This window comes from Pinus tabuliformis, chromosome 3_2 (genome assembly GCF_031772625.1).
Source record: "Pinus tabuliformis cultivar Carrire ecotype Pingquan chromosome 3_2, CPIR1, whole genome shotgun sequence".
Taxonomy (NCBI): Eukaryota; Viridiplantae; Streptophyta; class Pinopsida; order Pinales; family Pinaceae; genus Pinus; species Pinus tabuliformis.
The window spans coordinates 700,836,309-700,908,397 of record NC_142302.1 but is presented as its reverse complement, the minus strand read 5'-3'; the positions used below and the strand labels follow the sequence as shown (position 1 = coordinate 700,908,397).

Below are 72,089 nucleotides of genomic sequence, written 5' to 3'. Positions count from 1 at the left end.
TATCCTAGGTGTATGTACCTCAGAGAGGCGTTGTGGTGTCCCATGGAATGCCTCCCAACATTGTGCTCCGATATTGTGGAGAGATAGAGTGTACCTATCAAGGCCTTGGTAATGTGACAATGATGGCTATGATGATATTATCATCTTTGATGCTTATCAATATGGATCCCTTCTGATATGAATATTTCAACTTGAGATAAACTTGTTGAGTCATTATGAATACCTCCCTAGTTAAGAGGGAGTGTTGGAAAAGTGACTAGGTTCGGTCTTCATAATTATCTTTGTACTTGTATCAAAAGAAGAAAGAAGAAAATAATTGTATTTGTTCAAGCACGCGTTTCATGCTCGAGTCTAGGTTAATTATGTTCTTAATGTTTCTAGAGATTGTTGAGTCAAGAAGAATATTTATCATATATTAAAGTCCCATTTGGACTCTTTGTAACAAAAGAAAAATATTATTTTTGAGTCATCTAAAGTCATTTTGTCCTCCAAGACCAAGTCAGCCCTGCCATGATAAGTCGACCTTGTTGGGGCACCTTTTCTCTCTCCTACATGAGTATATATTGGGGAGACTTCGTCCCCATTTGAAGATAAAACAACAAGTTCGACTTGTGCATAAGATAAGAAGGAAGGAAGAGCGAAGGACATAGAAGAAAAGGAAACCCAAGGAAGAAGAACATATTTATTATTTTTGGATTGTGTTGCTTACACATGTGAGTATGCTAGTATTTTTGTGAGTTTCAAGGCCGAGGATTGCAGGTTCAAATTACATAACTTAAATAGAGGGGCGGAACTTTGACTTGGAGTATATTTTGTGAAGTTTGACTATCTTTGACTTAGTGAAATTTGACTTGATTGAGGAAAGATTTTTGAGGGCTAGCTTGGTGCTTGGAGGAGGTATTGGTCTTTGGGTCTTGGAGGTCTCACTTTGATCTTATTGTATAGGAAGAGGATTGTTCGGGTTTTACCCAATGTGGGGTTTTTCCTTGGCTTGGAGCCTATATCTTGTGTTCTTTGTGTTCTTGTGATATTCGATCATTTTAGGTTTTGGTAATTGCTTGTTGAAGAATAAATAAAGTAATAAAAGGCCAACAAATCTCACAAGTAATCATCAAGTAAGAAGAATCAACTTTAATCTACAATTTCCTTGATTTCCAACACCCATTCCTTCTAACATCGATGGAAACTAACTTATATGTCTGAAAAAGGATGAATCTCTTAGGGTTATCACCTTACATGTCAATTCAAATCTAATTGACCACACCAATGAAAATAAAAGTGAAATTCAAGGAAATGCAGGATACCTTTAAGACACTCTTTGGAATAGTGAATACCACTCAGGTCACTAGATTTGAAAGTAAACTTTATAATCTCAAAATGGGTGACTTTGATAGCATTGAGGAGTATAGTGAGAGGCTTAAAATCTAATAATTTACGTCATTATATTAGGGGGAGAGGTGCAATAAGAAATAAGATTCATAATATGTAATTATTGCTCTAAATAATCTCTCTACAATTTTCAAATCCTTTTCCATCATATTTTACTATTATTCCTTTGATTATGAAGAGTTACAATAATTTTTCACTTGAGGAATTTTTTGCTAATCTTATCTAGCATTTAACCACATTGAAGAATATGGGAGAATTACTCAATACCCCTACCTCGACCCACGTTCAGATCAAGTTCATTCAAACTATATCTCTATGCCTTCTCCACATATCAAGAAGTTTATGGAGGAAATTCTCAAAATCATCCATGAAGAAGATATGTCTCATTTGCAGTTGTTCTCATAAGGAGGGGCATGCCTTCACATATTGAATATCTCACCATCAAAATTTTGAAAAGTTTGCAAAACAAACATGTTTTGATAAGGGGATTCTTGAAAATAATGTTAATGGATCTTCTCACAGTGCACATTTGGTTGCACACTCTACATATTGATCCTCCTTTTCTTTATAGGAATGAATTGTTGATTCTAGAGCTACCAGGTATATGACTAAGAATCAAAACTCTCCTCTCTTATTATAAATAGTAGCACAACAAGAGAAAGTGCTAAAGAACCTTTCATTGTACCCTTTCATTATAAGTGTATCCTTTGTCTCCTATATGTACACTAAGGAGACCTAGTCTAAGATCACCATATCTTGTCTTTTGTTGTATTCATTGTAAAAGGAGGTTCCACCCTTGAAATGGATTGTATTCATTAACACCTTATCATTTTTAAAGAGCATGGTTCATAACATTTGGTATCAAATCATGCAAACCTATGGTTTTGCTTATGAAACAAGTCATCGTGGCATTTTCGCTATAACTTTTTTTTGGGAAGCTTCAGACTGTGAAATTTTGAAATAATTGAGGAGATATATCTAAGTACATTTGGTCATATTTTCAAATTCTAGTTTTCTATCCTTTTAGATATGTACCCTATGGAGTTACGGTTTGTGAATGATTTTGAAATTAGTTTCAAATGAATGATCTTAGAATTTTTGTTATAAATTTTCTGTGGGACACTTCAAACAATGAATTTTCATGAGACAAAGAACATATCTCGAGGTACATTTAGTAACAAAGTTAGATTCTGACTTGCTACAATTTTGGAGATATACCTTGTGGAAGTGACAGTTTGTGAATAGTTATGAAATTAGTTTCAAACAAACGACCTTGGAATTTTTACTATAACTTTCTCCCAAAGAAGTTTCAGACTATGAAATTTTAAAGGATCTGAGGAGACATACTAAGGTACCCCAAGGAAAAATTTCATAATCATATTTGAAAAATTAGACCTGTGGTGTTAATTTTTCAATGTTCTATGTTGTAATGATGACTTAGACAATTTCTTCTCATAATAGAAATCACTTTTCTAATTAAATTTCAATCACCCAATTCCAGTAAGAAATTGTAGATAGAACAATAACCAATATATGCAATAGAAGACAACCACGATTAAATGAAACACAAAAATTTAGGTCAAAGATCAAGGAAAAACCCCACAAGGGGAAAAACACAACTAGATTCTTCTTCTATTAGATGTTCATCAAATGTTCAACAGAGAGATGCATAGTCCAAGTACATCAACAATCATTCAAAGGTCAAAGCCTTGACTATCCCATTCAATAATCTAGTATCCAATCAAAGATGAGAAATATAGACAAATATGGTTAAACAATGATTCTACAATTTTCTAGCCTTGTCAAAGTCAAAGTCAACAATGATAAACACCACCCTAATCAATCCAAAGTCAATGGTCAAATAAACTCCAAACAACTCGTTCAAAGTGGCAACAAACTTGGCCTTCCTTGCTTGGTCAAACCCAGTCAAAGCAGCCCATAAATCTACTTCACAAATCGATCAAATTCAAAGTCAACCCTATGGAAACCCTAGCTATACATCTATGTATAATGCTAGTCAAAGTGCCTAGAAAATTTTGGTCAAAGTCCCTGTCAACTCGGCCTCCCAAACAGATCCAAAACGAGTCAAACTCTCCTCATGTCAATGCTGGTCAAACAGTCCCAAAACAAAAGTCAAACTTGGTCAACATATTTCTCTTTGTCCTTTTTGCATGTGTGAGATCAAACCCTGCAATTTCAGATAAGGTTGAACCAATATAAGATGAAATGATGTGTGTGACGATGCCTCCAAATGATGCCAAGTGATGTGTATTTGTATGTGGTCTTGAGGGTCGAATTTCCTCTTCTAGGTCAACTTGTACTTTTGAAGGTGACTTGGGTCCTTATTAAAAACAATATTTTACCATGTGAAAATTTATTTTTTCCAAGGGCTAGTGGGGTCTCCTTAGGGTTTGCAGGACTTCTCCAAGGAGGGAATTTCTCCATTAGATGCCAAATTTGAACAGTTCCTCTCAACTAGGGAGGAATTTATGACTGCATTATAAGCCTCATCTCAGATGTCTCATTATCATCATCATTGTGTCATAGCATATCTCGTCTCTGCTCATCTCTTCTTTTCTTCTAAACAATCTTGATCTAAAGAAGAAGAATCATCATAGGGGAGATTAATTTTCCACCCCATATCCAATGGAAATAGGTGAGATACTACTTACCATAAGAGGTAAGGATCACACACATCATATTTTCCACTAATATTCCCACCTTGAACCTCAAGAGTCAAGTGTTAGAACACTTACATACCACTTTCCAAAAATGGTAAGGATCACACACACACACAAGTCTCCTCATCCATTGGCCAGATGGGTGGAAATTCCTACAAGCCCAATGTGTGGTTAGGTTGCATATTGGGGTATACTCTATCATATCCTAAACTTGATAGGGAGAGATATGACTTCATAAATGACAAGGATCACACACACCCTATAGTTACAATATGAGAGATAAAACTTACCTCAAAGGTTAAGGATCACACACACCTATTGTTTATAGCTCCCTCGATCCCAGGAGCTCTCTAGCTCCATTCCCACCCCTGGAGCTCAACAAAGGGGGAAGAGCATATATCAATGTTCTCGATCAACCGTGGCCCCTTCCTGAAAGGGTCACATCCACTAGTCCAAGTTTCTCTCTGAAGACCAATAACTTCCCTTTTGGCAAAGGTTTGGTAAGAATGTCTGCTATCTACTCATCAGTCGAAATGTGATGGAGTCTTACAACTCCTCTCTGCACCATATCCTAGATATAGTGATATCTAATCTCAATGTGCTTAGACTTGTTGTGGAGCATGACATTCTCTGAAGGTCATATCCCACTATTGTTGTCATAGTATATCGTAGTCCTATGTAGTACCTACTCAAAAAACTCTCCAAAGAGCTTCATCAACCATATTTCCTCGTAGCTAGCCATGCTAGCAACAATGTACTTAACCTTAATTGTACTAAGGGCAAGATACTTCTACTTCCTACTCATCCAAGACATCATGGAAAACCCCAAGCTAAAACAACACCCTAATGTGCTCTTCCCGTCAACAACATTTTCGGCCTAATCAACATTAGTGTATCCGTGAATTCTTATGTCTGATAGTGTATCTCAATCTAAGATTGATAGTCCCATGCAAGTATCTAAACACATGCTTAACAGTGACCTAGTGTGCATGTAGAGGATCTTTCATAATTTGACTTGGAGTCTTGACAACAAAACATATGTTTGGTCTAGTGTTCACCAAGAACATCAGTGCCCCAATAAACTATCAATACTTAGAGGATTTTTCTACATCAATTCTTGTAGTTTCACCACATAACTTCTTAAAATTCATCTCCATCGATATTGCCATGGACTTGCATTCCACTTGTCCAAATCTTTCAAACAACATGACAACATATTTCCCTTGAGAAAGTAAACTCTCACCAGGTCTTTGCCACACCTCTAAGCTCAGGAAGTAGTGCATCAAACTAAGGTATTTCATTTCAAACTCAGAGGCCAACTCACTCTTACAGTAGAGAATAAGAGGCTCTCCACCTGTCAAGAATAAATCATCAATATATAATACTAAAGTTAGGGGCATACCTTGGACAACTTTGAAGTAGAGATTTGGATCAACATTGCTTCTTGTAAATCCATGCTTCATCAAGTAGTTATCTATGTACGAATACCAAGCCTTAGGGCCTTGCTTCAATCCATAAAGGTCTTTCTTCAGCCTACACACATGAGTCTTCGTGTCATTCTCCTTAAATCCCTGTGGTTGTTTTACGTATACTTCTTCTTGGAGAAATTCATGTATAAATGAGGTCTTCACATCCATATGATGAAGTGTCCATCCCTAGCTAGAAGCAAGGGTAACGATAGATCAAATGGTAGTATAACGGGAAACCGATGCAAAAATGTCATTATATTCCTCTCCTTCTTTTTGGGAGAAACCTCTAGTCATAAATCTCATCTCATATTTCTTGATACTTCCATCTACACCATGCTTAATCTTGTACAACCATTTATAAGACAAAAAAACTTCCCTTCAGGTCTCAAAACCACTTCCCACACATCATTCTTCATAATGGACTCATATTCTTCGGCTATAGCATATTTCCACACTTGTTCCTTCATTGCTTCTTCAAAGGCGCATGGCCCAGCTTGTATGATGTTGCTCATAGCTACAACATATAACCGATACTGGCATGGCTTATTGCTTTCCCTAAAGTTTCCTCTTGTAGTAACATGTCTCTTAGCATCCTGTAAGGTGTCACGAAGCCATAATGGTCTCTTCCTGGTGGGAGGATCACACAGAGGGGGATCCAAGGGGTCCATGGGTTCCATGGGATCATTAGCAAGATCAGTCTTAGGAATAGGAGATTCTTATTGTACATCCATGACATCTTCCTTTTTTCAACGTTAGTAGGGGGAGGAGTGTCCCTTACTTTCCCAAGAGCAACATCTTCATCAAATGTCACATCCCTACTAAACTCTATATCCCTTTGAACAAGAACATAAATTATTTAAGCTTTAGAATTTTCACAATAGCCAACAAAAGTACCTTTCTTTCCTGAAGCTTTTAGCTTGTTCCTCTTGTCCTTTGACATAAGTAGACGAGGCAACCAAAGATCATGAAATGTCCAACTTCGAGATTTACACCTATGAAAAATTCTTTGGGAGTCGTGTCACCTAAGGCTTGATGTGGAGTTCTATTTTGAACATAGACAATAGTGTTGAAAACTTCTCCCTATAGAAACTTCGACAGCTTTTGAATTTGACCATGCAACATAGCTATGGTTGCTTCCATGATAATCACGTTCTTCCTTTCAGCTACACCATTTTGCACATGGTTATAAGGTACAATGGTCTCCTTCCTGATTCATTCTTTCATGCAAAATTCAATGAATTAATTCGAAATGAAATATCCTCCGTTGTTAGACCAGAATAATTTGATCTTCTTTCCTATATGATTCTCTACCAGGGCATTGAAGTCCTTGAACATGTCAAATTCTTGGTCCTTGTTCTTCAAAAAGAAAATCCATGTATTGTAGGAGAAGTCATTCACAAAGATTATATAGTATAGGTAACCACCTAGAGAGGTCACCAGCATGGGTCCACACAAATCATAATGTAGGAGTTGAAGTAATCCATTGGTCCTACTTCTCCTTGAAAGGAATGGTCCCCTCACATTTTTTCCACTAGCACATCCTTAACAAACTCCATCATAATCTACATGAATCTCGAGGATCCCAGAAACCATATTTCTCAGATGAGGCAAGGATTTGTAATGAAGGTGTGCAAATCTTTGGTGCCACTATTCACATTGTTGATTACTATCATGAACCAATGCTTGGATCGATCTTCCATTGACTTTGTAAAGGTCTTCAATTCTTGATCCCAAAGTGAAGGAATCCCTCAAGCGAGATTCCATTGGCCAAGTAAGGACCTTTCCATTTATAAAATCAATTTTCATTCCTTTTTCCTCCAAGGAAGATATAGACACAAGATTCCCTTTCAATCCCGGTACATACAGAACATCCCATAGATGTATAGTTTGACCATAATCCAAATGAAATGAAACAAAACCAAACCCCTTCACAAGATAAGTAGGATTGTCCCGAATAATGATCTTGAAATTTGTATCCACCTCAACTAGGTTTGAGAGGACTTCACAATAACCAGTGAAGTGTCTAAGTGTCTAGATGCCCCACTATCTACTAACCGGTTATCAAACGAATCTAATGGAGAGGAACTAGAAAAAGCATAAATAAGGAAATATTCAGATTGAGTTGCAACTATATTATTATCATACCTTGAATTCCTTGATCTCTTGGGAGGATGGTGACCTTCTTCACAAGTAGCATGAGCTTCTCTTCTTCTTCTCTTGTTAAACATGTCGTTTTTGTAGTCGTGATTGTTGTTGTAGGATCTTGGAGCATTTACATTTTTCGAAGAATCTCAGGCAAGGTGACCATGCTTGTGGAAGTTGTATCATTGAACTTGTGACATATCCCTTTTAATTGTTCTATTATAATTCTTGAATGTTGGGGAAAGCTTTCTTGAATTAGATGGTCCTCCTCTTTCTTTCCTCTTCTTGGCTTGAGCAATAAATGTAGTGGGTTCTCCTTCTTCATGCTTTTGGATTCTCACTCTAGAAATCATCCTAATCGCCACTTGAGTTCAATTTCACAATAGCTCATCAAAGGAAGGAAACCTATCATTGTTGCTAATGGTGGTAATAAATGTCTCCCAAATCAAAGGAAGACCTCCAAGGGTGATTAGTACCAGCTCGATATCAGATGTAATCTCTCCAGTAGACAACAGTTGATCCTTGAGTTGTGATATCCTCATGAAGTATGATTGAACAATATCCCCCTTGTTCATCTTGATGTTCTTGAGTTGATTCTTCAAAGAAAGAATATGGTTCAAGTTGTTGACTTCATACATCCCAACCAACGTATCATACATTTCCTTGGACTTCTTCAATTTCAAAACATAAGTGATCAAATAATCTCTCAAAGAATCAATAATGATTTTCTTAGCTTTGACCCCACCTTTCTTGTACTTGGACTTGGCAACAAAAAATGCATTCTTCCGAAGCTCAGGTACCTTGCCTTCAACATATTCCATGACATCATTCTCCTCCAAAGTCAAATCAACCCTAGCTCCCCAAACAACATAGTTAAATGAGTCATTTAGCTTATCTTCAATCTTAAAGTATGAGGTAGCCATCTTGACCAAGCCAAATGATCTTCAACGACAGATAAGATATCTTCAAAGGGTGATTTCTCTTGTCTCCTTAGGCTTATCTTCACCTTAGCTCTGATTCCATGTTAATTTTTCATTGTTCTATGTTGTAACAATCACTTAGATAATTTCTTCTAAATGTAGAAATCACTTTTCCAATTAATTTTAATCACCCAATGACAGTAAGCAATTGTAGATAGAAAAATAACCAATATGCACAATAGAATACAACCAAGATAAAATGAGACACAAATATTTAAGTCAAGGACCAAGGAAAAACCCCACAAGGGGGAAACCCAACCAAATTCTTCTTCTATTAGATGTTCATCAAATGTTCAACAGAGAGATGCATAATCCAAGTACATCAACAATCAGCGAAAGGTTAAAGCCTTGACTATCCCAATAAATAATATAATATCCAATCAAGGATGAGAAATATAGTAAAATCCTGTAAAACAACGATTCTTCAATTTTCCAGCCCTATTAAAGTCAAAGTCAACAACATAAATGCAACCCTAACTAGTCCAAAGTCAATGGTCAAATCAGCTCCAAATAATTTGATCAAAGAAACAACAAACTCAATTTTCCTTGCTTGGTAAAACCTGGTCAAAATAGTCCACAAATGTGCCTCAGAAATTGGTCAAAGTCAAAGTCAACCCTATGGAAACCCTAGTTGTACATCAACGGTCAACACTGGTCAAAGTGCCCAGAAAATTTTGGTTAAAGTCCCAGTCAACTCAACCTCCCAAAATAGATCCAAAACCAGTCAAACTCTCTTCAGGTCGACATTAGTTAAACAATCCCAAAACATAAGTCAAGCTTAGTTGACAAATAAATCTCTCTCCTCTTCACATGTGTGAGCTCAGACCCTACAATTTCAGATCAGATCGAACCAATATAAGACTAAATTATGTGTGTGATCATGCCTCCAAATTATGTCAAGTGATGTGTATTTATATCTGGTATTGGGGGTCGAATTTCCTCTTCTAGGCCGACTTGTACTTTGAAGGTGACTTGGACCCAATGAATTCAAAATAGTATTTTCCCATGTGCTATTTTATTTTTGCAAGGGCTAGTGGGGTCTCCTTATGGTTTTTTGGGCTTCTCCAAGGAGGGAATTTCTCCCTTAGCTACCAAATTTCAACATGTGGCATGCTATACAAGTTTGTTGTTAGGAAGAGGCCAAAAATCAACCAATTTTGGAAAAGTTTCCATAACTTTTACCTTTCACATCAAGTTTTGGTCAAACTTGTAGAATTGAAAATAAGACATATCCAAGTACTAGAACCCAAAATTATAGATTCAGAAGGGTTCAAATTTTAGAGATATATCAGGACAAAGATCAACCATCCAAATAGTTTAGAAATTAGGGTTTTGAAAGGTACACAACTTACAATTGGAATATTTTTTTATTGGAAATCTATTTTTGGTGATTCAAAATTTGTGATAAATAGGAACAAAAGGAGTATTATTATTTGCAAATATGGATCCTATGGGTCTGTTACCACAAAATCTAGTAGGCCTTGGAGAGGAAAACCCTACAAGACAAGAGTTGGAATAAGTGCTAACAATGGGACAATGGCCCATTGTCACAACACTAAAGTCCCATGATATTTATGGACTTTCACCGATGGGAGGAGTCCCGGTAAGATAGTGATCATTGATAATAGACATTCTAGGGTTTTAGGTGCAAGGTGATACATGAGGGCCTCTTAGAGAATGCTTAAAAGATGTGATACAAAGCTTCAAAGTAATTTTCCACTCTATGAGAGACCTAATAATGATTGCACAAGACCTCGAATTTTGTGAATTATCATGGATGAATGTGCTTTCAAGATCAAGGCAATTAGGAGAAAGGGCTTCTTATGATATACTTCACCAAGTACCAAGTGCATAAAACCCTCAAAGGGGCCCCTAAGTTGAGGAAAAGATAGCTAGGGTTTCCCTCTTAGGGTTATAGCTAGGGATTGAAATTTTATGGATGAAAACTAAGTGGATGCCCACCAAAATTGGAGTTCTTGTAGCTAATACACAAGACTTTATGTTTAGGCTCTTAGTTTACTACAAAACCTCTCCCTAAGAAATTCACACTAAGTCCTAGTTGGTCATCCTACCTTAAGAAGATCGAGATTTTTGTGAGAGAATTTATGGAGAAGAAAAAGGTTTGACTACCAAGGACTTGGATTAGTGCCTTGTCCTTTGGGCATATGGAGTCTTACGATGTTCAAGATGCACTAACTCTTCCATAAGGAGGCTTAAAAATCATGCCCTAGGTACCAAGTTTAAGCATTTACCCACTTCAAGAAATAATGGAGTTCATGGAGAGTTCAAATATTTTCCTCCACTGGGAACATTCATCACATGCCATACATCGACTAACATATGCAATACTTTTACTAGAAAGCCCTTGAAAATTATTTTTTAGTAATTAGTGCACAATTAACACATTCTAGAGATAGAAATTCCATACATTAAACAAATTCAAGAGATAAATTCCATCAACGATAAAAACTTACAAGATGACATGAAATATATCCATCCAAAACTCAAGAAGTAGCTCCAAAGAAGAAGTGTGAATTAGTTCCATATATCGAAATGCATCCACAAGAGTCTCCAATAGCTAAAGAAATAAGTGCGAAAATATTTCAAGAGATCGAATCCAAGTGTGATGATGATGAGTAGCTCAAATGAGCTCTCGTATATTTATACATGATCTATCAAGTCTAATTTTAGCCTAGAATCCCCTCTTAGCTATCAAGTGGTGGGAAAAGCTAATTGTGGTTACAAGCCAACCACATAGCCATTGAAAAATCATGAAGATAAACCCACAAGTGGATCAAAACATTGATGTCATCAATGGGTGGCCCTTATTGAGGCGTGCGTTGAGATCTCTGTATGCCAAGGTGAGTCAAAAGGGATCCATAAATCATCTACTAGGGGTTGGCCCCTAGATATCCATGCAAATCATCAAGTGGACCCGAGTTTTGTGTTTGGTGCACAAAATGGGTTTCATGGGTGGTAGAATATCTTGAATCTGGTCATTTTTGAGGGCTTAGAGAATGGTACTAGCCCTCCCATGTCTCAAGGGTGAGATAAACCTCATATGGGCCTCAGATCAACTACCAAACCATGCGTACACTACTAAGACAACTGGGGCATGCTGGCCCAAATGCATCATCTTGTGAACAATATGGGGCAAGGTGAATATTTTTGTGGTGTTGTAGGTGCCCATGGAGTGAAGTAATGATGTCCTGAAAATACTGAAATCCCATGGCTCTCACACTTCACCTAGGGGTGTCATATGCTCCTCTAGTGGACTTAGGCCCTAGTTTAGTTGCCCAACCCATGATGAAACCACCTTGTAATCAAATATAATGTCCAATGTTTCATCCGCACCATCAGGTACAATAATTCATTAGTGCATCTAAGTGAACCAAGCTTGTTAATCAAGGGCAAATTGAGATTTCATATAGGGTTTTCCTTCCAAATTTGGGGTTTTGATCTTGAAGTAGTGTTACCTCCCTAGGTAAGAGTGGTTAATAACCGAATCTATTAGGTGTTCCCAACCCGTAACGGAAAAGATAGGTCCCAGGTACATCCTTCAATTAACAAGTGGCATGTGAATGATGATGGAATGGATGGGGACACAGGTATCTCAAGGCCAAATGCCATGGGTACAAGGATAAAAATAATTAGGGATGTCCACATATTGGATGTATATATGTAGGAGGGAGAAATCATGGATACATGAGTTACCCCAACCTTTGTTTTTCCACCCACTCTTTGTTTCCTTTTTTCCTTTTCTTGAATTTTCTTTGTATTATTGCTCGAGGCTCCAGGAAATGAGATCATGTTGTGAATGATGTAAGGAAGTTATTACCCCCTTAAGCTGGGGAATCTCATCACCCACTAGGGGTTGGGATGCGCATGGGTTTCTTAATGATGTGAGGGGCACTAATGGGCCTTAGGAACCAGGGTGATGGCCATGATAAGGGGTAGAGCTCATGTATGGATTTTTCCCACATGTTATATTAAATGTGGGTCGTATTTTGAATTTTATAATATTCTTTTCTTTTGTTTCTTTCTTGTGCCCACGATATGCTTTTAACTTCCTTTTAGCTGCATCAACCTCCTGACCCAGATATATGGATAAGGGGAAGGGGGATGTGGTAGCGCCTTGTTAACCCAGAGAAGGAAAATGATGAAATAGAGATTGTAATGTGCAGAGGGGAGTGAAAAATGTGAAATGGGAAAACAAGACCATGCTACCAAAATCAAGGTTTCTTAAGTAGTACCCATTCTAAATCCATTCGTCAGTAGGGGAGATCCCACAAGACTGGGATTGAATATTAACCCCCCATTTAAGTTGAGGGAACAAAACCACGATCAAAGCACTTCCTTCTTCCAAGTCACCCAATAATCCATGCCAAAATTCCCAATGAAAAACAAGCATAAGTACTCTATTACATAATGAAATACATGCCTTTTGGGTTGGATTGCCCACTTTCTAACATATTCTCTCCACAGATAGGTGAGGAAACATATAACTGATGCAGGGAGTGAAGAAAAAGTGGCACATCACATCGGTTATGAGGTGGTTCTCAGAGGCTATTGGATGCTAGCTGAAGAAGATGATAAGGAAATAAGATCGCCTAGGGGTACCCACTTTTGGCCGGCAACATGGTGCTTCAAAAGTTGCTTCACCACTTAAACCTCCAAAGAGTTCATCCATGACTCATGAATAAATGGAAGATGTCTAGTATCAGGTATTCAAGTTTAAAAGTTAGTTATCATAAGTGTAAGGATTAGTAAAAGAAACATCGAACAAAAAATGGAGAAAAACAAGGAAGAAATACAAAAATTCATCAAGTCCATGGAAAAGCTTCTCTCGGATTGACTTCCTAAAAAAGATATGCAGATTCTAGGAAATCATTAAAATAAGCATAATAATTGTTAAAATTTAATCACATATAGGGAGTATTTTAACACAATTGGAAAGCACAAATATTGAATCACAAAACCATAATCATGATTTTTCAATCCAAGATCCACACCATTAGGGGTTCAAGTCATAACCAAGGAACATTATGAAGATTGATATGATGAAGTTTGACAGTAACACTCCTATAACATGGATGTTCTAGATGGAGAAATACTTTGATCTACACCAATTGGTATCCATACAAAACATAATTATGGCATTGATGTATTTATAACAAGACCAAATTGTATGGTATCAATGGATCTGTGAAAGGAAAAAAGATTCGATTGTATCTTGGTCCATTTTACAGAGGAATTGGTAGCACATTATGGAGATATTAATAACAATATATTCTTTGGTCAATTGGTAAATCTTTAGCAAAAAGGTCCAATTGTATAGCACATTCAGAGATTCCAAAGGACGAGTCTCCAGCTAAAGAACATTTCAGAGGATAACTTTTTATACCTATTTATGGAAACTTAAAGGAAAGATTTCAACACGATGTGTGTCTCTTTGGACCTAAATCATGAGAGCATGCTTTCAGTGTGGCAAGGAAAGTTTAAAGTAAAAATATGGCTACTAGAAGAGTGTTCACTAATAATGATAGAGAACGCCATGCTTCCCTCTTAAACTCACTCAATTGATAAGGTTGACACCTCGGTAAATGGATGAAAGTGTTGGGCATGTCCCAATTTGGTCCAAGTTTTGGGTAAAATACCTGCAAAAGAAGGAACAAAATGTGTGGAGCTAGTGGAGATATATTCATCGCGCGAACTTTTAGGGCTTTGGGGATGGGATAAATCCCTTATTTTGTAATGGGTATTAGGGATTAGTCCTTGTTTTATGGATCCATGGTATGTGGACCATGGTTTTTGTAAAGATGAAATGTATTTAAGAAGATTTAATAATTTGTAATCAAATCATCATGTAATATCATAAGTGAATTGAATCTCCGTATTCGCGTCTATGATCTCTAGTTTTTGGGAAGGCTCCGTAGTTGAGTGTACAGGGCCTGTAAGAGTCTGCAGTTGAGTGTGTAGACCACCTGCAACTGGGTGTGTAGGTCGAAGACGTATATGTACTAAAGATTTATATTAATATAGAAGAAGTTTTGGTGAAGAATTGTATATCTCTTTATGTTCAGCCTTTGTTGTTGTTAATATCGTTATGTATTTTTTTCATTGAATTATGTGAAGAATTGTAAGATATATTGTTATTTGATAGATTTTATGGGTTTAATGTGATTTTGTTGAATTAATCATCTATGCAAATTTATTATACACACGAAGTTATGCGATCAATATAGATTAGAAGTAAACACACGACACCACTACGCTAATATGCCTTCGATTGCAGAAGCCTGGTTCTGTAGCCTCCCATAACTTCTTCGGTTGAGACTGTGATCTGCTTGTAGATCATTGTCGAAAGGGCCAATAGGTGAGGGTTTTATTGGTGCACAACACTCTCTCAACCTGGGTCAATCCCCCTCGAATCAAAATATGGTTCTGTTGCCAGGACTGAGATCTACTTAAAGGGATATGATTTGGCATCCGTCGAAGAAAGAACTCTAGTTGTGGGTCGAACAAAAAGAAAGAGAATTTTCAGAAAAGGAGAATAGAAACCCATGTTTATTAACTGAAGCTTGGTTACAGAGATATATCTTCGAAGATCAATACGAGATTTTATTTGGTTCATTCCACATTGAATTGCTTGAGTGGATATCTAAGTTAGCAGTGCATAAGACTTGTTTCAGAAGCGATGGACCTAAGTAGTGGAACCTTGATTTGATACAACAACTCAAAAAAATCGATAACAATATCTCAAGGGTTGTTGATTTGTGGATTGACAACATTTTGGGGGGATTCATCACTGAGTTTGTGATCAAAAAAATTGTGTCCTATAGTGAAGTTGAACGAAGATTCTTTAAAGGACCACGAGGTAAGTTCTTAAATTCTCTGAAGATTTGGATTAAGATGTTATTGTGTGAAAAGGGATTATGTGGATGCAGTCATATTAATGTTTGAAGCCGAAACCGAGAGCTACACGAAGTGGAAAACGATATAGAAAATAACCAAAGAAATTTATCGAGACTAACTTTAGCCCTCTGTTAGGATTTGAGAGCGAAGAAGAAAGAAGTAACCCTACAACCTCACGATATTCCCCCACCCATCCTGAAGGCACGTCAAAGTCAAGAGTCGAGAAGAATCAGGGCGTCTTTGGGATTCCCCATCCATCCACCCCCCTCACATCCCATTCCCATCCCCACACTTCCCCTACACCTCCACCTCCACCTCCCCCTCCACCTAGCCCCCCAGAAGAAGAATGGTTGACGACATTAAGCTACCTATCTTTAGAGGACTGGGACAGAGGAACCTGACCAGTTTTGGTTTGTAGCTGGTGCAGTATGGACGTCAAGACATATTAATAATTATGTTGTAAAGAACGCGCAACTTGTCGCATTGCTGAGGGAGAGGGCGTTGACATGGTATATGAAATACTTCGCGAGTAAGCCAAATGCTACATTTGATGAAATTAAGAGAGCCTTGGTAGAAAATTTCAAGAAGGCAAAATCAAGATCATAGTGCATCACAGAGTTGAAAGAGATCAAGCAAGCACCAACTGAATTCTGTGGGAATTGGATCAATGATTCAAGGTGTTGATGGGTCAAGTGAGATTTGAGATACCCCCATAGTAGCATAAGGAATGGTTCATAGCCGCGCTACTGCCACATATTTGGTTACCATTGATGCAACAAAAACTAGCGACGCAAGTCGAAACATTGTAGATTGCTATGACGCTGGAAGCTTCGTCAGTTGGAGATAATCACACAGGAGTACAAAAGATACAAAATCAGATAGCTACGTTGACCCTGGAATTGCAGTATTTGAAGAAGGGTAAAGAACTCAGTCTAGAAAGATCAAAAGCGTGGTGTATGAAATGCAAAGTAGAATGTCATTATAAGGATCAATGCCATATGTTCAAAGATTATATTGCAAGTGGAGCGCCTAATCCAGTAAATCTAGGTCTGTGGTGTGAGATTTGTAGGATGTGAGGTTAGAATCACTTTGAAGGCTGCTACCTATTAAAGAAATATATATAGACCCTAAAGCAGCTATTTTGTAACTTCTGTAGATCAGTAGGTCATTATGAATTTTTTTTTCGAAGTTATGACCTAATGATGGAGCACACTACTTATACGTATAGACTACAAGATGAAGGATACACACTGAGAAAGGCCATCACTAGTCTAGGAGGATTTCAAGGATGAGGAGGAGGAGCTGGTCAAGGAAGAGGCCATATTATATGTTATAATTGTGGATAGGTAGGACACTTCGCGAGAGATTGTCAGAACACGATGACAACTTGCAATTACTATAAGTCTTGTGATCATGTGATAGAAGAATGTCTCGTCATTATTGTGAAGATGCAGGAGAAAAGAAACTAACAGCCTGCAGTAAATGTCCAAATGATGACCGCTGAGCCAAGAGAATATCAACCGCACATCAACATTATAACAATAAGTGAAACTACAACTGGGAATGATGAGGCTGATGGGAAAAATGAAGCTAAAGATTCATGGATAAGGAAAACTACTGAATAATCTTCTTCATTTGATATCTTGAAGGAAAAGCAAACATTCATGGAGGCGAGGTGAATATTTATAAATGATGGCGCCTCGACCTCTACCGCGCAATCAATTTAGAAGGATAACCACGAGAGAGTACATGTTGCGACACAAGAGGTGGATTCGAATATCTTGAAGTATTTTCTACAGACTTGCATGAAGTTGTTGAGAAATTGGAAGGATTACAAGAACTGATAGAATCTTTTACTTTTAAGGATGTACCACAGAGCGAGATGTGTGCAGTGAATAATCTGCATAGATACAAGAAGAGAATGGGGAAATAAATGATGCTTACAACGCATATTGGAGAATATGACATGCATTAGGTTATCATATATCTAGGATCTTATGCTATTGTCTTGCCAAGGCAGACTTGGGAATCGATGGGTAAGCTGAAGTTGCAATGGTCTACTATTCAGCTGAAGATGGAAAATCAACAGAAAATATCAACCCTAGTAAGGTTTTCTAATGTCACAGTGGACATTGATGGAGTGTGCACTACCACTGATTTCGAAGTGATTGACATAGTAGATGATAGTAATCCTTACCTCGCATTGATTGGATTGGATTGGGTGTTTACTAAAATGGATATAATTAATCTGAAGAAAATGCAAATGATATTTGAAAACAATAATATGAGGGTTATTGTTCCACTTGATCCATTAGAAGGGGCGAGGTATACAAAGCCTATCAAGAGGAATATAACACATATGACGTTGATAATATCTATCAAATCACAACGAAGGAAGAAGAATGGATCAATCCCACTGCAGATGGAAAGTTGATTTGGGAGTAAGATAGTTCATGTACCTCGGATTCAGAAGAGGAATTGGAGAACTGGTAGAATAGAATACATGAAGTGTCTACAAGGTAGTGTGAAAGGATCACTAAAGAAGTGCAATGCATGACAGCTGAGGTATGTGACTTACCTTTATATGATGGTTTGGGTCTTGTAAATACTTTCTTTAAAGATTATGAAAGATAGGTACTAGAATGTCAAAGACTGCTAACTCTGGATCAAGCGCAGAGGGCTATGCCTGCTAGATGGTGGGGTATGCATAAGAAGAATATAAGAGATTGGTAGAAATGTAGGAGGTTGACGTGGGTAAGATTTGGACAAGAAGAAATAGAGCTCGCAGACAAGTATGATGGCCAGAATGATCCTAGAGACCACATACAACTCTATATGGCAGCTTGGGGAGAATTTCTGCGAGAAGAATGGGTGCATGGTTTCATCCATACCTTGAAAATGATCCCCCGGAACTAGTATTTGGAAATTGAACTTCGACATGGCACTGCTAGTTGGGCAGAGATGGTAGATGGATTTGTGATGACATTCAAATTTGAAGATGATTGTCCACATATAGATGCAACTCTGAATATAGTTAAGATGAAAAAATTTGAAAACGAAGTTTTGGTTATCTAGCAACCTCATTGGGCTACGTAGATTTGAAATGTGATAAAATTCTATATTCGCACTACAGAAGAGGACAAATATCCTCGCAACATTGATATCAAAGAGTCTGAGGGACACTGTGAAGTAAATGGACCTGAGATAGAAATGCCTGATATAACGAAGCCATTGAAGATGAGGAAGGTGAATATAGGGTCAGAGGCTAAACTGAAATACGAACAATAGGAGATTACTGGGACAAAGATATTGTCAGGAAGATAACAGATTTGTTGCATGAATACTAGGAGTTGTTTCCCACTAAATTTTCAGACATGAAAGGCATCATAGGGGATTTGGGAGTTATGAGGATTCCTCTAAAGCTTGATGTGAAGCTTGTTAAGTAGAGGCCTTATAGACTGAACCCAAAGTATAAGGAAAAGGTAAAAGAAGAATTGGACAAGATGTTAATAGTAGGGATAATTGAACCTGTCAAAGAGTCTGAATGGGTAAGTCCCATGGTAGTTCAGGAGAAGAAGGCAAAAGGGGAAATTAGAATCTGTGTGGACTTGAGGAAGTTGAATGATGCATGCCTGCATGACCCTTTCCCTACACTATTTATAGACGAAGTGTTGGATAATGTAGGAGGACAAGGGGCTTACTCTTTTACGTATGGCTTCTGTGGGTATCATCAGATTAGAATTGCACCAAAAGATAGACATACGACAATGTTTGCCATAGAATGGGTCTCCTATCAGTATACAATGATGCATTTTGGGTTGAATAATGTGCTAGCTATTTTTTCTAGAGGTGTAATTGCAGCTTTCAAGGAGTATATACAAAAATTTCGGGAAGTTTACTTCGACGATTGGATAGTATTTGGGCTATTAAAGAAGCATGTGGCGAGCTTAAGATTGATGTTGGATACATTTAGGCAGTATCAAATATCGTTGAATCTGAAGAAGTGCATTTTTTGTGTGCCATTTGGAATATTGTTGGGACATGTTGTTTGTAAATAGGGATTGATTATGGATCTGGCAAAGATCACAGTCATTGTAAACCTACTAACACCAAAAACAATAAGACAATTGCACACGACACTAGGACACACTGGTTAGTATTGGAAGTTTATTAAAGGGTATGCGCAAATAACTGCGTCGATGGAGAAGTTGCTGGAGTTGCACTCCCTATCATACTTAGGAAAATGGGACAGTGGAAGCTTTCAATAAGATTCTAGAGAATACATTGACCAAGGTGTGCAATGTAAACAAAGATGACTGGGACTTCAGGATTCCAATGGTGTTGTGGGCATATAGAACAACATGCAAAAAATTGATTGGGCATACACATTTCAAGTTGGTATATGGACAAGAAGCAGTTATGCCAATGGAATACATTGTGTTGAGTTTGAGAATTGCAGTTATCACAGATATGGCAGACCTCGACATGATGAACGAAAGAATGTCGTAGATATTAGTTGTAGAAGAAGACACATTCATAGTGGGATTCCATCAGTAGGTGCAGAAAGCAAGGGAGAAATCATGGCATTATAGGTGCATCAAGAAGAAGATATTTCGCAAAGGGGATCTTGTATTATTATATGATAGTAAGTTTGCGAAGTTCCCAAGAAAATTCACAACACATTAGTTGGGGCTATATATCGTCAACAACATTTTAGATGGTGGTGTTGTTTAGCTCGTTAAGTTCAATGGTTAGATGATTCCAAGACGAGTGAATGGTAGTAGACTGAAGATATACTGGGATGACTATGTCCTTGGAGCTTTGCACTGAAAAATGAAGGAAGGGAAGTCTTAGTGTCACCTACAGTTGAAAGTGGGCACGAGACTATAAACTACTCTGCAGGAAGGGACTTTGTTAATTGAAGATTACTATGTGATACTTAGAAGTACGACAAAGTTTGAAGGAGTTGCGACAAAGAAGAGGTGATTGCACCAAAGGGGAAAATCTGATGAAGTTAGCCAGAAAGATGACCATTGGAAGGAAAAAGGGCACCATTAAAAGGAAATTACCATTGAGAGGCGTGGGAGAAAAACGTTTATGAAGCATAGATGGTTGTGTCTATCCCATACCTTCATTAAATGAGCCAAATCTAAGCCAATCATGAGCCTGGGTATTCAAAATTGTTATAAAAACCGCATCCTGTGGCACATTTTACACTTTGCAACCTAGAGAGATCAGAAATTGTGCCTAACTGAAGAAGAGCTATTGCATGTATGATAGGAGCTCAGAAGAATTGGTGATGATATTTACAAAGAAAGGGATAGCTAGTATCATGGATTAACATGCAGGAAAGACAACAAGGGTGAATGTACCCATGTCCCCGACGCACTTAAGGTCGCTAAGAAAGGTGCCTGTACAAGCACAAGCACAAGCACAAGCACAGCCATAGAAGACGAAGCAGAAGAGACCAATTGAGGTATCTGCAACAGAATTAAGAACATCACCATGGAAGAAGATGCAGAAGGAAGTGCAGGCGAAGAACACAAAGGATAAAGGAAAAATGTCCATGCAGAAAGGAAAGAGACTGATGCAATAAGAGGGACCTCAGGAGGTCCATGATAGTGAGGAAGAAGCTGAGTTTCAGTGGAAGGAGATAGAGGATGTGGATATTCCCTTTATGCTCCCACCGTACATGCCACCAAGAAATCCAAGCACAGAGCCAGTTAGGGAACAGAAAGAAGGGAAATTTGCTACCTACATGCCATTATTGCGAAAGGAGGTGCCTTTTGAAGGAGAAGTGTTGGGGAAGATCCCCCAGCTCAAAATGGAAGACTGAGATTTCAATGACCGAAGAAAATACCCACAGTTTTAGCTCAGTAGGTACCTGAAGAAAGTCTACTACCCAAACATCAGAGTTACGAGATTGGAACCGTAAGAATGGGTTGTAGGAGTGCAAAGAGTAGGGATTTTGAACATGTTGAATGTGCCACACTTTGGTTGAAACCCATTCAATACAATTTGTGCGTGGCATCTCCTTGCATTAGAGTGTGATGCGTGTATTTAGTTAGGGACGAGGATCTTGATTGATGAGATGCTCATTAGAAGAATAACAACGCTGCCATATCAAGGAAAGGACCTCGCAGGTGAATTTGTGGGTAAAGAAAAGACAAAGAGATGGCCCAGATGATGAAAGAGAAGTTCAAATTAGTAAAGAAATTTTGCGGATATGAGATAAACTTTATCGAGGATCAGGGTGTGCACTTTTCCGCACATATCTTAGTAGGGAAGTTCATGACGAAGTGCAGGGCCAATGAGGTGCCTGCAAAAATAATGTCATTAGTAGAACAATGCAGTGCAGGGGTCTAGTTCAATTGGGCTTCTTATCTATGTAAATATTTTTTTATGGATTGCAGGAAAGAACAAGAAGAAGGCAAGACCTTCCACTATCCCTGGCTACTAATCCTTATTGCACTATTGCATGGAAGGAGTTGAAAGATTCTCAATTTTTGATTGTTGAGGTGGATGTATGCGAAGCAACAAGGTATGCTTCGCTATGGTTTATGAAGGAGTTGACGTGTGCAACAAAGAACAATATATTCTTTTTAGTCATGGTGATAGATCTGCATATGGTGGTGAATTAGTATTCGAGACTGTCACCGAGATTGTACAAACAATACTGTCATATTGTAGAGTTCAAGGCAAACTTTAACAGGGCATATGTGAAAGCGAGGAAGGACCCAATGGAGACATGGCATCCATTTCCATACCTAGTAATAGAAGATGACCTCCTTGTGGTAGTGCAGGATTGGTCAGAGGAATGGATGACTCCACTCAGTGGAATGGTTGGAGCAGTGAGAACAGATAAGGGTACTTCGTAGGGTGCAGGTACGAGTAGAAAAGATGTCGATGAAGAGGGAAAAGAAACTGGATGAGAACAAGAACACAAAGAACACCTCAAAGATGTAGAGGTATTAGAATATTTGCCCTTTGTGGTGAAAATGCGGCCAAGAAAGAAGAAGAAGGTAGATAAGAGTAAGGGAGCAGTGCCGCTTGTCCTCACTGATGGGGACATCGACAAGATAGCAGAAAAGATACAGGAGATCAACATGGAAACCTGGGACAAGATTGATGATCATTGCAAGATGATCTTGGCTGAGGTACAATAGGGCATCGCAAAGCTGAAGGCGTTACTGCAGGAAGTAAGGAAACTAGATCATGTAACCCAGTCGTTGCGGCTAGAACAAAGAATGGAAATAACCTACAGAGTTAGGGTTTTACATGTTCCAGTTGGGGCACTGATGTTTGAAGCAGTAGTAGACAGAAAGCAAGACAAATCATGGTGCATTTTCTAGATGAATGTCGTTGCACTACCCCTCTAGATGTTGCATGAATTTCACCAAGGTATCACCGCAGAATTGTAAGAATGGGAGAAGCATATATCATTGTTAAAAGAAAAGGAAGAGTCATAAAAAGCATCGATGCAGAAGGAACTAAAGAAATTGGCCAAGGATAGAGAGGAAGCAAGGAAGAAATGAGAACAAATGGAGAAGGCCATATCTGAGACTTGCATCATAGTTCCAGACATACATGTCTGTGAGGATGAAGCACCAACAAAAAATGGTGCGAGGCTCCCCCTCGCGATCAAGGACTCAAAGAATGTTATTGCTAAGTTGAAATTTGACTGCGAAGTGCAGATATCAGAGAGGGAAATAAGGTTGCATCCAAGAACGCCACTAGAGGGCTGGGAGCATAGACAAAGCGACCTTAGAGTAGCAATGAAAGGAATATCTGATACGGTGGTAGATTGTGGAAAACTCCTCAACGATACGATGCAGATTTGGACCTCACTGTAGGAGGATCCAAACATCTTGAAGATTGAGGAGGAACTATAGCCCAAGAAGAAGTGGCACGATGAGATCCTGGCAGCTGTGAAAACATTACTAGTCCTGCAAAGGCTTGTCAGAATTTCTGAAGGAAATAACCTTCAGACACAAATAGATGATCTTCGAAGGAAAGCACAAATCTTCCAGGAGAGGACTCACCCATGGCAGGAGGAAGCCCTGGAACTTTCACATGTAGTGGATGAGAGGCTGAAGGAATTGAAGAAAAGAGAAGTGTCAATACTACAGAATATTGTTGGCCCTACTACATAAGTTATGCTGAAGGAGGTGTGCAGGAAGAAAAATTGATGGCAGAAACACTCTGCATTACAATGCAGTGTACAACAGGATCACAACGAAGATCAAGGGTGTCAAAGTTTAGTGACTCAGGACGATTCACAGGTGAGTGTTAGGGGCTTGTTGGGCATCGCCAAACTTGGTCCAAGTTTTGGGTAAAAGACCCCGCAAAAGAAGGAGCAGACCGCACGGAGCTAGAGAAGATATATTCATCGCATGGACTATTAGGGCTTTGGGGATGGGATAAAGCCCTTATTTTGTAATGGGTATCAGGTATTAGTCCTTGTTTTTTGGATCCATGGTATGTGGACTATGGTTTTTGTAAAGATGAAATGTATTTAAGAAGATGTAATACTCTGTAGTCAGATCATCATGTAATATCATAAGTGGATTGAATCTCCGTATTCGCATATGTAGTCTATAGTTTTTTGGGAGGGCTTCGCAGTTGAGTGTGCGGAGGCCTAGAAGAGTCTTCTACTGAGTGCAAAGACCACCTGCAGCTAAGGTTGAAGACGTATATGCATTGAAGATTTATATTAATAAAGAATAAGTTTTGGCAAAGAATTGTATATCTCTCTATGTTCATTATTTGTTGTTGTTAGTATCATTATGCATGTTTTTCAATGAATTATGTGAAGAACTATAAGATATATTTTTATTTGATAGAGTTTATGGGTTTAATATGATTATGTTGAATTAATCATCTGCGTGAATTTCTTATGCACACGAAATTATACGATCAAAATAGAGTAGAAGTAAACACACGACACCACTGCGCGGATATCCCTTCGGTTGCAGAAGCCTAGTTCTGTAGCCTCCCATAACTGCTTCGGGTGAGACTGCAATCTACTTGCAGGTTGTTGCCGAAAGGGCTAGTAGTTGAGAGTTTTGTTGGTGCGCAACACACTCTGAACCTGGTTCAAGCCCCCTCGAACCAATAGAAATAAGAGAAAAGGGGCTAAGTTTCAATTGCGACAACAAGTAGAGTAAGGGCATAAATGCAAGAAGAAGAAATGATTCTACATAGACTATGAATAGGAATAAAATTGAGAATTGGTACTGCCATAAGATCTAGAGCTGGAAGAGACTACTCCAACAATATATTGTCATGCATTGGCTAACATGGATACTCCACAAAACATCAAGATAGAAGACTATATAGAAAGGAAAAAGTTAACAATGTTCAGTGATTTAGGTAGTACCCATAGCTTCATTAATTACAAATTGGAAAAACTTCTCAATTGCTTTGTATATCCACCACCAGAATTTCAAGTAAGGATTGCAGATGGATGTACCATAAATTGTTCATGAAAGTGCCATAGTATTAAGTTGAATATGTGTGATCATTTCTTGGATATAGTCCCATGATTTCAATCGAAATGGGCGGTGTTGATGTTGTATTACATGATCAATGGCTATAATTATTGGGAACTATGGCTCCTAATTTTCAATGTATTTTCATGGTATTCTCCATATAAGGCAAGAAAATTGAGCGTAAAGGTATCTAAGGGAAACCCTCTCAAAAGAGAATCTCTAATAAAATGAAAAAATGATTAAAAAAGGGAGACCATGGTGTAGTTGCATAATTGTATTCATATATGTTCAAACGTCTATATCCTCTACTATAGTGGATCTCCAAAAATTATCAACAATCATTCGAGGTATTTGGAGAGATGCCTAATAGTCTTCCACCTACCCAAGATCATAACCATGATATTAAATTACAACCTAGAAGTTTACCACCTAGCATTAGACCTTGCAGGTATCCATATGCACAAAAGAGTGAGATTGAGTGTATGGTTCAAGAAATGTGAGAGACTAGGCCATCACTCAACCTAGTTGTTGAAGTCTGGAATCGTTTCTTTTTTACTATCCTTTTTTCCATCTCATTTCAACTTCTTGTCACCATTTTATAGCAACTTCAACATGTTCAAGTTCAAGTTCAACTCTTAAAAAGGTATTCATCATCCATAATTAGAATCTGAGCTTCTTAATGAATTATAATGAAAATATTCTTACAATGACAAAATCATAAGCATTCTGCAACTAATATTGGTTTCCACAACAATATTCATTGTTAGACAGGTTGCAGCACTTCAATAAAATGATGAAGACTACCTGGAGATGAAAATTGTCCACCATATGGATAACCACCTATCAACATAACTTGGAAAGCTACGAGGATTGAGAAATATAGAATTAAAATTTAGAGTTAAACTCTGAAAACAACGTGTAGTGATCAAGTAAAAGCAGTGGAGGAATAAAACAACATCAAGTGGGAAAGATTGAAGACCTGCTCAGCTGTTAGATTTTGGATCGAGATGAATCTCCTATGACTTTCTCTTTCAATAGCAAGTCATAAAGAGATTGAGTTTCAAATTGAATCTATCTTGTAGATGTCAAAATAGTTCATGTCGTGTCGGCTTAAAACTCTTAACATTGTTTTATGAAATTTGTAAAGGATGTAAGTCGAGACCTGAGACATAAGTTTTTATTGAATATTAAGCTTATAATTTTTTATTGTAAAGGCTGATGATACTCTGTTCCAGTACTTTGTTCTCAATGTGTGCGTGAAGATCTTGTGATTACTAGCTGAACTACACTCATGGGAGGGCCCCCTGACGAGCTTTGACGTTTTTTTTTATGGATTTGTTTTGCATCACTTGTTTTTAGTATTATAGTTTCTTTCAAGAATTTGTTTCCATCATAATTACATTTTTTATGATTCTCATTTTGATTGCAGAGTAATCATAAACAAAAAAACAGTAAAAAGATTGATTATTGAATGCATCTCCTTTCCAACACTTGATTACTTTGTAGCTTAATTCAATTTCTTAAATGTTGATGAAATACTCTTTAGAGGCTAAATGCACATACAAGTAATCATTCTCAAGTTGTAAAGATTTTAATTTCATTTTCTACAAGTAGGAATTAGATCCTTTTTATTGCTATTTCTCTTTCATGCAATTAGTATAGAATTTCCTTACTGCAATTTAGTATAAAAGTTTCTTTCTGCAAGTTAGTGTAGAATTTTTTTAATTCTGCAAAATAGAACTAGATTGTTTCTTTCTTGAAATTTGGTTTCTAAGCATTTTCCTTTCATACAATTAGAAGAAAGTTTGAATTCTACAATTTAGATAGATTTTCAAATTTTGCAAAGTAGTGAATTTCAATTCAGTTAATTAGGATTTAATATAATTTTGGATTGAAAGAACATGTGCGTAATTATTCTCCAAATTGTGTTAAAAACATTTGTCCATACTTAGAATTAGTTTCATTTCTAGAATCAATCAATTCACAGAAATAATCCTATCATATATAGTGCACATACATTTCATAAGTACATGAATCCTGGTTGACAATTAATGAAGTAAATTAAGAACAATTAATTTACCAAACATTTTGGTGCCATTGCGAGGGACATGTATATCAGATTCCATTCTTGCATATCATATTTAGGAGCTTTTACTTTTAATAAATTGAAAAATGATAAAAAAACATTTATGCATAGAGAAAGGGATTCTAGGGCTATATTTGTAAATAGAGGTAGAAGTTCAATTCCAACATCACCACTCACTCCACCTAGGCCTCGTAGTGCTAGACCATCCACCCATAATCACATCCCATCATTGGCAGGTAGACATAGACTTATTGAGGTGCATAGATCTAAAATTCAACCTAGAGATTCACCAACTTCCTCTATCGAAGCTATAGTTGAAGAACCTACATCCCCAAAAGAATGAGTAATTTTTCTCTCTTCAACTCAAGAACAACTTCTAGGACAAGAACTAAAGGTTCCTAGAGAAGAAGAGGAAGAAGAAAATTATTTTAACATACCATTGGTAGAGGAACCTGAAGAAGAGATAGATAATCCTATCATAGAAGCTTATATTAGCTCTGAGGAATATACAATGGTAGGGGAAGTATAAGGAGAAGTACATAATGTAAATAGTGAACTTAGGATTGGAGGTGGAAGAAGTAGAGGAGAAAATAGAGGAGGAGGTGGAGGTGGAGGTGGTAGAGGTGGTAGGGGAGAACCAGATCCTTATGGGTTTCCCATCTTTGATGAATATACCGCAACCAAAATCGAGAACATCTCACCCTCCATCCTCCCTAATTTCCATGGTTTAAGACATGAGGATCCTGAAACATTTATTTTTGAGATTGAAGTTCTGTGCAGAATCTACGACTACTTACTTGATCCCAAAAAATTGAAATTATTTCCATTAAATCTTAAAGATGGAGCACTTAAATTATTTATGGGATTAGGAACACATATAATTAGAAGATGGGAAGAAATGAAAAATGTGTTCTTAGAAAAATACACAGATTATTTCATGCCCCATAACCTTAAAGATGAAGTCTTTAAGATGATGCACAAGAGGATGAAATCCTAGAAGATCTAGTTGAAAGATTTGCTTACAACATCAAAAGGGATAAGATGTATAATTTGGATGATGAAACACTAAAAGGTCTTTTTCTAAAATCCATCAAAGATGAATGGATTGATCTTCTTAATTTAATGGGAAAGGGAGATGTTTCACAACTTTCATTTGAAGAAATATGTGATTTATGTAAGCATATTTCAAGGGGTAAGGCTAGAACTGGAAAAAATTCGAGAGATCTCGTGATGTATAGAATTAATAAATCTACCACTGGAATAGTAAGTAGAGTCGAGATAGGAAATTTGCTTGATAATTTCAAAATAAATATCCTATGGAGTCTTAGTGAATAACTAGATACCCTGAAGATACAAAACAAGCAAAAAGTCGAGAATGCTGCATTAACTATTTTCTGTCCCAAGTGTAGGAAGAAACATGCCTTAAGAGAATGCCCCATTGATAGTATAGAAATTTGTGTCATATGTGCTGAAAATCATAACATGAAGGAATGCCCTTCAATACTTGGTCTTAAAGTTGCTTTTCAAGATGAAGCTATAACAAGTCAAGCCGAATCTCTTTGTTTTATTGCTAAAACACCATGGAAAAATCAACAGTCAAATATGACTCAAGGTTTCAATACTCAAGCATATGCACAACCATGGAAAAATTGGACTGTACCCATGCCATGGAAACCTTGGCCCCCAAAATCTCAAAATCCATCTTGGGTATAAGGTTGGAAAAATCCTTTTGGAAAATATCCTAGATATCCTCAATTCCAACAACCATATCCTTATTTTCCACCACAATATTATCTTCCTCAACCAACTCAACCTTCTCAATTTCAAAATCCAAATCAACAAATTTCATTACCATTTCCTCAAAAAACCAATCAACTATGTGCCCAACCACTTCCAAATACAAACAATAAAAATCAACAAGCTATTTATAATGTTGAAGGACAAAATTTTCAAGCTTGTATGATTACCCGATTAGGTCTAAATGATGTTCAACTTAGATCTTATAGTGTTTTGCAAAATAAGTCACCAACAACTGCCATCCAAAAATATAAAGAGGATTAAGTTCATGAGAAAGATGAAAATCTTGATCAAGAAAATATTCCTCTAAACGAAGATGTTCCTATACCATCAAAGGATGAGAAAATAAAACAAGCTCCTAAAATTCCTCTAGTAGAACAACCTTTTGTTTCTTTGCAAGATCCACCTTTTCCTAAAAGGCTCAAAATTGATAAAGGAATAGAAAGGCAAATTGTTTTACCATATTATGATATATTAGATGAACTTAAGACAATTTTCATCAAAATTCCTTTATTACAAGCTATAAAGGAAATACCAATATTTGCAAAAACTATTAAGGAACTATGCATTAGAAACCAGGAATAAAAATAAAAGATATTACAAATATTCAATTGGTAGGAAAAATTGTTGATATCATGATGGGGAAACCTATTGTTCAAAAATATATACATCCTGGTAGTCCCGTTGTGAAAATTCATATCAATGGTATTGAGATTCCAAACACTCTAATTGATCTAGGAGAAGCCATTAACATCATGAGCAAAAAAACAATGGAGCAACTTAAGCTTCCTAATATTCAATATACTCCTACATTATTACAATTAGCAGATAGATCTTTTATCAAACTAGATGGAGTATTAGAAGATGTGTATGTTTCTCTAGATTCTTGGGAATATCCTGTAGATTTCATGATTTTAACCCCCAAGAATAATTTAGGAGGCCATCCATTGATCCTTGGTAGACCTTGGCTAGCTACAATTGATGCATTCATAAGTTGTAGATCTGGTGATATGTATATCTCTGATGGAAATTCCACTAAGAAATTTACATTGTATCCTCTTGCAAAAACAATAATTGAAGTAGAAAGTGAGATTTGGATAGATGATGATAATGAAGACTTTAATGATTTGCAACCAGTTTATACTCTTTCACAATTAGATGAAGAAGATCAATTGATAAATTTAATGAATAATAATGATTCTTCTTCATACTATGAGCAAGATCAAAGTTTTCAAGAACAATGCAATATTGAATATTTATCATCTCACCAAATGGCTTTACATTCTATGGATTTTTGTTTTGTTTTGTTTTTTGTTTTTGTTTTTGTTTTTTGTTTTTTGTTTTTGTTTTTGTTTTTTGTTTTTTTGTTTTGTTTTTTGTTTATTTTGTTTTTTGTTTCTTTGTTTTTTGCTTTTTTGTTTTCAGATAAAACATTGAGTATTAACAATAATTTGGAAGAATTTCAAAATAAAAAATTGATACAAATGCTACAAAAACACTCTTTTACTTATGCATGGGAGTACACTGAGATGAAAGGGATTGATCCTAAAACTTGTATGCATCATATTTATATTCAAGAAAATGTCAAACCAGTTAGACAACATCAGGGAAGGATGAATCATAATCTAAGAAAAATTGTTAAGGAGGAATTACAAAAGTTACTTAATGTGAATTTCATCTATCCAATATCAGATAGTCAATGTGTGTCACCTTTAGTGATTGTTCCTAAGAAAAATGGAAAATGGAGAGTGTGAATTGACTATAGGGAACTAAACAAAGCTATTTAGAAAGATCATTTTTCACTACCTTTTATAGATCAAGTATTAGATACCTTGGAAGGAAAGAATTATTTTTTATTTTTAGATGGTTTTAGTTGATATAACTGAATCCAACTAGTGCCAGAAGATCAAGATAAAAATAATTTTACATGTCCATGGGGAACATATGCCTATAGGGTTCTTCCCTTTGGATTATGTAATGCACTTGCCACATTTCAAAGAGTAGTCTTAGGTATCTTTTCTGATCTAATTCATGATTGTGTGGAAGTGTACATGGATGAATTTACTGTGTATGGTGATACTTTTGAAGAAGCTATTGAAATTTTGGAAAAAGTTCTTGTTAGATGTAAAGAGACAAACCTTTCATCAAACCATGTGAAATGTTTTATGATGTTCAATGAAGGGATTATTTTAAGCCACCATATTTCAAGTGACGTAATTAACGTTGATACATCTAAAGTAGAAATAATTTCTAAAATTTCAATTCATGTTTGTCAAAGAGATGTTAGAAATTTTCTTGGATTTACTGGATATTATTTAAGATTCATAGAAAATTTCACAAAAATAGTCTCTCCACTTTTCAAATTCCTTACAAAAGATTGTGAATTTGTTTGGAATTCTGATGGTCAGAAAGCATTTGAGGCATTGAAACAAAAAATTACTAAAGCACCAATTTTAAAATGACCTAATTGTGATATTCCTTTCCATATTTCTACTGATGCTTTAGATACATTTGTAAGAGCTGTGTTGGGAATTTTTTTTTTAACTCCTTATGCTATCTATTATACAAGAAGAATTTGGCTCCTGTAAAGTTAAATTACACTGTAACAGAAAATGAGTTTTTAATTGCTGTGCATGACATTAATACATTTCGTCCTTATATTACTGGTTATGAAAATTCCATTCATACAGATCATTATGTCATTAGATATCTAATGAAAAGACCAGTCATTAATGGTAGAATTATGATGTAGGAGCATTTAGACCTAGTCAGCGATGTGATGGTATGATCACATGTTGTGGCTAACAAAGGGTTGGAAGACAAGAGATTAATAATTTTATTAGTTTAAATATATGAGAGTGTTTTATTTGTTGTCAAAATTTGAGAAGAAAAGGGTATAAGTAATTAATTGATCCTCCCTATGTGGAGATCAGGCCAAACAGTTATATTATTTGGTTTGAATAGGATATGAGGGATTTGAAAGCTTAAATTAGCATTTGTTTGAGAAAAGAGTGGAGTAAAGAGATTCTTTAGGGAAGAATAAGAGATTTCTGGATTTGAACTAAATGGGTTCATGAATCCACATTTTGCATAAATTGTAATCTTTTGGAATGAGTGAAGGGTTTAGATTCAGATGGAAAGATAGGATGGATGAGCGAGGGTAGAACTGAAACAATCGAGTGTGATTGTTTCTTCTGTAAATATTTATCAATATGAATACAATGTGGATTGTGTATTTCTTTGTGTAATTTAGTATTGAGTGTGTTTATAACTTTTAGTCTCTGGATTGAGGATCTGAGAATCACTGTGTTTGTTGATACTAAGAATATAGGATAAGAGTGTGTGTTCTGTATATAACGCAGAAAACTGGTTGATGTGGATTATCCCTACCAGATTAGCAGACAGAGATTGAATGAAGGAATGAATCATCATTGATCACAGGTTTGATCAATGATGATCTGTTTGTGAGAAGATCGTAAGTGTTCTATAATGAATGTGCATGCAGTTTAATACAGGAAACAGACCCAAAACATCAAAAGACTGAGTTGATTGATGATTTGTGAAGAAACCCCAAAATAAGTCAGGACTGTCCATTGGTTGGTAGATCAGACGGTGAACAACAACTACGGAAGTAGGAGAGTATGGATTTCTTGATCGTGGCTGAAGCCCCGCACTTGCTCCTAGCCGTTGATCTCACATTCAAACTCTTAGATCGTATTCGATTGCGGGGGTTAAGCCCGTTTTTAAACCATGTGTTAGTTGAAGTCCCGCAAACCGTAGATTTTATGGCCTCTTATATCCAATGGATATCGCGTCATAAAGTGATCGAAATTTAATTTCAAAAATGGACACGAAAATCTATACATCAAGGATTTATATTCCTTATCGGCTTCGTGAGAGTGGTCAAAGTCGGACCCGATATGTTATCAACGTGGGTTAAATCTATTTGAGATCCGGTTGAATGCGATCGAGGTGGGACCAGGCTCATTGACAGGTTATATCTTTGTTTTTCGTTGATCGGGTGTATAGTCGGGTTTTCTATTGTTTTAGGTTCCAATAATTTGATGGGGTTTTGTTAAGTTAAGTGAACAGGGATTTAATTAGTTTTAATTCCAAATTTATGAAAGGGTGTAACCTTGCTTCACTTTGGAGGTTATGTGGGCATAACTCATAGGTCCACATGGGATTTTTAAAGGATGTCAGTTACATGGTATCAGAGCAGAAAAGGATTCTGCATAGAAGTACAATAATGTTAAAGATTGGAGATATCTTCATGTTAGAATAATCAAAGTAAAATCAGAGCTCAAAAGAATTTAATGCAAAGGACACTGAGATCAGAATAGGGAAAAGGTGAATCATTTGTCAGCACAGAGATTTGTTTGGATGTTTGGAGAACAACAAGGGAGTGAAAATTTCCTTTCAGACAAATGAAATTTCCATGTAAATTGATTGAATGATTGGTTTGATTTGAAAGCAAAATTGAAGTAGAAGGTTTTGAATTTAAAGTTAAATAGAAGAGTGGATTGCTATGACTGCAATCATTTAAATGGTTTGAAGAATTTTAATGATTAAGGATTGCTTAAAGTATTGTTGAAGACAATGATATTGGCGGTTGAAAGAATAGAGATTGGGTTTAATAGGAATGAAAGAAGAACCACTACAAGGAATGAATTTTGGAATTTGTACAAGCAAGACAGGATTTGCTTACAACAGATTATCAAAAGGAATTTGTAGTGTGTCATGAATTTGTAAATATAGGTGAATTTCAAATTGAATCTTTATTGTAAGATGAAGAATAGTTGCTAACTATATGGAGTATTTTGAATGGAGAAGTTTAAATGAAATAGTGAACAGATGAATCACTTAGAAAATATTTAACTGATGGAATGGGAATTAGTTTTAAGACATATTTGAAGGAAAATTGGCAGGTTTGAAAGGTGCTTTGATGTATCTTGAGATAGATTGTACAGGTCAATGGAAGTAGCGAAATTGTTGGAAGGAAGAATGAATTGTATCAGCATCATAGCACATGAGCTATGTTAAAGAAGATGAAGCAAGAAGAACTCTCAGTTGAGTAAAGGTGACATACACAAGAGTAAATGAAATTACTAAATGAAAGAAGGAAGTGAGTAATTGAAGATGTAACAACCTAGAGAAAGGAGTGTTCAAGATAAGCTAAGAACAACTTCCAACTGCATTTGGGTAGAAGTTGTTCAAGCAGCTCCACAATTGTGTTTGTGGGTAGAGTTTTCTTAAAGATAACAATTCCAACAAGAGGAGTTATGCGTAGAATTGCTAGTCAATGAAAGGTTTGAGGAAAGAACCAATCGATTCCAAAAGGCTAAACTCAGAAAAGGTTGGTGAGGCATGAAGGATACTTGTTACAGATGAAAGAAAGGGCTAGTTACAGCTCACCAGTGAACAGGGAAATTTCACCAGAGGAAGAAATGGAATTGACTATTGATAGTCATAACAAGGGTACAGAGGAAGTCACAGAAAGAGGAAAAAGAGTGCCAAAGTAGTTGGACTCAAAAGAATGAGTAAAGAATGAATAGACAGAGCTAGCTGAGATGAAGGCAGAACTTAGTCATTTGAAGAAGCTGGTACAGAAAAGAATCAGATAAGATTTGGAACAAGGAATTTATGTGGGGAAAAGAGTTAGGTGGTCTGTCAGAGAATTGTTTGCTAAGAAATTAATGCTTCGAAAAGTTGAGGATGAAGGAGTAGAATACATTTGTGAACTAGAGAAAGGATCTCTCCTAGGGGAAGGAGACAGTGATGACAGTGATGATAATGATGAAGAGGTGGTCTATACAGATTAGCATGAGAGAAAGGCGCTGGTAGCATCTTCACACGCAAGAGAATCTCATAATTTTGGGATTAATTATTTGTGTGAATGTAAAGCTGTAGGTATGCAACCAAATGAAATTGACTCTGTGAAAGAGGCAGAGACAAGAAAAACAGAAAAGGAGGTGTAAGAAGACTTTCAAGACTTTGATTGGTGGAGAAAATTAAAAGGTATGAGTAAATGGTTGTGTCTTCTCTTAGTGAAAATTTATTGGATCATGTTAGAAGGAATATTAACATGGATAGAAAACCAATGGAAAATGGATAGAGGGAGAGAAGTTAATGCATTGCAGGGTTGTGAAGAGAAGACAAGAGAAGCTGACACAGAGAACTCAACTGAAGAAGTTAAGTCAAGGAAATATTTGAAAGATCAATGTCTTATCATAGAAGAGAAGTAGACATTTTTGTATTATTTGGATAAACTGAGTGCTGGAGAAAATTGTGAAGGACAGGGGGATGTTATGCAGACTTATGATGAAATTGTTAAGCAAAGTCAAGAAGATGCAGTCCTAGAAGTTTTCTTTGATGAAAATGAAATCAGAGATGTTGAGGAAGAATTTATCAATAACTTAGTGAACTATCCAAATATTTCAAAGGAGCATGAAGGTCTGGTCAATGAGAGTTCAAATGAAGAGCCTTGTATTTTTGAAACTGACATGATGTGTACATTTTCAGGTTTGATTGGCGATGAACAACAATTGGACAATGTGCTCATGCATGTTGATGAAGAAGTGAAACTGTTTGAGGAAATAGTTGAAATAGAAGGATATTGACCGGAGAATCCACAATTTTAACATCTTTGTACCAACGTTTCAAATCCCAAATGGGATCCATCATTAGGATATGAGAATGATGATTACAGAAGAGCAGCAAAGAATTAATAAAGATCTCTGAAATCCATAATCTTGTCCTAGTACGGAGGGGATACTTGGAGTGATATCCTTTTACTCGAAAAATCGAGAGTGAGGATAGCTAGAAGAGCAGCAGATTTACATTTTTATTGATTGTTTGCTGCTCTTCTGTAATCATCATTCTCATATCCTGATGATGGATCCCATTTGGGATTTGAAACGTTGGTACAAAGATGTTAAAACTGTGGATTCTCCGGTCAATAAAGATCTCTGAAATCCATAATCTTGTCCCAGTACGGAGGGGATACTTGGAGTGATATCCTTTTACTCGAAAAATTGAGAGTGAGGATAGCTAGAAGAGTAGCAGATTTACATTTTCTCAAGAACTGTCGGGATAACAAGATCATTCCTCCATTATTAATTCTTTGCTGCTCTTCTGTAATCATCATTCTCATATCCTGATGATGGATCCCATTTGGGATTTGAAACGTTGGTACAAAGATGTTAAAACTGTGGATTCTCCGGTCAATAATTCAAAAGATTCAAACCACAGATCTCTGAAATCCATAGAAGGATATTTTGAGCATGTGTTTAATACTTTTAAGAATGATGGTATTGACAGAGAAATTGTCATGATTAAGGAAGCTGAAGACAAATAAATGGAAATTTGTGATGATAACCAGAATGAAGTATCTTTAGTAGAAAATCCAGACAGTGTGGAAATGTGAAGGAATGTATGATGATGTTGACAAATATAGAAGTTCAGGAATTCTGTTATTTTAAAGTGGATTATTTTTATGAATTTGTAAACCATGAAGAAGCTTTAGAAAACCAGAATTTTGTTTTTGTTGTAGGTGAAGATGAAAAAACATTAATTAGTTGTACAAAAGGTGAAAGGATACTTCACAATGATATATTTCAGGAGATTTTAATTCTTGAATGGTTGAATGACATTTTTGTGTCAAAATAGGGAATATTCTATAATGAACAAGAAAGTGCTCAAATGAAATTTATTGATAGTTTTATAAATTTTGCAGAGGATCAGTATAAGGACTTGATGGCGGAGTTATCTGTGGAGACAGAAATCCATAGTAACTTTAAATATAATAATTGTGGCAGAAATTTGGTTTTAGACAGGAAAGAGGAGAGGATTCATATGCAAATGATATGCTTATTGGAGATGAGGGAAGATTCAAATTACTGGAAAAGTTATTAGATAAAACTGATAAGTTAAAGGGAAAGATTATCTTTAATGACAATGAAAGGGAAGCTATAGAGTACAAGCAACAATTGTAAATGACAGAGGTGAAGAATAATTGGACAGAAATTTCATAATTTCTATGGTAAGGGAGAATGTATAGCAGACAAATGTCAGTGGAGTTCAGCTAAGAAAAAATTGTAAAGAAGAAGTTGAGAAAGCTTGGAAGATGAAGTTAGTTAAGAAGAGGGACAACAAGGAATAGAAATTAACAAAAGAAATTTGTATCAGAAAGGAAAGTGGACAAAAATAACATAAGATTTGGAATCCTGGAAGAACAGAAGTGACAGTGGTAGAAGAATTGAATCAACAACATGATGAAAGTGATGACCAGTTACAAAGTAAAGTTTGGGATACTGGATGATCAACAGAAGAAACACATGACTAGGAGGTCATGAAAACTTTCAACTTTGGGAGTCTGATGCAGGAGCATTTAGACCTAGTCAGCAATGTGATGGTATGATCACATGTTGTGGCTAACAAAGGGTTGGAAGACAAGAGATTAATTAATTTTATTAATTTAAATGTATGAGAGTGTTTTATTTGTTGTCAAAATCTAAGCAGAAAAGGGTATAAGTAGCTGATTGATCCTCCCTACGTGGAGATCAGGCCAAGCAGTTAGATTATCTGGTTTGAATAGGATATGAGGGATTTGAAAGCTTAAATTAGCATTTGTTTGAGAAAAGAGTGGAGTAAAGAGATTCTTTAGGGAAGAATGAGAGATTTCTGGATCTGAACTAAATGGGTTCATGAATCCGCATTTTGTATAAATTGTAATCTTTTGGAATGAGTGAAGGGGTTAGATTCAGATGGAAAGATAGGATGGATGAGCGAGGGTAGAACTGAAACAGTCGAGTGTGACTGTTTCTTCTGTAAATATTTATCAATATGAATACAATGTGGATTGTGTATTTCTTTGTGTAATTTAGTATTGAGTGTGTTTATAACTTTTAGTCTCTGGATTGAGGATCTGAGAATTATTGTGTTTGTTGATACTCAGAATATAGGATAAGAGTGTGTGTTCTGTATATAATGTAGAAAATTGGTTGATGTGGATTATCCCTACCAGATTAGCAGACAGAGATTGAATGAAGGAATGAATCATCATTGATCACAGGTTTGATCAATGATGATCTGTTTGTGAGAAGATCGTAAGTGTTCTATAATGAATGTGCATGTGATTTAATACAGGAAACAAACCCGAAAAATCAAAAGACTAAGTTGCTTGATAATTTGTGAAGAAACCCTAAAATAAGTCAGGATCGTCTGTTGGCTGGAAAATCCGACGGTGGACAACAATTGCAGGGGTAGGAGAGTACAGATTTCTTGATTGTGGCTAAAGACCCGCACTCAATCCTAGCTATCGATCTCATATTCAAACTCTTAAATCAAATTTCGATTGTGGGGGTTAAGCCTGTTTTTAAACAATGTGCTAGTTGAAGTCCCACAAACCATAGATTTGATGGCCTCTTATATCCAACGGATATCACGTCATAAAGTGATTGAACTTTAATTTCAAAAACAGACCCGAAAATCTACATCAGGGATTTATATTCCTTATCGGCTCCGTAAGAGTGGTCAAAGTCAGTGGAAAGGTTGGACCCGATATGTTATCAACGCGGGTTAAATCTACTTGAGATCTAGTCGGATGTGGTCGAAGTGTGAATGGGCTCATTGACATGTTATATCTTTGTTTTTCATTGATGGTGTATATTCGGGTTTTTTATTGTTTTGGGTTCTGATAATTTGATGGGGTTTTGTTAAGTTAAGTGAACAAGGATTTAATTAGTTTTAATTCCGAATTTATGAAAGGATGTAACCTTACTTCACTTTGGAGGTTATGTGGGCATAACTCATAGGTCCACATGGGATTTTTAAAGGATGTCAGTTACGTGGCATCAAATTACAAGATGGTTGCTATTGTTTTTTTTTTGTAAGCTGAGGTGGAACCGGGTACTTAAGCCATCTATAGTTTTTGATAGCTGCCCAAAAGAAATAGGTCCATAATCTGATAATCTTAGCTAAATAAACAAGACAATCCTGAGATTTTCTCATACTACTATTCTGCAAGAAGTATATGTCTCTATCTAAATCAGACAAAAAACTGATACTATAAAGATTATGGGATTTCCTAAACATATCTCGTGTCAAGCATTATCCATAGCTGGAGGCGGACTTGCTTCTCGCCCTGCATCCTGTTGATTCCCCTTCAGCAGCTGAAGAATAGTGTCCATCTTTTCCTCTTGTTTCGCCATCGTAATGCGAATGTAGCTCAATTCTCTGCGCAGATCCGGATCTCCCTTAGCTAACTCGACCATCTCCTTGGCTACTTGTTCAAGGGCTTTTGCCATCAGCCTCTTCATAACCCAGTATATGTGCAAGGATTGCTTGAATAAGGACATTCGTCCCCTGGTATGGCCTGGATCGTGAAGCAGAAACTCCCAATCCTCCATTTCATCCTCAGACTGATCTTGGAGGGACTCTTCCTCCAGGAACTGCATGACTCTTCTGACTGCCGGGTTTGTGTTTCGCTGGTAGGCCCTTTCAGCTCGCCGGACTCTATGATTCACCGTCCTCCTTGGCTGTCTGACGGGTTTCGAATCTTGCCCAGAATTCTCCCCTTTCTCCTGCATCCTCCTTCCCTGTCCACGGCCCCTCTTCCTGCTCTGGTCCGCACCTTTGTCAGGGTTCATCGCTCGTTTTCTCATGCCGTAACGACGAACTGTCGTCTCCTTCGGAGCAGGGTTGTCGTTTCCCATATGCTGACATTCTTCGCCTGCAGACCTGTCCTGATAGAAGGACCTCACCTTCCCTTCCCCTCGGGGCAGCTCCTCCTCGGATTCATCTTCAATTTCCCAGATCTCAGTCTGTTGGTCTTCCTCCATAATTCCTTTCCCTTTCCAGCTCTTATCCTCCACAGATGAATTATGCTTCTCCTCTGCCTCTCTGGATTTCTGCCTTGTTTCCATATTGCCCACTGTTCCGCTGCAGGGAAATCTTTGATACTCGGAAGCCTTTCTCTTGGGTTGATGTCTCTCAACAGAACTATCCGCAACTCTCCCAATTTGGAAACAGCTTAATGACTGTTTCTCCTCCCCCATTTGGGTATATATTAGATTTTTATCCTCAGCGTACACCTTCGGGTCGGAATTCATTTGCCGCCGGTTACTTGCCAGAGTGACGTTGCATTTGGCCATCATTTCTTGATTAATGCCCGTCATCAAGAGGTCTGACAGACCGTTCCCACCTCCTCTAGGATTGCGATCATTTATATCTTCACCTTGGTTTTGATCTAGGGCCGTCCCCCACGCGCGCCGCCCCTGTACTGCTCTGCTACCTGTGATCATATCCCATCTCTGCCCCGAATGAACAAGGTTCGTTGTTCGGAGACTCCACGTCCTCTTATTGCTCCAGCTCATCAATCCTCGTATCTCCGCTTGTGGCTTGATCATGGTCTGCATTGATTATAGCTGCCAGGTCCGTCCACTCCCTGTTTCCACACACCGCTCTCCATTGAGTATCCACCTTGTTTCCGCGGTCTCTGCATCCCCAATTTGCTAAGAAATCAGCCGCCTGATTCCCTTTCCTTCTAACATGATTTATAATCCTATATTCAATTCTTTTCAGAAGGTCAGCGATTTCCTGGACAATTCCTGCTGTACGCCAACTGTTTGTAACCTTCTCCCAGCTTTGGCCATTGCTGAGCTTCTTCAGCATTTCCACCGCAATCTGAGAATCTCCCGTAATTTCTAAATTAGTGTAACCATTTCTTACCGCAATCCTCAGACCCTGATGAAGAGCCCAGAACTCGGCCTCGTTATTTGTCATTTCTCCTCCCCAGTCTGCGAAAATCCACCGAACCTGATTGCTGCTGTCTCGGAAAATACCTCCAAAGCCAGCTTCGCCCGGGTTCCCCTTTGAGGCCCCGTCGAAGTTTAATTTTATGAAATTTCCTCTGGGATAGCTGAATTTATCAGGGCTTTGAGTCCGCATTTCCTGTCTGGGGGTTTGTTTGTGATGGACCATCTCAAACTTTAGATTTAATTTGTTCAGGATCCCTTCCTCAACCTGGTTGGCCTTCCAATCCTCCCCCACCCATTTATCAACCAGGATTGTTTCTCGCATTAACTTGACTGCTCTTTCCCAAATTATTTCTGGTTCTTTTGCTATGTTCTGAAATATTCTGCGATTCCTCTCCTTCCAGATCATCCAAAGAACAAACCCTGAAATGAGATCCCACGCTCTTCTGACCACTTTACACTGAAATATTTCCTTATTCCATTGAAAAACCAGCTCGTTGAATTCACTGGGGGTAATTTCGGGTTTGCCAAAGGTACGTTTAGTGTTCCTCCACAAAGTCCTTGCAAATGGACAGTTTATCAACAGGTGATTTCTGGTCTCCCCCTCAGTGTTGCACAGACAACATCTCGATGGGCCATTGAAGCCTTTTCTTTGTATTCGATCCCAGGTTAAGATCTTATTCTTTGATGCCAACCATATAAATATGGAGACTTTCGGCCACCAATTTCTTTCCCATATAATTTTCCAGTCTGGATTCTCTTCACCTCCAGTTTGGGAAACGGTTATATAGTAAGCCTCCTTGGTGGTGAACGAGCCTTTCGTAGAATTCCCCCACCTAAGGATGTCCTTGCCATTGCGGGTTTTAATCTTCCTGGATTCGACCTCCTTTCTGTAGGCTTCTTGCTGGTCTTGGCTGAGCTCTCTGTCCCACTCCGTCGGGTCAGTCCATATTCTCCAGCTCTCTTCTGGGTCATTAGTTCTCCAATAGTCTCTGACATAAGTTCTATCTCCTCCTATTCTGTCTCGAATCTGTTGGAATCCCTGAATTCTATTCAGTCTTTCTTTCTGATGCCACCTATCTTCCCAGAAATTTGCTTCTTCTCCGCCTCGGATCTCCCAGAAGGTGTGCTTTTCAACCAAATCCCTGTTCAAACGAGCTAGGTCCCAAATTGTAGACCCTTTGGGAGTTTCTCTCTGCCTTAAGATCTCAACTGCAGAATCAGGCATATTGTATTTTGTTTTCCATATGGTTTTCCAAAGATCATTGCCCCCCCTAAGCCAGCGCCACCAGAGTTTCGCTCCCAGAACTCTGTTGAGAATCTCAGGATCCCTCAACCCCAATCCTCCTTTCTCTTTTCTTTCAGTTAATTGACTCCAGGAAGCTAATGCCCATTTTTTCTTCTGATCAGTCCCTCTCCATATAAAATTCCTGATGACCTCTCTAATTCTTGTGCAAACTCCTAGAGGGGCAGCCATTATCGATAAAGGGTAGATGGGGATAGCCTGAAGGACTGATTTAACCAAGACTATTCTGCCAGCTATGTTTAAAGCTCTGAATGCCCAGTTTGCTACCTTGTTACTCAGCTTATCCAGGATTCCTTGCCAGTTTTTCATCTTTTTGGAGGTAAAGTCCAAAATGTTGCCCAAGTATTTCGTAGGTAATTCTCCTCTCTTAAAGCCCAATAGTCTTATGAGGTGGGTTTTGACCTGATCCACTGTGTTAAATATGAAAACACAAGATTTATCTCTATTGATTTCCAGACCAGAAGCCTCTGCAAATAGATCCAAGATTCTTCTGAGATGCCTTACTTCTTTGACTGTTGGTTCTCCAAACAACATAATATCATCAACAAATTGTTGACGAGTTAAGGGCAGATTATTTCCCCATAGCTTAAGACCCTTTATTTTTTTAGCTTCTCTTTCTTTTTTAATAAAGCGACCCAGCCCTTCAGCAGCCAGAATGAACAGAAACAGAGATAATGGGTCTCCCTGTCTAATACCTCTAGAAGCATTAAATGTTTTCGAGGGGGTTCCATTAACAAGAATAGAGAAGTTTGGAGAAGAAATCAAGCTATGAATCCAGTCAATCCATCTCCTGTTGAAACCAAAATTTTCCAGGACTTTTTCCAAATAGTTCCAATTTAGTCTATCATATGCTTTTGACAAGTCTAATTTGATCATCATACCCTTTTGCTTTTTTACTTTTAAGGAATGTATAACTTCTTGAGTAACTACCAGACCATCAAGGATCTGCCTTCCTTCAACAAAACCTGTTTGTTCAGCTGATATTAATTTGTCCAGAAGAGGTTTTAATCTCTTGGCAATCATGGATGTTATAATCTTGTAAATAACATTACATAGCGCTATAGGTCTAAACCCACTGGCATCTTCCAAATTATCACCTTTAGGAATTAAAGCATAGAAAGTGGAGTTAATGGCAGGCCATATCTTCTGGTTCATTCGGGATTCTTCTACCAGCTCCAGAATCTCTTTCCCTAGGAAGTGCCATCCCGCCTGGTAAAAATCCACTGTAAAGCCATCCGGGCCTGGAGCAGTACCTTTCTTCATTGCTTTCACAGTTTCCTCTATCTCTTCTAAGGTGGCAGCTCTCATCAACGCCTTATTTTGGTCTTCTGTGACTAAGCGCGGGATGGCCGAACATATTTCCTGAATTGCTTGCATTCGATCGGCTTGCGGTTCATTTAAAATTCCTTTATGGTGTTCAATAAGGACTTGTTCAATCTCAGCTTGCTCAACCACTCTATTACCGTTCTTGTCTTTGATGGATAGAATCTTGTTTCTCTGTCTATGTTTGATCATGGCCTGATGAAAGAATTTAGTGTTTCTTTCCCCCTCCCTTAACCACTTTATTCTTGATTTTTGTCGCCAGAGGACCTCTTCCTGCTTCCGTCTTTCTTCTAGTTTTCCAAGTATTACCCCTTCTTTGCTGATACTTTCCTCTGTTCTGCCTTCCATTATCATCTTTTGTTGGAGAGATTCCATTTCCCCTTCTAATTTTTGTTTGTCTTCCATAATATTACCAAACTCCTCCTTGTTCCATTTTTTGATTCTCCCTTTCAGCTCCTTCAGTTTTAATTGGAACGTATGCATTTTTCCTTTGCCCTGAATAGTACTTTGCCTCCACCATCCTTCAACTTTCTTGATGAAATCTGGGTCCCTTAACCAGAAGGCTTCAAATCGGAAAGGTCTTTTTCCGCGATTCCCTTTAATATCCACCTCTAGTCTAATCGGCCAATGATCAGAACCCAGGGAAGGTATGATCTTTGCTTCGACAAAAACATCCTTGTTCATGACAGCTTCTGATACTAGGAATCGGTCAAGCCTTGAAGCAATTTGGTTTTTACCCCCCCTCCTATTGTTCCAGGTGCATATCCCATTAATGGTCTGAATGTCTACTAACCTTAAGTCCTCTATCATTTCATTGAATTTATCCATGAAGTGATCCATCTTCCTTATCCCTCCCTTATTTTCTTCTAAGGATTTGATTAAATTAAAATCGCCACCTATGACCCAAGCAGCTTCTGGATATAATCTGCGGATGGATTTCAAACTGTTCATAAAATTTTCTTTTTCCCCTGGGGAAGGGGGGCCGTAAACCCCTGAAATCACAACCTGTTCCTTAGTTCCTACTATCCTACCTAGGCCAGTAAGGACCCTGCTCATGCTGGTCCAGCTATCTAAGATGATATCATTTGGATTCCACAAAATTGCAATACCTCCTGCAGAGCCAATAGCATCTTGCCCCATAACTTCATGCTGCAGTTTATTTTTGTCAATTATTCCTTCAATTTGTTGCACTGAAATTTTTGTCTCTTGTAAAATCATGATGCTATGTTTCTCTTTTTTCAGTTTCTCTTTCATATACCTTTGTTTACCCTTACTATTCAGGCCTCTAATATTCCAGCTAATAACAATCATTTAAAACTTTTGGTAGGAGGGGAAGAATACCTCTGACAGAGGTATCACTTTACCTGAGTTTATCAACGTTTCTCCCACAGTCTGGATAGTTTCGCTCATCGTCTTCCGGCCCCTCTTCCTACTGTTTTTGCCAGAGCCGTCCATTCTCGTCTGTCCATTCCCCTGTTCGTTTCCTATCATTATCTGCTTGTCCAAGTTCTCCCCTTTTTTCTCTTTATATTTCTGAAATACCTCCTTATACAGTTGTTTCTGCTTTTCCGGTATAAATCTATTATCTAGGTATTTCCATTCCTGAATTAGCCGTTTCATGATTCTCTCCTCTTCAACCTCACTTTCGACTTGGTTTTCCACCTCCATCTGGGATTGCATTGCTGTATCTTCCACCTTCCCTTCCGTCCAGTCTCCAATGCTTTTTCTTGAGTTCGCATCCTTTCCTTTATCTTCACCGGCGATTTCCATTGGAGTGTTCTCAGGGTCTTCGTCGTCCTCCAGATTTACTTCATAGTCCTCGTTTTCGCTCTGAAGCACCTGAAACTTGTTTTGACTTGTTGCGTGATTGGGTTTATCTTGTTTTTGGGTTTTTGGTCCTTCCTTGCTCTGTCTCCTTCTTCTTGTAACCTGTTGAAAACCCCTATCTGTTTCCTCCATTTTTTCTGCATTTCTCTGATGCTCCTCTTGGCTTCTTTGTGATTCCTCCTCCTTATTCAGCGGGCATTGCCTGTATAGGTGGCCATATTCATGGCATTTGCGGCATCTGAACGGGATGTGTTCGTAGTCTATTGGCTGCTGATAAACTTCATCATGATATTCCAGCTCGATATTTTCTGGAAGGGGCACAAGATGGTTGCTATTGTTACAAGAATTTAACATTACTATTCTTGATAGACCAGGAAAAGAAAATACATTTGCTGATTTTCTTTCTAGAATGCAAAATAATAATGAGGATGTTCCCACAAAAGATAAATTTCCTGATGAATATATTTTTACAGTATCTACTAAAACACCTTGGTTTGCAGATATTGCTAATTATTTGGCTACATGAAAGTTGCCTCCACAACTATCAACTAGATAAAATAAAAAAGTGATCAAAACAAATGCACCTTATTCTTGGATAGATGGATAATTGTACAAAACTTGACCTAATTTGATTATCCGAAGATGTGTTCGAGAAGATGAAGTACCTGAAATTTTGAAAGCTTGCCATGATGAGCCATGTGGAGGACATTTTTCCAGTAAAAGTACTCCTTACAAAGTACTTCTTTTGGGATATTATTGGCCATCCATTTTTAAGGATATGAAAGAATATGTAAAAAGACGTGATAGTTGTCAACGAATGGGGAAGCCCATTCCATCGGATGAAATGCCTCTATAAAAATAGGTACTTGTAGAACCCTATGGGAAGTGGCCTCTAAATTTTTTTGGACCAATAAATCCTCCATATAAATAGAAAGGGTACATGTTTGCACAGATTATGTTACAAATGGGTAGAAGATAAACCTCTTTTATTTGCAACTGAAAGTGTTGTAGTTACATTTCTTTTTGATGATATATTTACTCTTTTTGGCATTCCAAGAGAAATTGTAACAGATCAAGATACCCAATTCACATCCAAATTGGTGCCAAAGATCATGGAACAACCACAGGTACTTGTAGAACCCTATGAGAAGTGAGCTCTAAAGTTTGTTGGACCAATAAATCCTCCATCTAAATAAAAAAGGTACATATTTGTTTGCACAGATTACATTACAAAATGGGTAGAAGCTAAACCTATTTTATTTGCAACTGAAAGTGTTGTAGTTACATTTATTTTTGAGGATATATTTACTCATTTTGGTGTACCAAGAGAAATTGTAACAGATCAAGTTACCTAATTCACATCCAAATTGGTGCAAAAGATCATGGAACAATATAAAATCAAGCATTGGAAGTCTACTCCATATCATCCACAAGCCAATGGACAAGTGGAATCTACCAAAAAAGTTCTTGAAGCAATTCTTACCAAAATTGTGCATGTGGATAGAAAAGATTGGGCATAATGATCCGGATTTAAACAGTAACGCAACAAATTACAGAGATAACCATATACACAAAGATGCAGCGGAAATAATACTTCATTTCATTAATGGAAAATACTAAAATATGCTTACAATAAAAAATGGAAATAAACCAGCTAGGGCGATGGTAGCTTATCTCTGAGAAGAGATGTGGTGACTACATGCCTCTGAACTGTTCGGAACTGTGTTACAATGAGGCTCGAAGGCCTATTTATCGTTGAGAAACAATGGAAAACCCTTCACATCCCGAAACCTAACCCTAGAAGATGAAACGCCAAATTGTGGGCCCCGTTTGGGTAAATTGGTACATCAATTTCCCGGGGTCGTAACTTTGGCATACGATCTCTGTTTGATGCGTACAATAGCTCGTTAGAAAGATCTATCCGAGTACTACCACTTTGGGAGGCAACATGGGTCCATGGACCCATGTTGCCCCAGATTCCCAAAAAAACGTCGTTTAGGGCCTCAAAATAGCTCCGGAAGTTCAGGACCCGAAAACTGCTAAAAATAGTAAACTATGCTACAATTTAGGAAACTGAAAAAGCTAAAAGAGACAGTTGTGGGGGTCCAAATGGGATAGGTGGGTGGCCACCAACATCCACCTGGATCATTCCTCCCCCCTTAGGAAGAAATGGTCCCCATTGCGTTGAGTTCATCCCTGAGATGAGGAAGCTTCTGTTGAGCTGGGTCTCTGGTGAGCTGTTCTGCAATCTCTGTTGTGACCAGAAATGGTGGGAAGCATGGTCGGCAATGGTCCACATTGAACACTTGGTGCAAGTGAAGGAATGGAGGAATGCTGTGCTTCAAAGCATTGTTGCCCGTAGCCTTGGTACTGGTGTAAGGACCATGTCGGAGTCGCTTGAGTTTCTGATGGGTTTTGGTAAGGCGTTCTCTCTGCAGATGTAACCAAACTTTGTCACCCACCTGAAACTTGTGTGGTACCCTTGTGGGTGAGGAGAAGTTGTTCCTGTGTCTTGTCATGACTGTATCCATTTGCTGCTGCTGCAGCATGGAGGAACCCTTAGCGGGGGTCATGGATGTGATGGCAATCTTCCCCTTACTTTGGGAGTGAACCAGACAGATGAATTTCCTGGTCTGGGAGATGAGCTTGCTACCTTTCTTAGCAGTGATCAAAGATGTGGCCGTAGGTGGGGCTACCTCCGGTATCCTGTATAATGAATTATTTAAAGAAATAATGACAGCACGAGGCCTTGACTCATACACAGCATGTCGCCTCCACAAGTATGGTTGGCCTAATAATACATCACAAACATCCAGAGGTGTAACATCACACAATACCTCATCTGCGAAGGGCTTGATGCTGTATGGAAGGCGGCACTGCTGGCGAACTTTTAGATCTCGTCCTTCGTGAAGCCAACCGATACTGTACGGCTGCGGGCGTGGTGTAGTCGGTAGGCCCAACCGGTTCACGACCTCTGCTAAAATGAGGTTCTTTTGGCTGCCACTGTTGACAATGAATTGTAGCGGCGAACCCTTCACCCACATCTGTGAGTGGAAAAGACGCTCCCCTTCCTCAGGATTTTCAGGCTCATCTTTCTGGATCTTAGCGGTGGCAACAGTGGCGATGGGATCCGCATCAATGATTTGCTTCCCTTTGCCATTCCCCTTGTCAGGTTCTGGCTCAGGGTCAGAACATGCATCTGATTCGGAAGCCTTCAACTCGACCACAAGCGACTGCTTGGTCCGACACTCACTTGTGTTATGAGTGGGACTCTTGTGGAACTCACACCACTTTCCTGTGTCCTTCTTCGGCTTCGTGGTGTTGTTCTTTTCTTGCGGTTTTGACGGGTTGTCTTGGGTCACCCCGCCTTGGCTTTGTCCTTTGGGCTTCGGATTTGCAGATCCAAAGTCTCGCTTCTTCTGTTTGAACTTTTGCTCGATTTTGACAGCGTATCGGTATGTTGTGCCAAGTGAGGAGATGTTCAAGAACACCATCTCTTCCTCGATGTACTTGTGCAGGCAGCCACGGTATTTGAGTACCAGATGCAGCTCAAAATCTTTGATACCCAACTGTGTGCTAAGGGTATGAAAAATATTTGTGAACTCCGGCACATCTTGGTCTCGTCCCTGCCGCAGTGTGGTCCATTTAATGTATTTGTCCTCATAGCTTCCGATAAGGTAGTACTGCTCTTTGATGGCATCCCGGAAGTCATTCCAAGTGGGTGCGACTGAAAATAGTGAGCCTGTAATTTCATCCTTCTGCTCGCAGTAGGTTTCCCACCAGTCCTTGACGTGGGGGGCTGCTTTGAGAAGAGCAAAAACAATCTTTTCCCGACTTGAAAATTCGTGAACAGAAAAATACCCATCTAGCAGATTTAACCATTTATCTACGACATCTGCGTCTATTTGACCCTTGAAGATGGGGATTTCAAAATTAACTTGTACCTTAAACGGTGTGGCGTTTCCAGAGTCGCTGTTGGAAGCCGATGCGTCGCCTCTGGGTAGCCGCTGAAGGATTTGCGCAAAGCTATCCATCATCGCGTTCCTTTGCCGCTCGAGCGCTTCTTCGAGCAAGATTTTGATAGGATCTCCTGCCCCCTCGTCTTTCTTCTCATCCGCCATGGGAGGCCGTTGAGATTTGCGAGGCTGGTCTTGCAAAGGTTCGACCAGTTCAAGCCCTAACTCCTTATATCCCGACCTCGTTGGGGACATGCAAAGAAAAACAGAGAAAAAGCAGACCGCTCTGATACCACTGATCCAGATTTAAACAGGAACGCAACAAATTACAGAGAACCATATACACAAAGATGCAGCGGAAATAATACTTCATTTCATTAATGGAAAATACTGAAATATGCTTACAATCAGAAATGGAAATAAACCAGCTAGGGCGATGGTAGCTTATCTCTGAGAAGAGATGTGGTGACTACATGCCTCTGAACTGTTTGGAACTGTGTTACAATGAGGCTCGAAGGCCTATTTATTGTTGAGAAACAATGGAAAACCCTTCACATCCCGAAACCTAACCCTAGAAGATGAAACGCCAAATTGTGGGCCCCGTTTGGGTAAATTGGTACATCAATTTCCCGAGGTCGTAACTTTGGCATACGATCTCCGTTTGACGCGTACGATAGATCGTTAGAAAGATCTATCCGAGTACTACCACTTTGGGAGGCAACATGGGTCTATGGACCCATGTTGCCCCAGATTCCCAAAAAAACGTCGTTTAGGGCCTCAAAACGGCTCCGGAAGTTCAGGACCCAAAAAACTGCTAAAAATAGTAAACTGTGCTACAATTTAGGAAACTGAAAAAGCTAAAAGAGACAGTTGTGGGGGTCCAAATGGGATAGGTGGGTGGCCACCAACATCCACTAGGATCACATAAAAGCTTCAAGAAGCATTATGGGAATACTGAAGTACATGGACGAATGCAACTGAACATACTCCTTATGAGCTTGCCTATGGAAATCAAGTTTTGCTTCCAATTGAATTCCAAGTGGAGACCTTTAGTACAACAACTAAATTGGGCCTTGATTTATCATAAGCTTAGAAACAAAGATTAGCACAATTGAATGAGCTAGATGAGATCCGACAAGATGATATTCAAAGAACCAACATAGTTCAGCAACAAAGATCTAAGTGGCATGACAAATTCATCAAAGCTAAAAATTTCAAGAAAAGTGATTTGGCTCTTATTTTTAATTCTAAGTTCAAATACTTTCAGGGAAAATTTCAAACTCATTGACTTGGTTCTTATGAGATTGATGCTATTTTTTATAATGGAGAAGTAAAAATTAAAACTATTGATGATGAGAAAATTAATATCTGAGTTAATGGTGATAGATTAAGGTTGTATCATAAACCACTAAAAAAGGAAGAGTTTGTCAAATATTTGCAAGAGCATTTTGAATTCAAGTTGGTCAAGGAAGGGGATTCTTCTCCTCACTCTTCAACTTCATTGTAATTTTTCAAATGAATAATAATAATAATAATAGTATAAACATGAAAACCAACTATGTTGGTGTGTTTATACAGAAAAACTTAACTTAAAACTAAGATCTTTTGGCAGTTTAGATTTTCAAAACACCCTATTTCCTGTCCCTATTTCTTTTTATCCTTATTTTTTTGATAATTTTCTAGGTGGCAAGCCATATTCATAAGGATCAGTATTTCCAATGACCATCAAAAGCAGCGGCAACAATAAAGAAGAATTATCCTTATCATATAAATAAAATATGAGAAATGATAAGCATAGAACATAATTCCTATCATTCTACAGCCAATCTTCAATTCTGCAAACAAATTCAAATTCTACAACAAAAGAATATAAGGGGAACACAAAAACAAAGGTATGTAAGAATGTTAAAATTATATTTCATATAGGAGCTTAGGTTTTAATTTATGGATGATTATATTAACAAGTTGAGGACCTTATACATTTTCTATCATATTCATAACCGTTATACCATATCTCCTCATCATTACACCGCTAGTCACATCAAGTCCGATCAGAATTAAACACATGACACCAGTCCTTTGAAATCGGATCTGGGAAATTGTGAAAGTACAATCCAGACGCAACACAACCTCTTCCATCAATGCCTTACCTTGCCATCATTTAACCCTGTTTCATATCCATTCTGCTCATTTCCAATTCACATTTCATTCATTCCCTCTTTCAAAGATTCCATTATCCTAGTCGAAAGAAAACAGTCAAGGTCGAGACTTCTCCTCACCATGGGAACTCTTGTTCGTTCTGAACCAAATGGAGTAAAATTTCTCTAGGCATATCCAAGGGTTAAAGACCAATTGCAACAAGTGGGATGGCTCCAGTTTTTTGAGAAATTCAACGGGTATGAAACAAAAGTTACCAAAGCCTTCGTCTGAGCATTTGATGGAGTAGAAGCAGAGATAGGAGATATTAAGCTCATCCTCACATAATCTATTGTAGCAGAAGCAACATGACTACCAATAAATGAGGAAATCTGGTTCAAGAATAAGAGAATTAAAGAGAATGAATGGGTCCATTTCCTCAGAGAACCAGGTATGGATTTATCCATTTTCAAAAACGGTATTCTAGTTACGAAATTAATGGGAAAATGGAGAAATCTCTTGCTAGTTATTCAAAAGTTTGTAACATGTGAAGGTAGATTTGGGACAATTTTTTTCTACCATGCCAGACTTATGGTGCATTTTGTTGGTGGAAATGAGATTAATTTGCCTTACTTTTTGATTCAAAGTTGAAAGAAAATGACATTTGGCATACAAATAGAGTCTAGGTACATTGATAACTCTCTTTACCATAATGGACTCATCAAGATTATTGTATAAGCACATTTGGAAGCTAGAGGAGATATTTGGTAATATTTCTTAGTGAGAAACCATTTTGTAGAAGCCCCAGAGGAAGAAATAAACAATAGGGTTAAAAGAAGTTGAAGAAAGTGAAACCCTAACCCTGGAAAAGAGAGAATTGAAGAAGAAATTTGAGAGAAGAATGTAACCAAAACACCAGAAGATCCATTTTAAGACCTTACCCTCTATCCTAGTATCTTGAAAAATTTAAACAGAAAAATGACAAACAAGACCTTAGAAGAAAGAAAGCTAGCTCGAGCCAAAAATTACTTGAGGAAAAGAAGAAAACGGAGGATAATAAAAAAAAGGCAAGACTTTAGAAGTCAAGAAGTAAAATTGAGGAGAATCAAAATAATTTCAAAAATGTCAAGTACACAATCACCAGAAATGATTGAACTTGGAGAAGAAGGGTATAATAGACCACCTCACACAATCAGTCCAATAAGATAAACTCCAGAAATTGATCCAGTTCAACGAGAGATTTATGACCATGTGGAATCCCTAGAGCAAAGGGCACAACAAAAGGAAATTTTTTCTCAATATGAAATGGGTGAAACTTCAATAGCAAAACAAAATGTAGAACATGAACACAAAATTGAAGAAAATCTAAAGCAAGACATATATGAGTTGGAGGTTCTTAACAAACACTTAATTTAGTAAAGGGAAGTAGAAACAATTCAGAATGAGATACTCATGACTCAAAATGATAATATACTTCTACACCTCTGTCATTGATATAATAAGAATAAGAAACTTAAGGGTCAAAACAAGTTTCTCAAGAATTAAATTAGAGGGTTACAAGGCATAATTCTAATGAAGAAACCAAGTGTTATCACTCAGGTTGTTCCCCAAAGTTGTAAGAAAGGGAATATGACCGAGGTAACCACAAACCAATCTTTTAGATACAAATTCTAGCCAATCTGCATCCAGAGAGGGCTCTCTCTTTATAATTTAGCTTTGTTTTGAGGTATATTAGGCTAGCTATGAAGCATAAGGGTTTTGTTTTGAGCTTGGTTGGAAGGGTGGAGATTTAGTAGAATCAGTGAGGTAAAACTGTAGAGTTTCAGTCCATTTGGGCATGATGCAGTCAAAGAAGGATAGCTTGCTGGATTAGGTTTCTTATCAGAGGAGGTATCACAGAGCAAGGTACTCAAATATGGAACAATTCATAGGCTAAATTCAGATGGAATGGAGTCAAGGGGTGAAGGGAAATTAAGAATCCTTCATCATGTTGACAGAGGGAAAATGGTTGACTACTTTTTAAGGAGCAATTAAGAATTCATTAGCAAATAGTCAAGATGGAGAATCAGGGGAAACAAGAGCAATTAAGAATTCATTGTTTATTCTAATTATGAAGAAAACATAGAAAATAACACAGATTGAAGACAGAGTGCAGTTAAGCAAATTTTGAATTTTTCTTTTTCTTTATTATTGAGATCATGAAACATAGATGATATAATAAACATAGAAACTGTAAAACACAAGTTAGAAGGGACTTATTGATCCATAAGATGATTCAAGAATTCTGTAACATGGTCCTGAGCATCAATCCCTCATTAAGTAAGCCAGACAAAAATGGTTCCAACAGCGTTTTATTCTAGAAAACTTCAGTATTACAGTCAAAGACTATGAATGCCCATCCAATCAACCAACCAACCCCTAATACTTTGTCTGGGGGGGGGGTATTTATACAAAAAACATCAAAATATCTTACATAATATCTGGTGATCATTAATGCGTTTTACAAAGACAGAGACAAACAGTCTCAAAAACAGGGGAACAATAAATTGATGCTGTGCTGGCTGTTCCGTCTTTATGAGATGTACTGGAGGTAGGTGCTGTGAGTCGGCTCACAACCATCTTCCATTGATACTCTATGCTGGTTGCTCTGTCTTGGTCGGACTTTCTTTAACTCTGATGTGATGACCCACATGACTCTGATTCATTTCTGTTCTTCGCATTATAGTAGATGGTCCAAAATTTTCAATTGACCAAAGATAAGTTTATAGGATCTCTAACATACTTTGCCACCACTCCGGTCCTGGTAATTTATGTGTCTAAAGTTTCTGTAAAGTTTTGTCAGCTTCTGTGTATCTGAAGAAATTAGGTGGGATGGTGAACAGGTGTTTCACCTCGTGCTCAATGTAGAACAAATTTTCCAGGTTGTCATATAGGGCTTGGCCAGAGGGAAGTGCCTTCTCTCCTAAAGTACTTGATGATGTATTAACTTGATCAACAACATATGTATTCAATTTATGTACATAGTCTTTGTGTTTCATCAGACGATCATTACTTCCCAAAGGACTTGGAAAACCTTTTTGATGTAGGACTGTAAACTTTTCTGTGAAAGAATTAATCTCTACCTGCATGTCCTGGCATCTTTTGTCCAAATTTTGCATTAGAGTTCTCATGGTTAGAACTCTCTTGATGTCTAGAATGGTGCCTATTCTGTCTCTAATTTCCAGTGCTTCTAGTTCTTCACTGGTCTTGGTGTTCAAAAAATGTATTAGCCGGTTAGCTTGCTCAGGCATCTGTCCCAATAAGGCTCTTGTTTTTTGAATCTCCACTTGGGCCACTCTTATCAAGTCAATCTGCTCATAAATGGTTTGGATAGACCTCCACACATCACTAAGGGACTGAGTGATGTTGGTGCACAAAATTCCCCTGATTTCTGCTAGAGGTTTATTCAGAGAGAGGTCTTTTTCTAATGCTCTCACTTTGTTCTCCAATGTTTTGATCTCCCTTGTTTTCTCTACCACATTCATCTTGGATTTATCATAACTCTATTCAAATTTTGCCAATTTTTCTTTTACTTGCTTCAGCTCTGACACTTGGAGTTTCAATTCCTCCATGGCTTTTATTAATTGCTTTGTGCTCATACCTGTACTGCTGCCTGGTGCTGTTGATGAGGTACCTGTGATGATCTCTGCTGTTGATGCTGGGACAGTGGAAGGCAATGCTATTATAAGTGTGGAGGGGGCAGGAGTGACTATTGGGACTACTTCAGGTGGCTGGGAGGTCGACTCTCCCTACTTTTCTTGTAGAGATTTCTCCAATGCCTGCTATGTCTCACTCAATCTCTCATTCAGTCTCATGAGCAGGTCCATCATGTCCTCTTCAGATTTTTTTTGTACAACTTTTGAAGTTTGTGGATGCATAGAAGGAGGTAGTTTTAGCTGTTTTCTTAGGGCAGCACTGTCCTCTTCTTTCTTCTTCATCAATGCCTTTATACCTTTAGCATCTTTGGGATCGTGTCCCAGTTCAATGATAATTTCTTCCAAGGATTTGATCTTGTTGTCCTTTGCTAGAGAAGAAGCTTTCTCCAAATCCAACTGAGCAGAGGTATTATTCAAGGAGTTTTGCAATTTATGAGCTAACATAGCTTTTTCAGCTAGCATGGAGTATACCATCTCTCCAGTCTGTTTATGCAGCTCAATCTGGTCTATTGGGTGAATGTCCTTGGCTAGGACCTCCAGATTTGTCCTGATGTAATCAGCTGCTGATTGTGGTTGCTGCACCTTGGGCTTGAAATAACTCATGATCATTTTGCCCTCTTTTATGTCATATGCTGACATTAATCTTTGCTGCTTTGTGGGGGCCATCTTAAGATACTGGTTATAAATCTACAGCCTTAGTGGATCATTTCTAGCCTTTATCTCTGTGAATGTTCTTTTGATGTCAGAGGTCTGCTTACTTGGTGGCCTAGTGGATGAAACTTCCACACTATGCTGCCTTTCTAGCTCCTGCCTATGTGAGCTAGTTGATGTTTCTACCACCGGGGATGTCTGCTGGCTGGCTATCCTTTCACCTCTTAGACTTTCTATTGTTTCTTCAATGATTTCCTCTTCAGACAGAGGATTGAGTCTTTTCCTTTTTTCCCCTGGTTGTTCTGCAGGCCCACTGATAGGTGTGGCTTCTTCCCTGCCTCTTTTCTTGCATTTTTCCTCATTTAGAGGAGTCTGTAATGCAGGAATATCTGCTGCTTTGGTTTGGACCAGAGGAATTTGCCCCTGTTGATCAGCCATTGCTTGCTGCTCCGTGCCTGCCACTTCCTTGCCCTTAGAAGACCCTGTAACTGGTGCACTAGTTTCTTATATAGGCTGCTGTGAAGTTCCAGCAAAGGATGTACCCACTCCAGTTTGCTGAGGTAGCTTGAAAGATACCTATCCAAAAGAGTCCAGGTCAAGGGTCTTTTCAAGATCTTTCATAGCTTTTTCCATTTTTTCTTGTTCAGTAATTTCTTCTATTAATGTACCCTCTACCCACTAATCTTGATTAACAAATTATTCTATTTCAGGGATCCTATGATGTATGTAAGCTGATACCCTGTTTCTTACTCTTATGTCGCTTATAAAGCTATTTGGGTCATATGGCACCCACCAGAAACTTTTCTTCAATTTAAGGTCTTCCCCTAATATCTTATCAACATCTTCCCATGCCTCCCTCTTATTGATGATAAAAGGACCTAACTGGTTTCTTATTCTTAGCTGAGCCTTTTTCTTTACATTGTAAAAGTGGGTTAAATCTGCATTGATAAGCTGCGTGAAATTATCCAGTGTAAATAGTCTCATGGGCACATATTTGGGCAGCTTGTAAGGGCACAGTTCACAGCCATATATTCTAATTTCGGTGTGATTCTGGTAGAGGTACCAGTCACCTATTCTGTAGTTTTTGGAGAGCTGTAAAATCTTCTTTATATCACCAGAGAGCCTAGGAGGAGGAGCTCCTATCAATAAAGTGGAGGTTGGATGTACAAACAAGTCAATGAATTCACAATAGGTATAAGGGGATTCACAAACATTGTGGAAGACCGAGGTCCAAAAGATCACAGACCTATGCTCTCCTTTGGAATCCAATTTCCTGATGGGAAATGAGAAGCTGTCTTGTTGATAATATAGTAGACGGTGGTATACAAATGAAGTGTACTTGAAGACTCATTCTCTGTCCAGATTTATGAATTTCTCATTGATTTTATTGGCAATGAAAGAGGCATAATCATATTTGATAGCAGGGGGTTGTCCTAGAGTAAACATTGACAACATAACTAAGATGGTCTCATCAACAAATTCACTGGTTTTGAATCCCAAGATAAAGGATATCATGTCAAGAATAAGCTTGCCAGTTTCAGTAAACCAGGAATGCACATGGGGGTGGGCCTTGGGGCTGGCAATCTGGTTTCATGAATAATTGAGCAATCTGGGTTATTTCTGAATTGGGCAATTGAGAGCTTTGCTTAAGCAAAAATCCCATGAAAGACGAGCAAGGGGCTGAGTAGGATGGAAGTGTAACATCTCATTGATAGATTCAACAGTTATGTAAAAGAGAACAGTTTGGGATGGGGTCATAGTTTGCACAGCAATGGTGAATAATATCTGGGAACACATTGACTGAGGGAAGGTAATACCTGGGGAGATTAGATTCCCATATTCCAAGGATATCAGAGTTACTCAGATGACTATTCCTAATTCAGCAAAATGCCTAGAGATGGCTCATATCACCAGATAAATCTTTAATTTGAAAATCCCTGTCAGCCAAGGGTAACGAATCCTGGTCTTTATGAGGTGCATTGAGGGGCGCCACATTGAGGGCTACAGGAGCTTCCATTTTTGGTTTTTGTATCTTTAAACTGGAGGTCGGGCTTCTGTAGGAAAAGGGGTAAAACAATAGTGGTTCTGGTGTCCTCGTATGGCAATTGTGGACTGTTTTCAGCTTGAATTTGGCTCTTTTAGGTAAAATTCATAGAGGAAAAACGAAATTATAGGTTCAGGAAGTGAAAACGGGGTAAATACCTGTGTTTAGGCGAAAAACAGTGCGATTCACAGGTTGACCGACGAGTTGCAGAGCATGACACTGTAATTTCTTGGCCGGGTGGTGGACTGGGTGCTCGAGCAATCAACGAACGTAATGTGCATGGAAACAGTTCGCAGAGAAAGTGAATGAAAATGACATTTTCCCAATAATTTAACAAAATTTGGCTTTGGCGGGTAATTTTGACATTTAATGACAGATGACGTCAGCGAGGAGACAAGTTGTCATTTAGCGGGGGTATGGAATGGTGACGTGCTTGTGACGTCAGCTGAGGGCCAGCGGGAGGGCAGTAAGCAGTTTTGGCCCGCACCGCTTATGAGATGAAATGGTTTTGGGCGGAGAGGCAGTGAGCACAACGGGAGTGCGCCACGCGTCCAAGGTACGGGCGGTAATACCACAGTTCCCCGCGCTTTAAACTTTACCGGTGGAGGGGCTCGCAATATGATCGTGGGCCGTTGGATGAGCGGGCCCAGATCTGACGGTCGATGGCATTGGGATATGGCAGACGGTTAATGTGCGGGGCTCGATATATAATAAACATTAATTAAATATATCGGGGTTGTGCTTATTGGTTGGCGAGGTTTTTTTAAGTTAGGTTATTAATTAACCAGTCGTTAATTAACCCTTTGGATGGCGTGGGGGCAGGTTATTAACAAATATCAAATGGATCTATTAATCCCCTATTATGTTAAGACTATAGTCCTATTTCCACCTCGGGCAGGATATTACATATTGGGGGTTTTTATGTGATATATACACAATACGGGGATGGGAATAATTTACACGGGATTTACAGAAAATAGGGTTAGAGTTAATATGAGAAATATGTTGAAAAAGAGCGCTAAGTTATAGAGTTTAAAAACTTAGGCTTAAGGAGACAAGTTTATGTGTGACTTTGCACAATCTCCTAAGTAACCAGGGTTTTACTTAGGCCTTTTTATGAAATGAGATGGAGTAATTTGGGGATATTGAGCAGATCTCAATATCTCTGGGGGGGAATTAGCAAATGATTTGGAGAAAGGATGGAGGGGAGTTAGTCATGCTTCTACCATAGTACCTGTGATAGAAGTAAGATTTAGTCATTCTGAGAGACGAAACTTATCACAAGTTTATTTCTGCAACATCAAAACTACCTACCCAGCCTACAGTAGCTAACATTTTTTCTTCTTTTGCCATTGGGTGCACTTGAACTGGAAAACCCTCATTCTCTTATTTTCTTTTCACTACATTCCTATCTAAATCTGCACTTATTTCTTCCAAGGGCTCAGCTTGAACAGTTGTGCTCCTTTACTTCTCTACCTAACTATTTATCTGCCAAGTTTACACAGTTTGGACAGATTTCTATTCTCTATCGCTAAAATAGGAAATTGAAACATGAACTAGCCAAGATTAAGCTGTTTGGCCATTCATCAACTGCAGCATGAAGTTCAACAAACTGCTCATGAAACTTTATTTACAAAACATGAAATAGTAGTGGCATTTGGACTTGCACACTTTCCTGGTCCTTTTTATTTGGGGTTCATTTCTTTTCTTTTTCCTGACCATTTCATTCTTTTTACCCTTTGATTTTTCTTTTAGGGTATACCCTCTTTACATTTTTTAATTTTTTGGTTTTTTCAAAATATGGAAAACCTTTGCAGCAAGGAAATGATGAACATATTATGGATTTTTAACCAGTCAATCATGTAATATGACACATATTGGTATAGGAGCATAACACCAAGGACCACTTTTAGCATTAAAAAGGAGAAAGAAAGCACTAGTTTGGATGTGCTTGCACAAGCTTCAAATATCATTCACTAAAGGAGAAAAGAAGAGATAGTTTTGAATTTTTGGTGCATGAGGACATGAAAAACCTTTTGGGTGGGGGAATGTTGAAGTATGGAATTGTTTCGTTTTTACTATCCTTTTTTCCATCTCATTTCACCATTTTATAGCAATCTCAACATGTTCAAGGTCAAGTTCGAGTCTTAAAAAGTTATTCATCATCCATAATTAGATTCTTTGTTTCTTAAAGAATTATAATGAAAATATTCTTATAATGGCAAAATCATAAACATTTTGTAGCTAATATTGGTTTCCGTAGCAATATTCATTGTTAGATAGGTTGCAACACTTCAATAAAAGGATGAAGACTACCTAGAGATGATAATTTTCCACCATATGGATAACCACCTATAAACATAACTTGACAAGATATGAGGATTGAGAAATCTAGAAACCAAATTTAGAGTCAAACTCTGAAAATGATGTGTAGCGATCAAGTAAAAGCAACAAAGGAATATAACAACATCAAGCGGGCAAGATTGAAGACCTGTTCAACCGTTATATTTGGATTTTGATGAATCTCCTATGAATTTCTCTTTCAATAGAAAGTCATAAAGAGACAGAGTTTCAAATTGAATCTATCTCATATATACCAAAATAGCTCATGTCGTGTCGACTTAAAACTCTTAAAATCATTTTATGAAATTTGTATAAAGGTTGTAAGTCGAGACCTGAGACATAAATTTTCTCGAATATTAAGTTTATAATTTTTTTATTATGAAGACCAATGATACTTTGTTCTAGATTAATATAAGTTACTCTGTTCTCAATGTGTGCGTGAATATATTGTTATTACTAGCTGACCTACACTCACGGGAGGGCCCCCTGACGAGATGTGAGGTTTTGTTTATATATTTGTTTTGCATTAATTTTTTTAGTATTATAATTTCTTTCAAGAATTTGTTTCCATCATAATTACATTTATGATGATTCTCATTTTGATTGCAGAGTACCCATAAGCAGAAAAACACTAAAAATATTTCGATTATTGAATGCATCTTCTTCCAACACTTAATTACTTCGTAGCTTAATTCGATTTCTTAAATGTTGATGAAATAATATTTAGAGGCTAAATATGCACACAAGTAATCATTCTCAAGATGTAAAGATTTTAATTTCATTTTCCGCAAATAGGAATTAGATCATTTTTATTGCTATTTCTCTTTCATGCAATTAGTATAGAATTTCCTTACTGCAATTTAGTATAAAAGTTTCTTTCTGCAAGTTAGTGAAGGATGGTTTTAATTTTGAAAAATAGAACTATATTGTTTCTTTCTTGAAATTTGGTTTCTAAGTATTTTCCTTTCATACAATTAAAAGAAAATTTGAATTCTGCAATTTAGATAGATTTTCAAATTCTACAAAGTAGTGAATTTCAATTAGGATTTAATATAACTTTGGATTGAAATAACATGTGCGTAATTATTCTCCAAATTGTGTTAAAAACATTTGTCCATACTTAGAATTAGTTTCATTTCTAGAATCAATCAATTCACGGAAAGAATCCTAGCATATATAATGTAGATACATTTCATAAGTACACGAATCCTGATTGACAATGAATGAAGTATATTAAGAACAATTAATTTACCAAACACTAGCTAGAGTGATTTCTCTTCACCACTGGTGATGGTTATAAAAGCATGGTTAATGATATATGTGTCCACATTATAGACAACTCAACAAAATGACAATCAAATGTTAGTTTCCTATTCCTATCATTGATGCATTATTAGAAAAATTGCTTGGAGCAATTTTATTTACTAAGTTGGAATTCCATTCAACATTTATGAAATAAAAATTAGACAAGAAGACATTCCCAAAAAAACCTTTAGAACACATGAAGGCTACTATGAGTTTTTAGTTATGCCATTTGTACTTACTAATGCACCTTCAACACTTCAAAGTTTGATGAATTCTATTTCCAAACCCTTCCATAGAAAAAGTGTGTTAGTATTTATTGATGACGTGTTAATCTACAATAAATCTTGGAAATAACATGTACAACATGTTGATAAGAACTTAACATTATTGGAACAACAACAACTACAAGAAAAACCTTCCAAGTGTGCCTTTCATATTCAAGAAGTGGAATATTTGGGTCACATCGTATTTCATGAGGGTGTCAAAGTGTACTCCAACAAAATTAAAGCTATGATGGAATGGCCAATTCCCAAAAACTTGAAGAAACTCAAGGGATTTTTGGAATTTATAGGTTATTGATGCAAGTTTTCCAAGTATTATGGTAAAATGTCAACACCTGTAACAATATTATTAAAGAAGGAATCATTTTCTTAGACTCGAGGAGTAACTAAATATTTTGAAAAAATTAAAGAGGGTATATATACAACTCCAGTCCTTGTCACACTTGACTTCACAAAAATATTCATTAGGCCCTGTGATGCCTCATGCCATGGCTTTGGTGAAGTTTTAATGCAAGAAGGAAGGCCCCTTGCCTCTAAAGTAACCAACTTAAATGAAAGAATTTACTCAAACCCATATATGAAAACAAATGTCGACCATACAACATGCAATTAAGAAATGATATCCATACCTAATAGGAAGGCATTTCAAAGAAAAAAGGATCATGATATTTTGATGCACTTATTCAAACAAATATTATATTTACAAGAGCAACAAAAATGGGTTACAAAGATGTTAGGTTATGACTTTGAAATTAACTAAAAAAAGAAAAAGAAAATATCATGGCAAATGCACTATCAAGGAAAGTGGAAGATATAGAGGGTTTACTATGTGCTATTTACATCCTGCAATCTTGACTATCTAGAAGAAGAAAGATGATAAGGTATGCAAGATCATTCGAAAACTACAATAGGACACCAATGCAATAGAAAAATTATGTGGAAGAATGATTTGCGTGGTATCTGTTACCCACCAAAAGTGGGTACCCCTAGGAGAACTTTTCTCATTTTCATCTTCTTCCATCTAGCAACCTGCAACCTTTAGAAACCACCTCATAGTTGATGAGATATGCCACTTTATCTCTACCACTTGTGTCAATTGTATGTTTCCTTGCCCATGTGTCAACAACATATGTTAGAAGGTGGGTAGTCGAACCCAAAAGGTATGTTTTTCATTATGCAATCGGGTTCTTATGCTTGTTTTTCATTTGGGAATTTTGGGCATGGATTATTGGTGAATTGGAAGAAGGAAGGGCTTTGACTGTGATTTTTTTCCCTTACCTTAAATAGGCGGTTAATCCTCAATCCTAGTCCCATGAGATCTACCCTATTGGCCCATGGATTTAGGAAGCGAACTACTCGGGAAACCACCGTTTGGTAGTGTGGTCCCATTTTCCCATTCCACATTTTCACCTTCCTCTGCACATTACAAGCCTTATTTGACCATTTTCCTTCTCTACATCCATATGACCACTGGGTCCACAATTTTAGGCACTCCCCCTCCCCTTTTCCACATATCTGGGTCAGGCCTGGAAACATTTCCCTGGAGTTTGATGCAACTAAAAGAAAGTTAAAAGCATATCATGGACACAAGAAATAAAGAAAATAAAAATAAAAATCAAAAAATGAAAAATATTGTCGATACATTTAATAACAACACATGGGTAAAAGCCAAACATGAGCTCTACCCCTTATCATTATGGCCATCACCCTAGTTCCTAGGTCCCCAATGCCCCATCACACCATCAAAGGAACCCATGCCTGTACCAACCCCTAGTGGGTGATGAAATACCCTACCTTCAATGGGGTAATAACTATTATACATCATTCACAACATGCTCTCATGTCCTAGAACTTAGAGTAGTAATACAAAGAAAAATAAAGAAAAATCAAAAGACAAATAAAGAGGGGTGGAAAAACAAAGGTTAGGGTAACTCATGCAACCATGATTGCTCCCTCCTCACATCTGTATACCCAATGTGTGGAATTATTCATTTTTTATATCCTCGTACCCTAGCATTTGGCCCTAAGACCCCCTCATCCCCATACCATTTCATCATTATTCACATGCCACCTATTAACAAAAGGATTTACCAGGGACATGTCTTTACCCTTAGGGGTTAGGAACACCTAATGGGATCATTTATCGTGCACTCCTACCTAGGGAGGTAACACTATTACATGATCAAAGCCCCAAATTTGGAAGAGAAACCCCATATGAAGTCTCAATTTTCCATTCATTAACAAGCTTGGTTCACGTAGATGAACAAATGATTAATTGTACCTGATGGTGAATATGTAACATTGGACATTATGTGTGATTAGCAGGTGGCTTTCATCATGGGTTGGGAAACTTAACTGGGGCCCAAGTCCACCAGAGGAGCATATGACACCCTACAAGTGAAGCATTGAGAACCATAGGACTCTGGTCACTTGCAAAGCATCATTCCACTCCATGGGAACCTATAACACCCCAACAATATGCACTTTTCCCAACACTATTCATGAGATGATGTACTTGGACCAGTGTGCCTCCTCGTCAACTTAGTAGGGCACTTATGGTTTGGAAGTTGATCTGAGGTCCATATGAGTTTTGTCTCACCCTTTGAGACATGGGAGGGTTAGCACCATTATTTGAGCCCTCAACCATATCTATGCTATTCTATCACTAGGAGACCCATGTGACCCATTTTGTGCCCTAAACATAAAACTAGGGTCCACACGATGATTTGCATGGATATATAGGGGTCATCCCCTGGAGAATGATTTTTAGAGCCCTCTTGACTCAATTTGGCACCAAGGGATCTCAATGCATGCCTCCAAGAGGCCCACACAATGATGGTGTCAGCATTTCGACCCTCTTGTGGATTAATTTTTATGATTTCGCATTGGTTATGTGGTTGGCTTGTAACCACAATTAGTTTTTTCCCATCATTTGACAACTAAGAGGGGCTTTAGCGTAAAATTAGACTTTATTGTACATGTATAAATATGAGAGACCTCATTTAATCTCTCATCATAATCAAACTTGAAATTCAACCTCTTAGAGGATTTTCATACTTGTTCCTTCTTGGCTATCAAAGATCTATTAGATGCATTTCGATATTTGGAAGCTATTTTTTATTGTCTTTGGAGCTACTTCTTTGGATATTGGATAGATTTAGTACATGTTGTCTTGTAAGTGATTATTGTTGAATATTTTCTATCTTGAAAGTGTCTAATGTATTGAATTACTACTTCTAGGTTACGCTATTTTGTGCCCTAATTGTCGAATTTAATTTTGACAGGATATCTAGTTGATTATTGCATATGTTATTCAGTGTACAACATGTAATGAATGTTTTGAGTGGAGGAAATATTTAATCTCTCCACCAAACTCCATTTTCTTTTGAAGTGGGTAAATTCTAAAAGTTGATACCTAGGTAATCAATTTTTAGCCTCTTTAGAAACGATATAGCTTAACTATTTCATCCTTGAATCCATACGCCTAAAGGACAAGTCATTGGTGATCAATCCTATTTTTTTTCCATAATTTTCTCTTCTAAAATTGGTCCTTTTAAGGCTTGAGTGAAAATCTAGGACTTGCACAGAGATTTTAGGGAGGATGCCTTTCGATGATTTGAGATCTTAAACATCAAGATTAGGGTCTAGGTGACCTATTCTCCAATTTTGGTGGGCATCCACTCAAATTTCATCCATAAAATATCTTTCCCTAGGTGTTGCTCCAAGAGGGAAACCCTAGTTCTTTTTCCCCTCAACTTGAGGACTTCCTTGAAGTTAGTATGAGATTAGTACTTATTGAAGTATATCATAAGAATCCTTTTATCCCAAGTCTTGACCTTGTGAATACCTATCAACATAAAAAAATATCAAAACCCTAGGTCTTGAGCCTCCGTTTTTAAAACTTTTCTTTGAGAGTGTTTTTCTTCTTTGAAGCCTTGAACCATTATTGAGTCTTTGTATTGAATGAATTATAGATTCATCACTTTGTGCCTTATACCTATCCTATCTATTTTAATTGATTTCCTCTCTACTAAATCCTCCCATCGATGAAATTCGATAAAGATCGAGGGGTTTTGGCTGAGGTAACATTGGGCCTTTACCCCATTGTTAACACTTAGTCTAGCTCTTTGTCTTGTAGGATTTCCATCTCCAAGGTTTGTTATATTTTGTGGTAACAGTATCAACATCACTTATGTAAAAATTCTCAACTCAAACAAAAGGTTCTTTTGGAATTACACACTTCTCCTATAGGAGGACATTCAAGGTTCTTGAATATCTACCATATGACCAAGAAAGATTTGTTCTAGGAATGTCTTAAAGAAGATGTACACAAGTTTGTGGTTGAATGCATGGTCTACCAACATAATAAGGGAAAAATTATTAACACCCTAGGGATCCTACAACCATTATCCATACCAAGCCAACACTGGGAATAAGTTTCAATGGATTTTATTACAAGCTTACTCAAATTTGAAGGAAAGAATATTATTATGGTATTAGCAGATTGACTGAAAAAATGTGCCCATTTTTTCTCTCTTTCTCATCCTTTTAAATAAAGTACAATGGTGGAAGCATTTATGGAAACAATCAAAAAGCTTCATGGAATCCGAAAGGCTATTGTAAGTGATAGAAATCCAAATTATCACTGGAAATTTTTGGACTTAATTGTTTTCTTGTTTGGGCACTATTGGTACCATTCCATTACCATATTTTTCTTCTAAAAACACCATCATTTGTCTACATTTTTCCTCCATAGATCCCTTATATTCCTTGAAATTGATTAATTAATAGCATTATAGTTGTTAGTTTGCATTAAAGTTAATTTATGAGTTTTTATGTTAGAAATTAGGAATTTTCAATAAAAAGACTACAGGAAGTCATAACATCCTGTAAATGGTTTATCATCTGACACGTGGCATGACAGGCAAGCCAAAGCAATGGATAGGAATGAAAACTGGAATGTACAAGCATGGTGAAAAATCGATTCTACAGCAAATCAAAAGCTCCTGGTTATGCGGTCCACGCTGGTCAAACCTCAGCGTTTTGGTTACAAAGGCAGTAAAAGCCATGGTTTCCAAAACCGGTTTCGTTTTATTCTCTTTTTGGAAATCGGTTTAGATTAGAAATGACCAAAAATCATTCCTTTGTAAAAGCGGAAAAAATTGCTTAATGAATGTACATTCGATTCAGATAGGGACAAGAGATAAAGACTGCGTATTATTTTGTTAACGGTACAATTACGATTATTATCTCTGTGTATCGTTTGAGAACAGAACTTTGGTATGTGATTGCAATCCACAACACTTGAATATAGTCACGATTTTACTCCAGCAGTGTTTATGCATTAATTCTCTTGTTGCTTGAGTTTACTTCAATGTACCATTGAAACGTGGATGGGCCCTGCGTGGATTGGTATACTATTAATTTCATTTCCTTAGCAGCTTTTGAATTCGAATAGAACGCATAGTGTTTAATGTTATTTCCATGCTTATGATTTTTTCAATTTGATTTGAAATTCTCACAAATGGTATTTATGGTGATAGCTTGAAGATTTCATCGTTAAGATCATTGAACCATATCTTGTAAGAGATTTGATCCATCATTATATTTTGAAGCATCTCCATAGACTCTGTTTTTCATGCATTTAAATTTTAGTGTGCTTTTGATTTTTCATGAATGCTCAAGTGTTAACTAGACATAGCTTTTGTGCATAGCATCCTTGTAAGGGGATTAAAATCTCAGTCTAGTAATACGTTGTATCTTTAGGACAGTTAGATGAATTAGGTGATCTGAGTGTTAAGGTGAGAGGAAACATATCTTAACCTTTTGTAAAGAAGTACTGCAACCTATCACAATAAACACTTAGTTAGGAATCCTTTATGTCTATCGACTATAGACACATGCCTCGAAGTTTACTGACCCTGGTTGATAATAAATCTAGTCTAATCTAGCACCCTAGATTGGCCACTACATTTTGGCGCCGTTGCTGGGGAGGCGTAGTTAGAGGGTTTCGAAAAAAAAATAAAATATATATATTTTTTAAATAAACAAAAACAAGCAAAAACATAGATTTAGAAGTCATGTTTACTTATGCCTAGATCTAGAGATAATAAAGGTAGATTCATAAAAACCCCCCATCCAAAAACTAACCTACCATAAGGAGCAGACCCTTTAGGAAACGTCGAACACACAACATCAGCTGAGGAAGTCACCATACAAAAATTAGAGGATAAACAGAAATCAGGGCAAAGACTCACACTCATCAAGAGGCAAATTCTATTAGCACACAAATCACAGAAGAAACATTTCCCTGAATCCTCTATAAAAGGAGAAAGTAGCACAGTAACTCAACAATCTTTCCTTGAACTTCTCTTTGAAACAAGTGACACTGAACAAGAAATTAAATCAACAGAGGAACCTATAAAAATGCCTGAAGAAGGACATGGATCAGAAAGAGGACCAATAAATCAAGGTCAAGAGGAAGAGTCAACCTTTAAATTTCCTATCCAAGAACCGGAAGAGGATGACGAAATAAAATTGAAAAACATACCCCCATTCGTGCTACCAAATTTTTATGGCATGGCTTCAGAAGACCCAGATTCATTCTTGTTCGAGTTTGACATTGTATGTTGAACATATGGTTGCACAGATGATGCCCATAGGCTTAGACTCTTCCCAACAACATTAAAAGCATAAGCATTAAGATGGTTCATGGGGCTTGGTGAACATGCGATAACTGATTGGGATGGCATGAGAAGAATATTCCTAAAGAAATACCAACCTTATTGTAGATCAAAAGATTCCAAATATGATATCTTTAGGATGAACCAACAAGAGGATGAAAATTTAGAGGAGTACTTAGAGCGGTTTGTTTACAATTTACAAAAATCAAAACACAGAACCATGCCTCTTGATCTGATTCGAACAATATTTTTGAAAGGCATTCCAGAGGAATACTTAGATGATCTTAATTTGATGGGCAAAGGTGATATTTCCACTTTACCTTTTGAAGAAATTGCTGAGTTATGTGAAAAGTATTCTAGGAGCAAAGCCAAAATTGGAAAAAGAACCATACCATCCAAAGCCACAAAATCTGCTTCAGCAAGTGTCACAAGGGCTGAAATAGGGAACCTGTTAGAGGAATTCAAAACAGATCTGTTAAGTACCTTAGGAACTCAAATTGACACTCTAAAAGCTAAGAAGAGACAAGAAGAGGAAGATCAGATGATGGCTATCTTTTGCCCAAAATGCTAGAAGAAACATGCCTTAAAAGACTGCCCATTAGAAAACATTCAAGTTTGTGCCTTTTGTACTGAAAATCATGATATATTTCATTGCTCTAAAGTCAAGGTTTTGCAGAATTGTAATGTGGCAGCAAACATAGCTATGGAAAATGTGTATTACATGGGCGCAAAGAGACCATGGCAGCCAAAACCAGCACCTGAAGGTATGTTTGCAAACCAGAATTTGCAATTTCCTGTACATGATTAGATGTATGCTCAGAATTCGTGGAATGTACCCATGCCATGGCAGCACCAAAATTACCCACAACAACAATGGAGACCATCTCAACAATACTCTCAACAATATCACTCATATCCTCAACCATACCAACCATATTCGCAGCCATATCAACAATATCATTAGCCATACTCGCCATATCCTCAATCATATCAGCAATATCCTCAGCAGCAAGTTGTTTACCCACATCAACCGCAACCCACTCAGCAAGCATTTCCTGCTCCTCCACTAATAAATCCACCACAATTACAACTTCCATCTAACTCACAACCTCCTAGACCTACTCAAATCCCTGCTCAAACCTGTACCAAATCCAAATAACAGAGCAGAGAGACCAGCCTCCAATGTAGATGAGGGAACCTCATATCCCACATTACCCTTGCAAAATATCAATTTGAGGTCTGGTAAGGTACTTCACAAAGAATCTCCAATAGCTGATAAACAAGAAGAAAATGAAGAAAATGAAAATGAAACTTCAATTCAAAGGAAACAAAATGATGATATCAAAAATAAACAAATGCAACCGTTGCATCCACCACCTTTTCCAGACCGATTGGTCCAAACAAAACTTCCCATGTCTATACCACAGTTTGATGTTTTAGATGAGCTAAAGAATGTCTATATAGAAATTCCACTACTACAAGCCATAAAAGACATTCCCATATATACTAAATCCATCAAAGAACTGTGCCTTAAAAATCCTACTAGGAGAAGAGTTGATCCACAAACCATTCATGTTATTGGACATCTAGCTGGCCTTATGACAAACACCATCTCAATGGAAAAGTATGTTGACCCTGGTATTCCCAGAGTCACTACAATCATTAAGAACATACATATTCCAAACACCTTAATTGATCTTGGGGCCGTAATAAATGTGATGACTCTTGAAACCATGAAAACACTCCAGCTTACAAATTTTCAACACACAACAATTGTTCTAGAACTCGCTGATAGGTCTAAAGTGATTCCTGAAGGGATTTTGGAGGAAATAATTGTTTCACTGGACTCTTGGGAGTATCCAGTGGACTATTTAGTTCTCCAGCCAAAATCCAATTTAGGAGGACACCCTATCATCCTTGGTAGACGATGGTTAGCAACTGCTGATGCATTCATATGATGTCGATCGGGTAATATGGTTATTTCATGAGGAACTGAAAGAAAACAACTCACTCTTTACCCATCAGCACAATCACCAGCAGTAGCACACAATTTATGGCTTGACAATAAATACAATAATAAAGAAGAAGTTCAATCTGTTTTTAGCATCAACCAAATCTATGATTTTCAAGAACATAATAATGATGATTTGGTAGAGTTGTTCCTTTCTCAACCTGATGTTTCCGAAGATTTGAGAAATGACCAATACCATGCTGCAGATGAACTTTTGGCACAAAATTTTCAGGAAACATGCACCATTCAATCTTTGCAAAAAACATTTTAGAACATCTTTCCCATTCAATCTATCACAAACACACAGAGCAAGACCATAGAGATTAGTCTAGGAAAAACTTTGAATATTGGCACTCACCTAGACTCATCTCAGGAGGAAACATTGATTCAATTATTGAGAAAATACCAGAAAGCATTTGCTTGGGACTACACCGATATGCATGGAATTCACCTGAAACATGCACTCACCATATTTATACCGATAGTAATATCAAACCAGTGAGGCAACCACAGAGACGAGTGAACCCCATGCTTCAGGATATTGTTAGAGAGGAGTTAGAAAAACTGTTGAAAGCCAATTTTATCTATCCTATCTCTGACAGTCAGTGGGTATCCCCATTGGTAGTAGTGCCCAAGAAAAATGGTAAGTGGCGGATTTGTGTTGATTACCGACAATTGAACAAAGCAACGCTCAAAGATTATTTCCCACTACCATTTATTGACCAAGTGCTAGACACATTAGCTGGGAAATCATCATTCTCTTTTCTTGATGGTTTCAGTGGCTACAACCAGATCAGGATAGCCTTAGAGGACCAGGACAAAACCACTTTTACTTGTCCCTAGGGCACTTATGCTTATAATGTTTTGCCATTTGGACTTTGCAATGCACCAACTACATTTCAGAGAGCTGTATTAGCTATTTTTGCTGATTTAGTTCATGATTGTGTTGAAGTTTACATGGATGATTTTTCAGTGTATGGTGATTCATTTGAGCGTGCATTAACGAATCTTGAAAAAGTTTTGAAGAGATGTATTGAAGCTAATCTGTCCCTGAGCAATGAAAAGTTCTTTATGATGTTAAATGAGGGGATAGTATTAGGCCAATATATTTCTTTTCAAGGCATCAAAGTTGATCCATCAAAAATCCAGATCATTTTCAATTTGCCAATTCCGAAGACTCAAAAAGAGGTAAGAAGTTTCCTTGGGTATGCAAGCTATTACAGAAGGTTTATTGAACATTTTAGTAAAATAGCTTCACCTCTGTTTAAACTTCTAGCAAAAGATACACCTTTCAACTGGAATGAGAATTGTCAGCAAGCATTTGAAACACTCAGAGAAAAGTTGTCAACCACACCAGTCTTAAAAGGACCTAACTGGAACCTACCATTTCACATCTTTACAAATGCATCTGATACTGCAGTAGGTGCCTCATTAGGCCAAAAAGAGGAGTCTTATCATTATGCCATCTATTTCATCAGCAAAAATCTAACACCTGCAGAATTAAACTACACAGTCATAGAAAAAGAAATGCTTGCCATCATACATGTTGTGAATAAATTCCGACATTATATAACTGGGTACGAGGTTTTTGTACATACTGAACATTCTGCCATTAATCATTTAATGAATAAACCAGTAACTAGTGGCAGAGTTACCAGATGGTTGTTATTGTTACAGGAATTTAACATCACAGTGTTAGATAGACCAGGTAAGGAGAATCAGGTGGCAGATTTTCTTTCTAGACTGCAAAATCAAGGTGAGATTGTTCCGGTTGAAGATCCTTTTCCAGATGAAAATTTATTTGCGATTTCAATAGTGAATC

At 37.6% G+C, this 72,089-nt stretch overlaps 1 protein-coding gene across 1 annotated transcript; it reads right to left on the bottom strand.

The window, feature by feature from the left end:
• Positions 1-40,308: 40,308 nt before the first annotated feature.
• LOC149182553 (uncharacterized) lies at positions 40,309-45,516 on the bottom strand. The gene is made up of 2 exons (XM_089414594.1): positions 44,700-45,516; positions 40,309-44,525 (listed from the first exon to the last, which is right to left on the bottom strand). The coding sequence occupies exons 1-2, from the start codon at positions 45,514-45,516 to the stop codon at positions 40,309-40,311; spliced, it is 5,034 nt and encodes a 1,677-aa protein (XP_089270720.1).
• Between the last annotated feature and the right edge of the window lie 26,573 nt (positions 45,517-72,089).

Coding starts and splice junctions, on each gene's coding strand:
- LOC149182553 (XM_089414594.1), bottom strand. CDS start 45,516: ATGTTAAATTCTTGTAACAATAGCAACCATCTTGTGCCCCTTCCAGAA. Junction 44,526..44,699: donor AGAAACGTTGATAAACTCAG/GTAAAGTGATAC, acceptor CAAAAATTTCAG/TGCAACAAATTGAAGGAATA.